The sequence below is a fragment of the Phlebotomus papatasi genome, chromosome 2 (assembly GCF_024763615.1).
Source record: "Phlebotomus papatasi isolate M1 chromosome 2, Ppap_2.1, whole genome shotgun sequence".
NCBI lineage: Eukaryota > Metazoa > Arthropoda > Insecta > Diptera > Psychodidae > Phlebotomus > Phlebotomus papatasi.
Genome location: NC_077223.1, coordinates 25,084,836 through 25,156,924, shown reverse-complemented (window position 1 = coordinate 25,156,924; position 72,089 = coordinate 25,084,836). Strand labels below are relative to the sequence as shown.

The 72,089-nt window shown below is 33.2% G+C and overlaps 2 protein-coding genes and 1 long non-coding RNA gene across 3 annotated transcripts; 1 reads left to right on the top strand and 2 right to left on the bottom strand.

Moving 5' to 3' along the window:
* Positions 1–3,582: 3,582 nt before the first annotated feature.
* Positions 3,583–4,811, bottom strand: LOC129800289 (chymotrypsin-2-like). The gene is made up of 3 exons (XM_055844568.1): positions 4,804–4,811; positions 4,230–4,632; positions 3,583–3,960 (listed from the first exon to the last, which is right to left on the bottom strand). Exons 1-3 carry the CDS (start codon positions 4,809–4,811, stop codon positions 3,583–3,585), a joined length of 789 nt encoding a protein of 262 aa, XP_055700543.1.
* Positions 4,812–25,928: 21,117 nt separating this feature from the next.
* LOC129803216 (sodium-coupled monocarboxylate transporter 2-like) lies at positions 25,929–35,445 on the bottom strand. The gene is made up of 3 exons (XM_055849660.1): positions 34,540–35,445; positions 31,188–31,815; positions 25,929–26,719 (listed from the first exon to the last, which is right to left on the bottom strand). The coding sequence occupies exons 1-3, from the start codon at positions 35,244–35,246 to the stop codon at positions 26,300–26,302; spliced, it is 1,755 nt and encodes a 584-aa protein (XP_055705635.1). The 5' UTR covers positions 35,247–35,445; the 3' UTR covers positions 25,929–26,299.
* Positions 32,153–68,456, top strand: LOC129803291 (uncharacterized). Its single transcript, XR_008751848.1, has 3 exons — positions 32,153–32,405; positions 64,971–65,213; positions 67,989–68,456. It is a non-coding gene; the product is annotated as an uncharacterized LOC129803291 (long non-coding RNA).
* The last annotated feature ends 3,633 nt before the right edge of the window (positions 68,457–72,089 follow it).

Genomic DNA, 72,089 nt, shown 5'->3' with positions numbered 1-72,089 from the left:
TTCAGCAAAAAAGATCCATTTTCCGTTCAAATTGACAATAAAACAAATTGCAGAAAAGAACTAAATAAATTAACTTAATGTTCCCGAAATATTTAACAGGCAGTGGAAAAACTCACAAATTGCTATCAACTGATAGCATTACTATGGTCTTGACTCTTTTGTGTCACGACCATCCACCACGAGAAAGCAAATAAATTCTTACTCACACCTGCAATTGAGGTTGGTGTCTTTTGCATGCAAACGATGAGAATGGTGCGGAATCCAAAATTGTACACTTGAGCACCAAATTTGGTTTCAATGTTCACCCAACTATGAAATTGGATGGCATAGAAAATTGTATTTATATGAGATGATATTCTCGTACATAGCAAATTGACATAAATACACCAAACAGTCTGTTTGAGTAGGTAACATTGAGACATATTGGATTGAAATGCAAATTTATCTAAATATCAAAACACGTGATATTACTAAGAATATCACCAATTAAAATATTTGTTTTTGTTTTGAAGTATTTTTTTTTAAATTTTTTTATCATGTAAGTTATTATTTGTTTTCCCTATTTTTAAGGCTTTCTGGGAAGCATCATTCTCATTTTTCTAGTCAAATTTCTCTATTTTAGGCCAATTTCGGACACTCAATGGGCCAAGTGGTAGAGCACTCGCTCTATGATGCAAATGTCCCGGGTCGAACTCCCTTTAGGTCACCAGGAATTTTTCTGGCGTTAAAGGTGTTCGGATTGCATCCAGTGAGCTTCACTGCACTTGATTCCACGGGCATGGGACTGACAACCTCATCCCGTACAAGAAAAAATAATAATGCATGTCTAGAAGTCCCCTTGCGGGAAGGCCTTGTTCCTTCATGGAATTATTCCTTTATTATTATTATTATTATTATTATTATTAGGCCAATTTCCCATTCTTCAATTAAGATGCGAATTAATATTTTTGATCGGGTAATTAGCAGTTTGGCAACCAAATCGAAATGGTTCATTCTATAATCAGAAAAAGAAAGTGAAAGAGGTGGCAAGACGATCCATGTTTTTCGAATTGCTCCAAGTCGTAACTTAGACACTATAGGGAAAACTGGGGCAAAAAGTAACAAAACGGATATTTTATTTTTTTTACAAGCTACTCTACCGTTTCAAAACTTTCTAATTAGCGCAGTTTTATAGGAAATTTACCGCTCTACAACTTTGTGAAAGTAATTTTTCTCTATTTTGTAAAGAAATACGTTTATCGAGCCAGTTTCTAAAAGGTAATTTTGTGACTATTCTCAAAAATGCTGGGGCAAATAGTACCAGACATTGGGTATTATCATATTTTGATTCGCTTCATTACAGGCTTCCGTAAATTTAAAAAAATACCTAGAGGACATATTTTCATAGAAAATTTATTCATCTACACTTTTGTGAAACACCGTTTTCTCTGCGAGAAAAGTGAGAAAACGAGAAAAGCGCTTTTCAAGCTATTTTAGAAAAATACACACAAAAGACTGCAAATCGTTTGACCAATGCAAACAACAAGCGGCGAAACATGATAAAGACGTTTCTTTTCGCCGTGAAACATCAGAAATTGCTTAGCTTTTTTGTTACTTTTTGCTCTATACCTTTTGTTACTTTTTACCCCAAGTGGCCATTTTTAATAAAAGGATTTCTGGAGAAAAGAACTTTTGTGAAATTGTAAAATAGATAGCGGATTCGTATTCAAGAAATCCAAATGATTTAGAAAATATTCACCAGTGCATAAATTTTGGAAAATAAGTAGGTAATAATTGTAATCTTCTGCAAGGAAAATATTTCAAACATAGAGCTAAAAATTTCGATATTTTTTATTTTCTAAATTCCTTGTTGGAATTCTAAGAAACTTACGACATTGAAGAAGGTCTATGGAGGTTATCTATGAAAAAAATTTGAGCCGCTATCTGCTTTACTTTGGAAGATATTGAATTTTGAATTTTTCGATTTGTGACTTTTTGCCCCAGTCTCCCCTACCTTAGAAAGATTTTCGCATCTTTTACACTCTTAGAAATATGTAGTCCCAATTACCTCATATACAGTTATGGAAACTATAAAATATAGTAAGCATAGACTCATTCATATATTTAGCTAGGGTAACTAAATGAAATAGTTGACCAATATTAGTTACATTATCTTTTTCATTTAGTTATCATAAGTAAATTAAATTAGTAACGGGTACTATAACATATTAGTTCCAATAACTAAATAAATGTGGTTGATATCCATCTTATTGGCTGTAATAACTATATCGTATTAGTTGTGGTTACTATATAGCTCGAAAAAGCTTCAACACATAAGTATAAAACTACTTTTTACAATTGAAAAAGTTGTGAGAACTTTATGAAAATATAGGCCCATTTATTTGCATTAGTTGTGAGAACTAATAGGGATTAGTGACCAATATTAGTTGGGATATCGATTTCATTTAATTAACACAAAACAATTATATGAAACCATTATAAAACAATTGCCGCAACTTATCCACGTAAATATTGCCTTATATTCTCACTACTAATAAATTTACTATGAGTAAAATGTTTTAAGATTATAAGAACTATTTTAATTTTTAAATTGGTTTGATAATAATCACCCGATCAACAAATTTTCATTAGTAATGATGTCTAAACTTTTCTAAGAGTGTACCACTTACCTATTCACAACTAATTTTTAATTGATTTAGAAATAAACATCGCTTAAAATAAATTAGGATATCGGTTCATGAAGGTTTATTACTGGCTCGTAACAGATTTCAAGTGGTTCAGACTTTTCGAAAATTCAGTGACATTTCCAATGATCCGAAACACGACTTGGTTCATTTGAGAAATACACTCTTTTGAAACTTTTTAACCCTTGTCCTTAAAAACCGTTGTTCGGATTGAATGGACTGTATTTTCATATTTGGGTGAAATATACGCGTAGGAAAATAAATAAATCGCACTTAGATATGTGGAGAAGAGGGGCGTGCTAGTCGACTCAGGGTCGACTTATGAAGGTTCCCCGGAGGTCACAAGTTCTTAACTCTAATCGGTTGGTCTCAAAGCGTAACCCGAATGGATTGACTAACGGATAGACGGGCAAAAACGTGACATATATGTTTTTTATATCGTCTGAAGCGCGAGGATATGTTGAGAAAAGTGGTCCCCGAAGGATGTAAAGTGCAAATTGTGATGGATGAAAAAATCGAGGGATTATACTGCTCTCTCTCTGTCAACTTCGAACACTATATTATTCTTGTTGTGCAGTACCTTCAATGCACCTTTCAGAATTGATAATTCCCATTTTTGATATGGTAGATATATAACCTGACCTTTTTGAGTACTGAGTGAGTGCTAAATCTTAAGTCTTATGTCTTCAGGTTTCATCCACAGGCTGATATCTTCACAGAGATTGATGTTACCTGAATGACTTGAGACACCTTAGTGAGTTATGCAGAGACATTTCACTCTGGAATTGAAAGATGAGTGAAACTATCATATATATTTTCGTTGATTTAAATGAACCCTAGGGCTGATATTAAATTTACTGAAGTTCAACAAAAAGGTTTATTTAAAAATTTACATTTCTTACTGAGATGGATTTTCTTCCTCTATTTTAACTTCTTGAATCTCTGGCTCCTTCTTTAAATAATTTTGAGAATCCTCATCGTCCTCAATAATAGAATCAATCCAGGTCCTGAAGTAGGCAACCCTAGTATGGACATCAGGATATCCTTGACCACAAGGGACTCCCCAAGATACAATTCCCATTAGGATATCCTGAGACACCAAGGGTCCTCCAGAGTCTCCTTTACATGATCCCTCATTGACATCATTGTAGGTGCAGAGTTGGTAGATTTCTATTTCCGGTACTCCAGTTTCTGCGTATCGAGCTGTGCACTCTGTATTGGTGATTGAGCGCAATCGGATGTAGTGAAAGTTAATAGGGACTGTACCATTCGGATACTGAAAATAGCCATATGATTAATATCAATTGCCACTTTTGTGGAGCTCTTTTAGAACATGCCCTCATATGGGAAAGACGTGAAAACCACAAATGGTGGAATTTAGCAATCATTGTAGCTGAAATGACATTTTCCTAATTAAAAGCAGTATGATGAACTACGTTAATGAGAAAATACTTTATTTCTCTTTTACTGCACATTTCTTTGATGTAATGCTTGATTTGGTTGGTTTTTAATTTGAAATGTTAAATAAACATGTTGTATACTTACTGATGTTAATCCCCAGCCAAAAACTGTCAGATCAATGCCAGGACCTATGTAGAACTCAGTAGCAGCCATTTTAATTGGATAAACTTTTTCATTAAAATCAACTGGACTCGTTGTTTTTACAAGAGCTAAATCATTCTGAAGTATAGTAATGTTGAACTTTGGATGAATTACAATCTTCGACACATTGTATCTCTGTCCTCCTTCTAAAATACTTTGCGTGCCGACCACAATTTCCAAAGGTCCAACTTGCATTGCTGATGAACAATGAGCAGCAGTTACGGCCCAATAAGGAGCTACAATAGCTGCACCGCAAAAGTGATAGTTGTATTGTTGTATTCTCAGGGATGCAAAATATCCAAAGTCAGTGGCATTATACGGTTTACCACCAACAATCCGGAAATCACTTTGTGTGACGTGTTCTTCGGAAAATCAAAAATAAAAGCCAAGATGTAACATAAATTAACTATTTTTAAAATACCATAAATTCTGTGCCATGCACAAACGAATCCATTCATCCGATTTATTTAATTTCAGAAAAAAAATTTCAAAATGATACCTAACATTTTAGACAAACCTTGACATACTTTACTGGTCTACGACAATATTTTAAGCAAATTTAAAGTAAGTTATCTCAGACAAATAAATTAAATGTCTTAAATGTGACCTTTAAAACGTGTGCCTTATATAAAGCAAGATAACTTTTGGATTTTGTCATATTGCCTATCAAAATAGAACTGTGAAATTTATAGCTTTATATACTATCTTGACAAACGGCACAGGTTCTGAAAAAGAAAGGTCGAAAGTTTTGTTTGGTATCGCAAACATATTAATCGAACTTGAAAAGCAAGTGTATTGAATTACATTAGTCATGTTATAAGAAGGAACGCAAAGTTTTGGCAGCAAATACTTACAGATTATTTATTCAAGATTCCTTTTTACTTTTTAAAGATATTAATTTTAAAAGTCAATGGGTTAGAAATAACGATATAAGACCTTAGATTCAATCTCAAAAGTTTTATTTTTTTTATTGTTTAGAAGAGGAGAGAGCATTACATATCGCTCATTCGACTTTCGGTGGAACAATTTTGAATTACCATAACACTGTGCAACAATTTTGAACTTCTTTTTTACCCTGGGTTCTCATGCTATTTTTTTTTATTGCTAGGGTCAAATGATTTACGAAAATACTTATCATTTTGATTTCATTTGGATTTTGCGCCTGGTATTTAGGAAAAACCGTTTTTTACGTTTTTTGATACTTGGATGCCTACATCTCCGATTCTGCTGAACCGATTTATTTCTCACTATAGAATGAATTGTTCTCTTTTACATGTCCGATAAATCCTCTGAACAGATGAAGTTCGTACAACTGACACCAGGGGCGCTGTAGTCTCAAATATGTCAGAAAACATGGGAAAATCGAACTTTTTAGTAAATTTGATCAAAAATATCTCGAAAACTAGGACTGTGCCTCACAATCTGTTTTATGAGATTGATAGAGAATTTAATCAGCTACATTTTCGCCCATGTACAACTTTTCTCTCAGTTTGTTTTTTAACATCGATATTGAGGTTCAAACGAAAAACGAGCACTCAAAATTAGAGCTGATGCTATTGAGAAAATAAGAAAGGAGAGTCTTGAAATTGAATTATTGTAAATGTCACCAAGTTGCAATATTCACTGGTAAAAATAAAAGGGTCAAATTGACCCTTTTCCAAAGGATGGATCATATTTGACTCTTTGAAAGAGTCACCAGGTACCCTTCGAAAGGGTCACGGTTTTGATCTTCTATTTAATTATCTTATATTATCTTATATTTAATTATTACATCTATTTAATTCCGGAATAAACGAATAAAAAAACAATGAAAAAGTGATCTTTGATGTTCGCTCAGATGAGAGAAATATGATATCAGTAATAAGTTTACAATAAAACATGATTATTCGTGATAAATGTGCATACAAAATTTCAAGAGATACAAAAGTGAACCTTTCAAAGGTTCAAATACGATCCATCCTTTTGAAAAGGGTCAATCTGACCCTTTTATTTTTTCCAGTGTTCACCCGATAAACTTTGCAAAAAACCGCAAATCGATACCTCGATTATTTTGAGAATTATTTAGTTCACTCTGAGTTACTTGTGTAGAACTTAAAGTATCTAGAGTTATTTGTGATCAAGGATTGGTGAAATACATTTTGGCAACCTCTTAGCATAATCAGAGGAAATGAGAATTTGTTAGGATTATAAGAATGAGGGATAGTCCAAGAGTTTCACCTAACATTTCCAGAAATATTTTGGTAATTTAATTCTTTCTTCATTTCTTAGTTAGAGCTTGAACATTGCAAAATCTTGCACTATAACTGATAAACATTAATGACAAAAACTTAATTTTAAACTCAAATTGGGTGATCTGTGTATTTCTGCCTCGAATGAAAGCACTTAAGGAGAGATCTAAGAATAGAATTTATGTATATTGTCAATGTATATTTTATGAAAATGCCATGGACAAAAAAGAAATGCATTACGACACAATTTCAACCACCAGACTTTCACATAATTTCAAATGATTCGCGAATAAATATTATTTTAAGCACTATAAATGGAATAAAATTTTATTGAGACAAATTACAAAAAGAAACTGAAGATGCCAATAAAAAGCGTATAAAACTTTTTTTTCAAAATGTTAAATGTTTTATGTTGACATGGTTTATGTTTGAAAACGTTTTGTAATTTTATAGTAATATTTATTAATCGAAGATGTATACAAATAAATTAAATTTCACTTATTTCAAATTATATGAAAGTTTAACTACTAATAAAATGCTTTTATGGTAGTATAGACCTGTTATTGCAGTACTTCACAGAGAAAAATTACCCTCTAAATTCAAGAAAAAAATACTCTAACTAAGGGTTCGATTTTGCTCCAAGCAATTTTTTTCTTAAATTTCGCTTAAATTAAGAAAAAATTTCTATAAGAGCATTTTCTTAAATTTTAGAGTACGATGGTTTTGAAATTCAGTAGCTTTGAATTTAGACTTTTTTACTCTTAAATTTAGAGAAAAATAGTTTTGAATTTGTAGCAAAAATGGTTTTGATTTTAGAGTATCATGGTTTTGATTTTAGAGTATTGTGGTTTTGATTTTAGAGCATTGTGGTTTTGATTTTAGAGCATTGTGGTTTTGATTTCAGAAACTTATGGGTTTGATTTTAGAAACTTATGGGTTTGATTTTAGAAACTTATGGTTTTGTTTTTAGAAACTTATGGGTTTGATTTTAGAAACTTATGGTTTTGATTTTAGAGTACCATGGTTTTGATTTTAGAGTATCATGGTTTTGATTTTAGAGTATTGTGGTTTTGATTTTAGAGTATCATGGTTTTGATTTTAGAAACTTATGGTTTTGATTTTAGAAACTTATGGGTTTGATTTTAGAAACTTATGGGTTTGATTTTAGAAACTTATGGGTTTGATTTTAGAAACTTATGGGTTTGATTTTAGAAACTTATGGGTTTGATTTTAGAAACTTATGGGTTTGATTTTAGAGTATCGTGGTTTTGATTTTAGAGTACCATGGTTTTGATTTTAGAGTATCATGGTTTTGATTTTAGAGTATTGTGGTTTTGATTTTATAGTATCATGGTTTTGATTTTAGAGTATTGTGGTTTTGATTTTAGGGTACCATGGTTTTGATTTTAGAGTACCATGGTTTTGATTTTAGGGTACTATGGTTTTGATTTTAGAGTACTATGGTTTTGATTTTAGAGTACCATGGTTTTGATTTTAGAGTACCATGGTTTTGATTTTAGAGTACCATGGTTTTGATTTTAGAGTACCATGGTTTTGATTTTGGAGTGTTTGCTGTGTTGATTGTCGAGTATTGCTGGTTCTGAAAGTAGAGTATTCTGAGGTTTTGAATCAAGGCAATTTGAGGGTTTTTTTGTGAATGTTATATATTTCATTCTTTACCTTTTTCCACGTGATGCATATGATGCGCGCGTATTCACTTCCATGAAACTCTCATATGCATCTTTCATTTCAATTTTCTATATGAACTTTGCCAATCGGAATTTACCTCCACTGAAGTATGTTGCTTAATCTGAAATATTTAAGAGTATAATGGTTTTGATTTTAGAGTATCAAGGCTTAGAACCTCTCATAGTCTGTCTTATTTCGATATTTTTATATAAACTTTTCCAATCGGAATTCATCTCCACTGAAGTATGTTGCTTAATCTGAAATATTTAAGACTAATATGGTTTTGATTTTAGAATATTATTGTCTTGCTTTTAGAGTACTTTGGTTTTGATGTTGGTCTATTGTGGTTTTGAATTCTTTTAGAGTATTGGGGATTTGATTTTAGACTATTGTGGTGATGATTCTACAGCATTGTGGTTTTGATTTTAGAGTATTATAGATTTGATTTTAGAGCATTGTGGTTTTGATTTTAGAGTATTGTGGTTTTGATTTTAGAAACTCATGGTTTTGATTTTAGAGTATTATGGTTTTGATTTTAGAGTATCATGGTTTTGATTTTAGAGTATTATGGTTTTGATTTTAGTGTATTGTGGTTTTGATTTTAGAGTATTGTAGTTTTGATTTTAGAAACTTATGGTTTTGATTTTAGAGAATTGTGGTTTTGATTTTATAAACTTATGGTTTTGATTTTAGAAACTTATGGGTTTGATTTTAGAAACTTATGGTTTTGATTTTAGAAACTTATGGGTTTGATTTTAGAAACTTATGGGTTTGATTTTAGAAACTTATGGTTTTGATTTTAGAGTATCGTGGTTTTGATTTTAGAGTATCATGGTTTTGATTTTAGAGTATTGTGGTTTTGATTTTAGAGTATTGTGGTTTTGATTTTAGAGTATTGTGGTTTTGATTTTAGAGTATTGTGGTTTTGATTTTAGAGTATTGTGGTTTTGATTTTAGAAACTTATGGTTTTGATTTTAGAGTATCATGGTTTTGATTTTAGAGTATCATGGTTTTGATTTTAGAGTACCATGGTTTTGATTTTAGAGTATCGTAGTTTTGATATTAGAAACTTATGGTTTTGATTTTAGAGTATCGTGGTTTTGATTTTAGAGTATCATGGTTTTGATTTTAGAGTATTGTGGTTTTGATTTTAGAGTATTGTGGTTTTGATTTTAGAGTATTGTGGTTTTGATTTTAGAGTATTGTGGTTTTGATTTTAGAGTATCATGGTTTTGATTTTAGAGTATTGTGGTTTTGATTTTAGAGTACCATGGTTTTGATTTAAGAGTATCGTAGTTTTGATATTAGAAACTTATGGTTTTGATTTTAGAGTATTGTGCTTTTGATTTTAGAAACTTATGGTTTTGATTTTAGAAACTTGTGGTTTTGATTTTAGAGTATCATGGTTTTGATTTAAGAGTATCGTAGTTTTGATTTTAGAAACTTATGGTTTTGATTTTAGAGTATTGTGCTTTTGATTTTAGAAACTTATGGTTCTGATTTTAGAAACTTGTGGTTTTGATTTTAGAGTATCATGGTTTTGATTTTAGAGTATCGTGGTTTTGATTTTAGAGTATCATGGTTTTGATTTTAGAGTATAGTGGTTTTGATTTTAGAGTATTATGGTTTTGATTTTAGAGTATCATGGTTTTGATTTTAGAGTATTGTGGTTTTGATTTTAGAGTATCATGGTTTTGATTTTAGAGTATCGTGGTTTTGATTTTAGAGCATTGTGGTTTTGATTTTAGAAACTTATGGTTTTGTTTTTAGAAACTTATGGGTTTGATTTTAGAAACTTATGGTTTTGATTTTAGAGTATCATGGTTTTGATTTTAGAAACTTATGGGTTTGATTTTAGAAACTTATGGTTTTGATTTTAGAGTCTCATGGTTTTGATTTTAGAGCATTGTGGTTTTGATTTTAGAGTATCGTGGTTTTGATTTTAGAGCATTGTGGTTTTGATTTTAGGGTATCATGGTTTTGATTTTAGATACTTATGGTTTTGATTTTAGAAACTTATGGGTTTGATTTTAGAAACTTATGGGTTTCATTTTAGAAACTTATGGGTTTGATTCTAGAAACTTATGGTTTTGATTTTAGAGTATAATGGTTTTGATTTTAAAAACTTATGGTTTTGATTTTAGAAACTTATGGGCTTGATTTTAGAGTCTCATGGTTTTGATTTTATAGTATCGTGGTTTTGATTTTAGAGCATTGTGGTTTTGATTTTAGAGTATCGTGGTTTTGATTTTAGAGTATTGTGGTTTTGATTTTAGAGTATCATGGTTTTGATTTTAGAGTATTGTGGTTTTGATTTTAGAAACTTATGGTTTTGATTTTAGAGTATCATGGTTTTGATTTTAGAGTATCATGGTTTTGATTTTAGAGTATAGTGGTTTTGATTTTAGAGTATCATGGTTTTGATTTTAGAGTATCATGGTTTTGATTTTAGAATATCATGGTTTTGATTTAAGAGTATCGTAGTTTTGATTTTAGAGTATCATGGTTTTGATTTTAGAGTATAGTGGTTTTGATTTTAGAGTATCATGGTTTTGATTTTAGAGTATCATGGTTTTGATTTTAGAGTATTGTGGTTTTGATTTTAGAAACTTATGGTTTTGATTTTAGAGTATCATGGTTTTGATTTTAGAGTATCATGGTTTTGATTTTAGAATATCGTGGTTTTGATTTAAGAGTATCAGGGTTTTGATTTTAGAAACTTATGGTTTTGATTTTAGAGTATCATGGTTTTGATTTTAGAGTAACGTGGTTTTGATTTTAGAGTATTATGGTTTTGATTTTAGAGTATTATGGTTTTGATTTTAGAGTATCATGGTTTTGATTTTAGAGTATTGTGGTTTTGATTTTAGTTTATCATGGTTTTGATTTTAGAGTATCATGGTTTTGATTTTAGAATATCATGGTTTTGATTTAAGAGTATCGTAGTTTTGATTTTAGAGTATTATGGTTTTGATTTTAGAGTATCATGGTTTTGATTTTAGAGTATCATGGTTTTGATTTTAGAGTAACGTGGTTTTGATTTTAGAGTATTATGGTTTTGATTTTAGAGTATCATGGTTTTGATTTTAGAGTATTGTGGTTTTGATTTTAGAGTATCATGGTTTTGATTTTAGAGTATTGTGGTTTTGATTTTAGAGTATTGTGGTTTTGATTTTAGAAACTTATGGTTTTGATTTTAGAGTATCATGGTTTTGATTTTAGAGTATCATGGTTTTGATTTTAGAGTAACGTGGTTTTGATTTTAGAGTATTATGGTTTTGATTTTAGAGTATCATGGTTTTGATTTTAGAGTATTATGGTTTTGATTTTAGAGTATCATGGTTTTGATTTTAGAGTATCATGGTTTTGATTTTAGAGTATTGTGGTTTTGATTTTAGAGTATCATGGTTTTGATTTTAGAGTATCATGGTTTTGATTTTAGAGTAACGTGGTTTTGATTTTAGAGTATTATGGTTTTGATTTTAGAGTATCATGGTTTTGATTTTAGAGTATTGTGGTTTTGATTTTAGAGTATCATGGTTTTGATTTTAGAGTATTGTGGTTTTGATTTTAGAGTATTGTGGTTTTGATTTTAGAAACTTATGGTTTTGATTTTAGAGTATCATGGTTTTGATTTTAGAGTATCATGGTTTTGATTTTAGAGTAACGTGGTTTTGATTTTAGAGTATCATGGTTTTGATTTTAGAGTATTGTGGTTTTGATTTTAGAGTATTGTGGTTTTGATTTTAGAGTATCATGGTTTTGATTTTAGAGTATTGTGGTTTTGATTTTATTAACTTATGGTTTTGATTTTAGAGTATCAAGGTTTTGATTTTAGAAACTTATGGTTTTGATTTTAGAGTATTATGGTTTTTCTAAAATCAAAACCCTGATACTCTAAAATCAAAACCATGATACTCTAAAATCAAAACCCTGATACTCTAAAATCAAACCCATAAGTTTCTAAAATCAAAACCACGATACTCTAAAATCAAAACCATAATACTCTAAAATCAAAACCTTGAGACTCTAAAATCAAAACCCTGATACTCTAAAATCAAAACCATGAGACTCTAAAATCAAAACCCTGATACTCTAAAATTAAAACCATAATACTCTAAAATCAAAATCATGAGTTTCTAAAATCATACCCATAAGCTTCTATAATCAAACCCATAAGTTTCTAAAGTCAAAACAATAAGTTTTTTTTAAAAAAAAAACACGATACTCTAAAATCAAAACCATAATACTCTAAAATCAAAACCATGGGACTCTAAAATCAAAACCCTGATACTCTAAAATCAAAACCATAATACTCTAAAATCAAAACCATAATACTCTAAAATCAAAACCATGAGACTCTAAAATCAAAACCATGATACTCTAAAATCAAAACACTGATACTCTAAAATCAAAACCCTGATACTCTAAAATCAAAACCATAAGTTTCTAAAATCAAACCCATAAGTTTCTAAAATCAAAACCCATAAGTTTCTAAAATCAAAACCATTAGTTTCTAAAATCAAAACCATTAGTTTCTAAAATCAAAACAACAATGCTCCAAAATCAAAACCATAATACTCTAAAATCAAAACCATGAGATTCTAAAATCAAACCCCGTAAGTTTCTAAAATCAAAACCGTTAGTTTCTAAAATCAAACCCATAGGTCTCTAAAGTCAAAACCATAAGTTTCTAAAATCAAAACCACAATGCTCTAAAATCAAAACCACGATACTCTAAAATCAAAACCATGAGACTCTAAAATCAAAACCCTGATACTCTAAAATCAAAACCATGAGACTCTAAAATCAAAACCATGAGACTCTAAAATCAAAACCATAAGTTTCTAAAATCAAACCCATAAGTTTCTAAAATCAAACCCATGAGTTTCTAAAATCAAAACCATAAGTTTCTAAAATCAGAACCATGGTACTCTAAAATCAAAACCACGATACTCTAAAATCAAAACCATAATACTCTAAAATCAAAACCATAATTTTCTAAAATCAAACCCATAAGTTTCTAAAATCAAAACCATTAGTTTCTAAAATCAAAACCATAAGTTTCTAAAATCAAAACAACAATGCTCCAAAATCAAAACCATAATACTCTAAAATCAAAACCATAAGATTCTAAAATCAAACCCATAAGTTTCTAAAATCAAAACCGTTAGTTTCTAAAATCAAACCCATAGGTCTCTAAAGTCAAAACCATAAGTTTCTAAAATCAAAATCACAATGCTCTAAAATCAAAACCACGATACTCTAAAATCAAAACCACAATGCTCTAGAATCAAAACCACGATACTCTAAAATCAAAACCATGAGACTCTAAAATCAAACCCATAAGTTTCTAAAATCAAAACCATAAGTTTCTAAAATCAAAACCATAATACTCTAAAATCAAAACCACGAGACTCTAAAATCAAAACCCTGATACTCTAAAATCAAAACCATGAGACTCTAAAATCAAACCCATAAGTTTCTAAAATCAAACCCATAAGTTTCTAAAATCAAACCCATAAGTTTCTAAAATCAAACCCATAAGTTTCTAGAATCAAAACCATAAGTTTCTAAAATCAAAACCATGGTACTCTAAAATCAAAACCATAAGTTTCTAAAATCAAAACCATGATACTCTAAAATCAAAACCGTAATACTCTAAAATCAAAACCATGAGACTCTAAAATCAAACCCATAAGTTTCTAAAATCAAAACCATAAGTTTCTAAAATCAAAACCACGATACTCTAAAATCAAAACCATGAGACTCTAAAATCAAAACCCTGATACTCTAAAATCAAAACCGTAATACTCTAAAATCAAACCCATAAGTTTCTAAAATCAAACCCATAAGTCTCTAAAATCAAACCCATAAGTTTCTAAAAGCAAACCCATAAGTTTCTAAAATCAAAACCATAAGTTTCTAAAATCAAAACCATGGTACTCTAAAATCAAAACCATAAGTTTCTAAAATCAAACCCATAAGTTTCTAAAATCAGAACCATAAGTTTCTAAAATCAAAACCATGATACTCTAAAATCAAAACCATGATACTCTAAAATCAAAACCATAAGTTTCTAAAATCAAACCCATAAGTTTCTAAAAACAAAACCATAAGTTTCTAAAATCAAAACCACAATGCTCTAAAATCAAAACCACGATACTCTAAAATCAAAACCATGGTACTCTAAAATCAAAACCCTGATACTCTAAAATCAAAACCATGAGACTCTAAAATCAAAACCATCATACTCTAAAATCAAAACCATCATACTCTAAAATCAAAACCAAAAGTTTCTAAAATCAAAACCATAAGTTTCTAAAATCAAAACCACAATGCTCTAAAATCAAAACCACGATACTCTAAAATCAAAACCACGATACTCTAAAATCAAACCCATAAGTTTCTAAAATCAAAACCACAATACTCTAAAATCAAGACCATAATAGTATAATAGAATTCAAAACCACTATACTCTTATTTCGAAACGATGATTTCGCTAAGATCAAAACCAAAATAGTCTTAACTCGAGACCTCTATACTCTAAAATCAAAACCATGACCTTCTAACTTTAAAACTTCTGTATGCTTTATCAGTGTTCAAAACTACGATTCTCTAAAATCAAACCCACTGTTCTCCTATTATTAAGCACAATTTATTCTATTTTTTAAACTATCATACTCTTTTAGAGAAAATCAAGCGCAAAATATCTCAATTATAGGGGAAAATAGTTTGAAATTCTTGTACTCTTGATTCAAAACCACGTTTCTTAATTTTTTCTAACTCAAAATTTTTCTCTGTGTTGGAATTTCTTTTAAGGTTAAATTGAGGTTTTTAATTGTCTGTAAAACTTTAATTCTTATGTTGACCCTTTAACGACGAGACACATTTTACGGACTGAAAATCAGCAATAAAAATTAAACTGAGAAACATAATCAATGATAAGTCTGACATCTAACCTTGGAAAGTCCAAAAGTTTTGTGCTTCTATGAACGATAGGGACAAAAATAGCCCAAAAATTTAAGTAATTTCTCTGACAATACCAATGAATAATATTTTTCGCTTTAATGAAAAATATTACGTACGAGTATTGTAGTTTTTTATTGCCAAAAGCGTTTTGCTTAAAAAAATAGAAGTATAAAAAATAAATAAAATCAATTATGAATTTGAAAATTTAAAAATTCGCCATTTTTGAGCTTAAATATTTACTACATAGCAAATAGCTAAAGACTTGCAAAAAATATTCTAGATTCCTTTAACCTTCTACTTTACAATTATGTACAGATATAAGAAAAACATAACTTTAGGTAGTCAGGAAAAATTATTTTTTTTATGGGACACTGGTGTTCCAATCGTCCTTAACTCTTTCGTCTCTTTTGGGACTGTAGTACCCAAAGAAGCATATGCATCTTCTGTCAAAAACAATGTTTTTTAATTATTCAGGACTGATAAAAATCCGATTCTTGTGGATGATTACAAACAATAAGGATGTCCAAATGTAAGATATTTTTTGTAGGACTTCAATTAATTCCTGAGCTTAGATATTTTTGATTAAAAATTGTGAAATTGGCTTGCAGCATATGCTGCGGTCCGGAAAGAGTTAAGGGGTTAAACGAAAGAACTGAAGTATTAAGATTTTTCTTCATAACTATAAAATATGAAACAAAAATTTTAAATATGTAACAAACCTCATAAAGATTGAAAGCACAGGGATTTTTACTACACTTTTTAAATGTTCCCTTGTATTTAATATTTTATAGAAACATTTTCCCTTATGAAACACAAGTTTGATTCAATTTATGTTTATTAATTAATCTTCTATATGATGGCATCTTCGGCCTCGGTACTAGGATAAAGCTTCATTGCTTGGCAGTCGGAAATATGAAATTCACTTCGAATGTTATAGAAATTAATATCAGAAAAGTTAACAGGAAGGATCTATTAGGTGAGATTCTTAACAATCTCACCTACTATAATCCTAACAAAATTTCATGTCCTCCGATCGCGCTCAAACTTGGCCAAAATGTGTTTCGCCACTTCCTGATCACGAATATATGGGGGGCTAAGTTACGTTCCCGGCCGGCCGGCCGGCCGGCCGTCCGGCCGCTCTTTGGAGCTTAATAGCTCCTAAACTAAAAAAGATATCGACTTGCGGTTTTCGGCAAAGGTTAAATATCGTATGAAAATTGCAACATGGTGCATTGACCCCCCACCCCCCACCCCTCCTTCCGCCATTTTGAAGACCCCCCTTTTTTTGTTTTCTCAATAGCTCCGGCCCTATGGCATCGAGCGGGCTCAAATTTTAGTATGTTATAGCTGGGCCTTAGAGCTTTCCATCAATACCAAACTTAAGGTCCCCCTACCCCCCTGACCCGAGCTATAAGGGTCCAAAAAAAATTTCTTAAAATGGCCATAACTCCGGTTCTAATTGTCAGAATTTAAAAAATGAGGGCTTTTTGGAAAGCTCTCGTGAAATGCCACTTCCTCTTCTAACATCGCAAGTTCATAAAACCACCGCTAGGGGCGCTATTATTAAAAAGAAAATTTTTAAATCTTAAAAGTTAAATAACTCAAAAATTCCTCATGCAATCGGGCTGAAATTTTAGTATGTTGTAGCCGTTGATTATACCTATCAAACAAAAAAAACCTTAAGTCGATCCATAACCCCTGACCCGAGCTATAAGGGGTCAAAGTTCGAACATTGACCGGCCTCTATCTCCGGTTCTAATTAACATATCGACCTAAATTTTACCTTTTTGGTTTCGTCTCGATGAGCACTTTCAGATGGAAGTTCAAAAAGTCACCACAGATGGCGCTGTGATAGCGTCAAAATTCATCGAAATTCAAAGTCACTTTTCTCAAAAACGGCATTGTGCAAGTTAATGAAATTTTAGTATGTTGTAGTCCAGTCTAGGACGTTTCCAAAATGGTGCGTATGCGCGCTGTGGTTTCAATAGAACCGGAGATATGAGGGGTCAAAGTTCACAAAATTTAAAAAATCATATCTCCGGTTCTATGTGACCGATTTTGATGAATGAGGGCTTAAACGAAAGATCTCACCAAATACTACAACTTTCTAGAACATTTGAACTTCGTGGGACCAACACCAGGGGCGCCACAGTCAAAAAACGAATTTCAATATCACATAACCTCAATTATCTCGACTGTCGCTGAACCGATTTTGATGATTGCTTCGACATAATTGTAGAGGACATTTGTCTCTACATTTCGTCCATACATCATTTTCCGGTCAGACTACGCTATCACTCCGATTTTGCCGTTTAAGTGTGAAAAAATTGATTTTTCCCATAATAACGCTTTGAAATCACTCAGATGCCAATTTGACTGCCTCTACTCCACCAAGACACTTAAAATAGGGTTTTAAATGGAAAATCCCACAGAATACAACAATTATTTGATATAGTTGAAGTTCAACAAATGACTACTTGGGGCACTCTGATGGATAAAAAACGAGTTAAGAAACAAAAAACCTCGATTATCTTGGCTTCTGAGTAATCGATGAGATCATGTTCTATGGAAAAATTATAGAGAACATTCTGGTCTACATTTCACCCATATAACACTTTTCTGTCAGTTCATCCAAATCCTTGATATTTTGGTTTAAATACAAAATTTGTATAATTTCACGAATTTTATTCAAGATAACTGAATGGCGTCTCCCTACTTCAGCATCAAATCGAATTTGCATGCACTCCGAGTTAGCTTACGTTAAGAATCTCACCTACATAAGCCGGTTAGGATTATCTGTCCCTTTTTAATATAATTTCGCTAAGTTCTTTAATACTTTGAACCTGATACCCCGTCACTCCTCAATTAGGAATTCTTTATATTTCAGATTTTACGAAAAAAAATTAAGGTTATCCATGATTACGATTTTGCCGTTAGGTTTATCATATGCATATTTCATACATAAAATGCGGAAATATCCATACACACTTTGAAAAATCACAGCTAAATGTGCAACAAATTGCCAAAATTATAAAACGATTAAAAAAGATATTTTAATTGTACACGTGACCTCATTTCTAAATGCTATTAATGTTTTCAACCCCAAAACCATCAATCATCATTTCAAATTGTAAATATCGAAACGGGACACAGCAATAAATATGAATTTCTCGAAATATAACTACTTTTCCAATAATCCATTAAAATGTTATGATTATTATCATTGTTATTTCTCTTGGGTAATTTTACTCAATTTATGGACGTGTGCTTTATGTTTTCAATAAAATAATTTCGCTAAAGCCAGAAAATCACACCCCTTTCAGTTAACCATTCAGCAGTCTCTTGAGATAAATGATTCTCGTGCGAAATTAAGCGCTATGCGGTCCTTTTTTTCCGTGGTGCACAAAGAGAAGAAAATTAATCTCCACCGGAAGAGTATGCAAATAATTAAAATTGTGGGAGGATGATTGGGGCGAAAGAAGGATGTGGTAGAGCATCCTCGTGGGAAATTTGGATGGGATAAAAAAGCCAAGTAGATAAGGAGGTGCTATTGCGAGAGGAAATCTCAAGTGGTACTCACCATGAGTGGCTGAAGCCTCGGCTGAAGCAAGAAATGCCAGAATAACGAGAAATGGCCACATTGCGGCTCACCAAAAGCGATATATATGAGAGGGAAGTTTTACTATGAAAGTTCTGTGCATCGGAAGCTCCGTCGCTTTTATTTATGCAATTCTAACCATGCCCACAAGTTTTATCATGGTGCCGCCCATAAATCGTCACACTCAACCAAATTCTTATATGAATTGGACTGGCATTATTGCGTGAATAATTATAACGTGATAAAAAGAAGTTTATATATACAGTCTTTTGGAAGGCAGCTTAAGAAAACTCCTTGGCAATGTAATTGCCATTAATGCTTCATAACCACACTCACTCTAACAAAGCATTCAGAAAGAAGAGGTTTTCCTCAAGGTTTTCCTTCAAGAAAGTGAGAGGGATAAAGAAAAATTAGCCTTTGCAATTCGGTAACCCAAATACACTAAAGTATAAGGTAAAGTACCCTGTAGTCGGCCGGTTTCTCAACTCGGCCAGTGCGACTATTTATTCAATTTACTTAGATTTGTTATAATATGGTCTTACCGATTTAACATTATAAGGTGTATTATATTATATATAACGTAAATCAGTGAAAATTTCATAGAGAAAGACTAATAAAACGTTAAAAAATTGGTTAAATAATTCAACTGGCCGAGTTGAGGAACCGGCCGACTAGAGGGTACTTTACCTTATATAGTAAATTTATTCACCTTCCCTCCTTTCTTGCAAAATAATACAAATGGCAGAGACAATTTCAGTTTTTTAAATTGCAATATCCCGGAATCTAATGGCCTCTACACACTGGAGAGGTTTTTGCCCATATTGAAGCAAATTCCCTACGCATGTGTAGGAAAAACTCTTCAATATGGACATGGGTTTCTTTAATGCGTAATGGGCTCTACACACTAGATAAATTTATGTCCATATTGCAGAATTTTTTCTATACCAGCGTAGAGGAATTTGCTTCAATATGGACATAAATTTCTCTAGTGTGTAGAGGCCATAAAGGCCATAAAATACTGTTGCAGTAAATGTTTTTTTTTAATTGGTCAATTCAAATAGCCTTCCAACATGTGTTTCCCTGAGCCCCCCGATAATTAATTATCTGCTCCCGAGGCCCAGAGTACGGAGCTCGATGCTTACCTTTCCATGGTTCTTCCAAGACTGTCTTTACTTCCACTCTTACTGCCTAACAATTCTTCCCCTCGCGGACTGGAAATGACACAGAAATTTTAAATAATATCAGTTAAGATTATTGTGGAAGAACGGCCGCCAACACATGAACCTAAAATAGTCGAAATCGCACGGTATGATTTAGAGAAAACCTAGTGTAAAAAAAAGTTTTGTCAAATTAACCAGACAGATTTGTCAGAAAGACGTTCTTCCATACAGAATATGGAAAATTTTTGTCAAATCGGCAGCCAATTGTATCTTGTTAAAAGTTTATCGAAAGGGTGTTTTTCCATGTGAGAAAAAGTTTTGTTAAATTGGTAAATACCAGCCTTTTGACAAAATTTGAACAAAACTGAATAAGAGTATAAATAAAAACTTCTTTTTTCGTATTTTTCATAATATTTATTTTATTTATTTTGATGTACCGCCTTTTATTGCCATTTTGTACATTGTTCAATTTACAAGTTTATTATTCAGATTACAATTTTTCGTGAAAAATGTCCTTTCAGACGCTTCAATCATTTGCACCGGGCGGGACTCGAACTCACAACTGTGACAGTCTAGCGGGGGGTCACACCGCCCAAGAGCCGAACGCTCTTACCAATTGCACCACGGACCCCTTTTTTCATAATATACAAAAATTCGAAAATTTCCGTCTAAAAATAATTCATATGTTCATTTTCGGTATCATGGAAACTCCAAATATACACCTTGTGAATATCAATTCAAATGGAGAAAGTTGACCACAGGACCTGATTAAGATTCGATTATATAAGAATCGTTTCTAAAACTTTTTTAGCACTTTGCTACTAATACTAAATATACCATAATCTATTATCTATCTATCAAAATCTACTTGCGTTTACTCCCATTGAGCCCATACAGAAGTAGATTTCGATTCTCCAATAGAGTCTTGGATAAAAGGTAAATGGAATTCTGTTTGCACAAAATGTCGTTGAAGTTCGAAGAATTCAAATTCATTTTCGAATTTTTATACTAAATTTTCGAACAAGGTGGGGAAAATTTATCAAATATCGCACTAAAAAGCTGGCAAAAGAGTTACTCAGTGATTATGGAGTGATTAAATACTGGGGCAAGAACAGGAAACGTCGTTGTTCTGTTTTTTTTTCTCACAACAATGTGAAGACCGTCACATTTTGACACTTGACCACTTCAAAATTCGAACAGGATGCAACTTCCGCCACCTTGCGAAGGTATTAAGAAATAAGAAAGTCTCTTTTTTGGATCTTCAAATAGATTTTCGAAATTTTCAAGATCTACTTCTGTACGGAAAGACTGCCTCGCATGTTATAGTTGTGAATCCGAGTTCCGCATAGTGCAAGAGTTTAAAGAGTGTCAACGGACATTTTTCACGATAAATCGTAAATAAAATAAAATTTGGATATATAAATAATGTACAAAATGGTCCTATACATCAAAATTTAAAAAAAAGATTAAATATTTTAAGATATTGAATAGTGTAATTTAGGTAATTTAACATAATGACCTTTGTTTTTAACCTTTTACTCTTAAATGATTAAAAAAGCTTGAGAATCACAACCTCACAACTGTTTTGAACCAATTATGAATAGAAACTCAAAAACTCAAAAACGAAAAAAAAATTTATGATTTTAATTTCAATATTTAGTATTTAGTGTATCCGCCCTTAGCTTTAAGTACAGCAGCAATTCCTTCCGGCATACTTTCAACTAAATTCTTGCATACTATGGGTAGAATCCTATAGAATTCATCACAAACACGTTTCCAAAGCTCATGTATGCTTTCTGGTGTAGTTTCATAACTACATATGAAAGCCTAACAGACAGGAGTTGGAGGGAAACTGGAGCAACTGGTGAAAGAAAAACGGGCAATTGCTCTCTTTAACCATGGATAGTCGAATAGTCAGTACGACTGCCTAGCTCCAGCCACTCGCCCGTTGTCCCCAATGCCTCCAGCTACCAAGCCACTGCTATCGGCAACCCGGTGAGTCTCCATCATCCACGGTCCAGGTCTCAAGAGTCTCCAGATTACCTTCTTCACCCTCTCTCCAATCTCCGAAGCACAACTACCGAGGGAGCGCTCCATCCGGAAGTACTGTACTCAAATTCTCTGTACTCAAATACAATTAACTTGAAGTAAAGTTCGTAAAATTCACACAGAGAACCATGGCTTCTCAAACTACCCCTAGTTCAAATATCCCCGTTCTCCCCTATTTGCCACTAAAAATTTATTATTGTTCCTGCCTTTCGCACATTGTGGAAACTTGTTTCAATGATATAATCCCCTGAAATGAGGATTTAATGGTAATTTTGGCGTTTGGTATCCTATGTAAATTGTGGAATATGTAAAATTGCAAAAACAGTGGAAAATTTTCAGAGCTAAATGCAAATAATTGCAAAATAAATAACACGGCAATGTATTATTACTTTAAGCATAAGTGGAAAAGCATTAAAACGTTTTTTTATGCCTATAGGAGCCAGATCCATTATCAGTTAAGTCAACAAAACATGTTTATTAAAAGCAGCTGAAGGAAAAAATGTGACAAAAAGAACGTGCTGCAATAAAACAGAAGAAAAGACCTCAATAGAATGTTAATTAGTACTCAATGAGCGAGTTTCACACTATCATTTAAAGTGCTTTTCTTATCATGTAAAACAGTATTTATAGATCATGAAACTAGAAAATATGACGAATTTACTGAATGGTATGCTTTTATTGTCTTTTTCCCATTTAATAAAAAAACAGGCATTTAATCTAAAAGTTTACCTGATGGTATCAGTAGTGAAGTCGGTCGGCAGTCGCAACCAAGCATAATTGAGATGAAATACACTGAATTGAATTGATAAGTTTGCTTGTAAAACCTTCACAAAGAATTTATTTAAATACAACGGTTTTTCTTTAAAATATATAATGTAAGTAAATAAATATATATACTTTATTTCAAATAAAAATTCTATTATAAAAATTGCCTTTATTTATAAACATTGTATGAGGGTATTCTGATAAAAACAAAATAAAAAGCTTTTAAAAAATTGATAGGTAAATTAATTCATATCCTCTTATGTCCTCTACACAATAGAAAAATTTATGTCCATATTCAAGAATTTTTCCTAGCCAAGCGTAGGGAATTTGCTTCAATATGTACATAAATTTCTCTAGTGTGTAGGGGCCATTAGGGAATGCAAAAAATTACTGTTCACAGGTAATTTTACTTTGCGGAATATTTACTGTTTTCAGAAAAATTTTACGCTTAAGAAATTTTACTTTTTAAACACAGTAAAAAATATTTCGTAAATGTTTGTATTTTTTCAAAATCATTGTTCATAACATGATCACTTGACGAGCATTTCTTTCCGTACAGAAGTAGATCTTGAAAAATTCGAAAATCTATTTGAAGATCCAGAAAGAACACAAACAGAAGTAGATTTTTGTTCTCCAATAGTGTCTTGGATAAAAGATAAATGGAACTCTATTTACACAAAAAGTCGTTGATGTTCGAAGAATTCAAATTCAATTTCGATTTTTCATACTAAATTTTCGAACAAGATGGGGAAAATTTATCAAATATCCCACTAAAAAGCTGGCAGGAGTTATTCAGTGATTATGGAGTGATTAAATACTGGGGCAAGAACAGTAAACGTCGTTATTCTGATTTTTTTCATCACAACAATGTGAAAACCGTCACATTTTGACACTGAGCTTTTCGAAATTCGAAAAGTATGTAACTTCCGCCACCTTGCAAAAGTATTAAGCAGTAAGAAAGTCTCTTTCTTGGATCCTCAAATAGATTTTCGAATTTTTCAAGATCTACTTCTATCCGAAAGAAAAGAGACTTTCTTACTTCTTAATACCTTCGCAAGATGGCGGAAGTTACATACTTTTCGAATTTCGAAGTGCTCAAGTGTCAAAATGTGACGGTTTTCACATTGTTGTGATAAAGAAAAAGAGAACAACGACGTTTGCTGTTCTTGCCCCATTATTTAATCACTCCATAATCACTGAGTAACCCTTTTGCCAGCTTTCTAGTGTGATATTTGATAAATATTCCCCACCTTGTTCGAAAATTCGAAATTGAATTTGAATTTTTCGAACATCAACGACTTTTTGTGGAAATAAAGTTCCATTTACCTTTTATCCAAGAAACTACTGGATAATCAAAATCTACTTGTGTTTACACCCTTTTTTGTATTTTTACAAACATTTGTCCGTAAATGTTCGTAAACACTCAAAAAATGTTCGTAAAATTTTGTCATTTGTTCATAAGTTTTTGGAGACTCATTGACACAGGTGGAGAATAGTGGAGACTCATTGACACAGGTGGAGAAGTTCAAGTATCTCGGGGTGTTATTCACGAGTGATGGTAGGATGGAGGCAGAACTCTCGTCGCGAATCTGCAGTAATGAGGCTTCTGCAGTAATGAGGGAGCTTGGCAGAAGCGTGTTGAGGAAGGTCGAGCTTAGTCGATCGGCTAAATTATCGGTTTTCAAAGCTGTGTTCATTCCTATTCTCACCTATGGTCATGAGATTTGGGTAATGACCGAAAGGGTAAGATCGCGAGTACAAGCTGCCGAGATGAGGTACCTTCGGGCGGTTAAGGGAATCACTCGTCGAGATCGAGTGAGGAATGTAGCCGTTCGTGAGGAACTAAGAGTCGAGGAGCTGCTTCTTCGGGTTGAGAGATCACAACTTCGATGGTATGGACATGTTCAGCGCATGGATAGAAAAAGATTCCCCAGAAAAGCTATGCAAGCCATTGTGAGAAGGCGTCGACCTCGAGGCAGACCTAGGACGAGGTGGCTGAATCAAATTCAGAATCTTGCCTTGGAACGCCTTGGGATCGAACCCGAACATCTCCCTGAAGTGGCGGAGGATCGACAATCGTGGGCTGCTAGATTGGATGTCATGGGCCCGCGACCCCAATAGGGATAAGCGGTTGAAAATGAATGAATGAATGTTCATAAGTTTTCGTGAAATGTTCGTCAGGCTAACAAAAATTTACGAACATTTTTTGTGTGGAGGAATTTTCGGTCTAATAGGTTGTAGCAGATTGTGATTTTTTTTCTATTAAGGTCTATTTTTCCGTTCACAATCTGCTATTTTTTGTGTGTTTACGTACATTTGTGAACAAATGTTTGTAAAAGTACAAAAGTGATCATGTTACGAACAATGTTTGTGAAAATATACATAATTTTACAAACTTGTTTGTGGGTTATAAGATTTACGGGCATTTCTTAAATCCCCGATAGGAATTCAGAAACATTTTCGAACAATTTTATGAATTTTTTTTCTGTGTCGGAAATTTTGCACTTCTTAAAATATTATTATTGAATTTGTATTTAATCCGAGTTGCAAGTACTTAAAGGTCGCTTGTAAAGAATTTTAGAAACATAAGCTTATCTAGGCTTATTACATTTGTTCCTTTCATTGCGTATCTTCACGAAAAATAAATGAATGAAGAATAAATGTTGCAATAGTTGAAGTCATGTCCGAATAAATTTTATCCTCAAACAGTCATTATATTTTTGGTGGTGTATTCTGAGGAGAATGGTGCACATTGTGAGTATACCATAGCTAAATTGTTCTCTATTCAAGTTTAACATAAAATCTCAACACAATTGCTTCCGTTATGGTGCTCTGCCGAAGATGCTTTCACCATTTTGTACTTTATATCTTAAGAACCTCACAGGAAGGATCTTTTCAGGAGCTAAGAAGATAGGAGAAAATGTGAATGACTGTGTAGTTAATTATAAATAAACTGGGACTTATTCTTGAGTAAAAAATTTTCTCTAAAAAATTTTACATATTTCAAAACACTTTCAATGCATAAGCATTTCACTGAATTATTACTTATTAAACAACTGTTCAAAAATTTTTACCCATATCTCAAATGGGAATTTGTTTGAATAATATTTTCTTCTTTTCGGTTTTAGGCAGAAAACATTTGGTATTGAACTGGTGTGGAATTAAAAATAAACATTCGGGTGTTTGTAAGAATTCAAACTTTATTATATCAAATAATAACTAATTTATCATACATCATACTTAATTTATTTTAATTTTTTTTATTTATTCACTTGAAAGACATAAATACAATTTCTTAACATCTGAACATGTGCGAAAAATAATTGCTGTCGCATGTCAATTGACATTGAATGATGTTGCACTTTCAATAGTTAAGCCAGAAGCATTGCCAAATATAGTCTGGCATGAGTTCCCTAACTGATAACAACCAAACATAGAACATCCATTTCACTACGCCAAGGAACAACAGTTCCTTATTTGTTTTCGGTAAATTTGAGTGGCAAACAGACGCAAACATTTGCCAGTCAATATTTGTGGCTTTTCGATAGTGTTTACGCAGGTTTTTCTGTAAGCAGAGGCTCAGACTTCTCCGTGATCACTGACAATTCCTTCATCATCTTCTGGTTGCGTCTGGCCAGCCGGTACTCTTCGCTACGCATCCATGGTACCAGTAGACGCTGGTTTTCAAGTTCACAGCCTCCCGTGAAGATGCTTACCGGAATGCCCACAAGGAAGACCAGAAGAATGCCAATTGGTGTGTTGTACCAAGTACTGATCCGGAAGAACCAGGGCACAGAATTTGCTGTAGAGTCCATGTGATTAACTATTGGTTCTGTTACATTGAGCAGAAGTGAAGCATCACATCCATCTGTTTTAAAAGGAAGAGGAGCAGCTGGTGTTCCGAAAATTTGGCTCCCAATCAACATTGCTCCTAAAATACTGAATGCACAAATAGCTCCGGCAACGGCTCCCTGAAAACAGAAATATTCCCAATGAGATCAAATACAGCTTGCCAAAACGACTGCACGTGACTTCTTGCGAATGTCATAAACATATTAGAATGCCTCCGGTTAAAGAATTTGAGATCTTGTCCAAGAACGCGAAATTGCTTTCATGACGTCTTATAATTTAGTTTAATTCTAATCCTCACAGTAAAAACCAAACCTCCTAGGCCGTGGTTCTGGTTTATAAGGTAAGCTAATATGCTGGACACGGGTACCGGTCAAAATCCCGAAAGCCAAAATCCAAAAAGCCAAAATTCCGAACGCCAAAATCCCGAATGGGCCAAAGCCCGAAAGCCAAAATCCAAAAAGCCAAAATCCCGAACGCCAAAATCCCGAATGGGGCAAAGCCCGAAAGCCAAATCCCGAATTCTTAAAATTGTCAAAGACAAATTTCATCCATTTGAGGATTTTGAACATTCGGGATATTGGCTTTCGGGATTTTAGCGTTCGGGATTTTCGTTTTCGGAATTTTGGCTTTCGGGGTTTTGGCTGCCACCGGCTGGACACACCTACGGCTTAAGCCGAGAGACGGCATAACGTAATTACAATCAAAATTAAAATTAGGCTACATTTCCATCGATTTCCCACCAAGCCATCTCTCGGCTTACTCCGTAAGGCCGGCTTCAAGCTAGAGGTTTAGCCCATTTACCGAATGTTTCAATATCTTAAATTGCGAGCAATTTTATTGCTTTTTGACAGCCTAATTGGTCATGTGTCCTTAATAATCCAGTAAGCAATTTGGCTAAGCCTTAGGTCTGAAGCCCGTATAAGTCTATCTAGGGCATAAGGTAGTTCAGCTATCGATAGTGAAATGTATCTTTTAATTAACTTTATTAAACCAGAAACAAGGTCAAACTGTGATATCTTTACTAACAACTCAGAAAATCATATACTGGGTGAAAAACTGTAACATCAAAATTACAATTTTAGACCCATTTTATAGAAATGCTTCTAAATTGTCGGATAACAGTATCACAATTATAAATATTTCAGGGAATATTGGGATGTGTTACCCTTTCATTAAAAAATACTTTGCTCAATGTATATTTTAAGGAAAAAGAGAAAAATCCACTGTTTAATTCTATCCCTGGCTAATTGTACCCCGGTTTCCCCTATACCAAAATATTATCTTCAAAATCAATTTTAACTATTCCTTAACCCCAAAATTTGTGCATTTTGATTCTTTATCATTAAACTTTTAGTCAAAATAACCTCAGAATCCGTAATAATAGCCATCAATGGTTACATTACAATGAATAGGGTTCAAGGCTATATAATATGGTTCAGAGGTCTAGTGGTCATAGTTGATTGTCAAACTTTTAGTTATTTTAAATTAAATGACCAAATTTAAGACATAAATTTACACAAATACTTTGAAATTTTGCTCAACTCGGTCCTTTCAAAGAAGTCTACACTTAAGTATTTACGTAGTTCGGAAGAGAAAATATCATAGAATTAATTAAAAAAGCACTGTGTAAGGAGTAAGATCAGATGCGTTTCAGAAGTCAAATTGGCAAGAATTCAACGGCAAAATCATTTTGGTCAGTAAAAAATTCAAATTGGCCAGTAAAAAATTAAATATGGTCAGTAAAAACTTTAAAAAAAAATCGGAAAAAAATTAAATTTGATCAGTAAAAAATAAAATTTGGTCTGTGAAAATTTAAATTTGATCAGTAAAAAATCAAATTTGGTCAGTAAAAAATAAAATTTGGTCAGTGAAAAATAAAATTTGGTAAGTAATAAATAAAATTTGGTCAGTAATAAATAAAATTTGGTCAGTATAAAGTAAAAATTTAGTCAGTAAAAAATCAAATTCGGTCAGAGAAAAGTCAAATTTGGTCGGTAAAAAGTCAAATTTGGTCAGTAGATTTTTTTTAAAATCAGTAAATTGTGAAATATAATCAGTGGAAAATTAAATATGATCAGTGAATAATAATTTAGTCAATAAAAAACTAAAAGGAAATCAATAAAAGTTAAAACTTTGCATATTCGGATAAAAAGTATTGCAGATTTCGTGTTGCGGTAACTTCGTATTTTAGTTCATTTCGTATTTTACCATTTCGTATTTCATATTTCGTATTTCCTAAATTTTGTACAAAAATTAAACAGGTGCTACTGATATCGTCCCAAAACACAGAAAATTTCCCTTTGCCTCACAGGTGGTACAAATTACTTCCTAAAGCACGGAAAACTTCCCTTTGCCTTCAACAGGCGATACAGATAACTTCCCGAAGCACAGAAAATTTGATTTCTTACTGATCAGTTTTTTTTTTATTTTTTACTGACCATTTTTTATATTTTACTGATCAAATTTAATTTTTTACTGATCAATTTTGATTTTTCACTGACCAAATTTTATTTTTTACTGACCAAATTTAACTTTTTACCGACCTTACCAAGTTGGACTTTTCTCCGACCGAAATTGATTTTTTACTGACCAAATTTTATTTTATACTGACCAAATTTTATTTTTTTACTGACCAAATTTAAATTTTTACTGACCAAAATATCCGCTGACAAAATTTTATTTTTTACTGACAGTATTTTATTTTTTACTGACCGTGTTAGATTTTTTACTGACCAAATTTGACTTTTTACTGACCAAATTTAATTTTTTACCGATTTTTTTAAAGTGTTTTACTGACCATAATTTAATATTTTACTGACCATATTTTATTTTTAATTGACCACATTTGATTTTTTACTGACCAAAATTTATTTTTTAGAAACCAACACTGAGAAAAAAAAGAGGGTGCGATTAACATTTTTTCCTCATAACATTAACACTTTTTAGGTGTAAAAATATATCAACATTTTTTAATGTTAATTTTACACCTTTTTGAGGGTAAAAAGGGTAAAATTAACATGGAAAAAGGATAACTTTAACCCCTAATACACCTAAAAAGGGTATTATTTACACCGATTTCGGATCAATACTGCAGGATAATATTAACATTTCCGGAATGTTATTTTAACTTTTTCGGATTTCTCTCAGTGAAGTTTTATTTTTTACTGACCAAAAAGTCGCAGCCGAATGCAACTAATAGATATGTAATAGAAACTTCAAGATTAACACAAAGAATAAATATTTAACATTTGGAAGGACTCTAGTGGCAGCCGCTGCCAATTTAGTTTTCAATTTTATTTTTTTATTAATGAAGAATTATAGCATTTCGCCTGGAAGCCCGATTGAATTCGTGCAGAATTTATCTGGCTATATTTTCGTTAGATAAATAAAAATTAAATGTTAATGTAAATATATTACAAAAACAAAAAACTGCACTCGGAAGGACCAAGTGGCAGTTGCTATTATATATATTTTAAATGGGAGTTTGACGTTTTGCAGATGTAATTTTCTTGATTGATAATGTGTAAAAGCCTTAAAAGAACAGTTTGAAAGTGTTTTTGCAAATTATTGAGAAGAAATATAATGAAAATTCAGTGAATTACTTTGACCGTGAAATGTTCGATGAATAAGCATTACTCTATGATTCTGATAAAGATGAAAACATCGAACGGTTAGAAATCTTTAGATACAGTGACCAAGAACACTGGTAAAAATAAAAGGGTCAAATTGACCCTTTTCAAAAGGATGGATCGTATTTGACCCTTTGAAAGGTTCACTTTTGTATCACTTGAAATTTAGTATGCACATTTATCACGAATAATCATGTTTTATTGTAAACTTATTACTGATATCATATTTCTCTCATCTGAGCGAACACCAAAGATCACTTTTTTATTGTTTTTTTATTCGTTTATTCCGGAATTAAATAGATGTCAAAACCGTGACCCTTTCGAAGGGTTCCTGGTGACCCTTTCAAAGAGTCAAATATGATCCATCGTTTGGAAAAGGGTCAATTTGACCCTTTTATTTTTACCAGTGAAGATGAAATTTCTGATTCAGACACCAGAAAAGAATTGACTAAAGCTCCGAATGTTGAAATAAATATAAGTAAAAATATTAAAATATTTTGTAAAATCCGATAAATGGCAGCGGTTGCCACTTGATCCCGCTAGTTTAGTTAGAGTTCTACGTTCTACGAAGTGTTAAAGATTTAGATTTTGTCGAGGAGAACATGAAGATAAACCTTTGAAAAATACCCTTTACCATGTGGTTAAGAAAACAACTCCATGAATTATGTTTCCTGAAGTAGTCTGGTACGTTTTTTGAGAAGGAAAATTTTGCAGTTATCCCATGGAAAGATTCATTTCACCCATTTGACCAATATCTGTCGCTGATGAATTTGAAAGGACCTCAAAATTACCTTTTCAAAGTATCAAAATTTAAAGTTTGAAAATCATTTTTCAGTAAAGGGTTCAATTAAATCTTTTAAAATGTGAATCGTATTTGGTATCTCAAAAGGATCGCCGAAGATTTCAAGTGAATCTTATGTTTAACAAAGTAGGAAAAATATCTCATATAATATCTTACCTTATTATTAGCCTTTGGAATAAACATTCCCAGCAAGAACAGTCCAAGCAATGGTCCAGTAGTAATTCCGGATACCGTGTGATAGATGTAGAGGATTGCGTTGACTTTCTCAACAATAAATACAAGACCCACTTCAATAATTCCTACAATTAGGACGATGATCTTCATGATATTGCTAGATTTCTTCTCACTCGCATTGGGGAAGCATTTTTTGGCTAGATCTTCGTAAACCGTTGCTGCCAAAGAATTGAGACAGCCTGCCATTGTGGACATTGCAGAAGAAAAGATTGCTGCAATGAAAAGTCCTGGAAGTCCTGGAATCACAGATCCTACATCCATTACAAAGTAGGGAATGATCTGGTCGACTTTCTTAACTATTCCAATACTCGATGGATCGCAGTTCTCATATAGAGCATAAGCAATAAGTCCAATGAAAGCACAAATGCAGAACTGAATAATGATTCCGACGGTTGAGAGAATAGCACAGCGACGAGCTGCTCTGATGTCCGGAACAGCCAAGCATCTTTGAATCGTTGTCTGATTGAGTCCGATGGTATACGAAAAGAGGAAGGTGATACCGATGACAACACTCCAGAAAGATTGCCTTATGAGAGGATCTGGATCCATTCTGAAAGACAGAATTCATTATAAGATTTCTATCTATATTGCGTCTCAAAAGCAATCGGAACGAAATTATAAGTTTCTTCAATATCAACGAAAATCATTTCCTAGAAATTTCATCCACTTTGCGATATACCGTATTACGCCGCTTGATATATCAATTATCTTGAATGAAGCGTCAATATTTGCAATGCACATTTTATTCAACTTGAGCTTTCTATTCAACTGAGTGCTCTGCAAATATCATAAAACAGTTATCTGCTTATGAATATTGAGATTATTTTAATAAAAGAAACGGTAATGAATGAAGCTTCTTATCTTAGGTCTCGCAGTTTAGTGATAGTGATACTTTTTAAAAATAAACTTTGGTTGTAAAAGATTCATTTAGCTCTGAGACAGAAGAGAAGGTGAGACAACTTCGTTAGGAAAATCTAAATTCAAATCCAAAAAAGATTGTTAACTTGAGGAGAGAAGTAATTCACTACCAAATTAAATACTTCTTTATTATACAGAAATAGAAGTTTTTAAGCTAGCTCGAGGGGTGCTTTGAATCGAATTACAATAGCACCCATTAATATTTCTTGGATTTTTCTGCAGGTAGGTTAAATGTCCTAATATTCAAAACCATTTCCAGACGCTTTAATTTTGACAGAAGATTCAACACATTAAGTTCATATTTTTTCCGAAGAGAATTACATAAATTTGCTCCTTGACTCTTCTAGAATGTTACTGTCTAGTGAAAATTCTTTAGATATAATTTGAAAACTTCTTAACTACAAGAAAAATACGCGAGTGTAAAGTACTTCTATTGGAAACAAATTAATCCAAATGGAGACAAGGGAAGGTTTCTAATTGGAGACAAACAGTGTAAGTGAAACCGCGACGAAAGGCTTCCAAAACCTTGTTAAGTTGCTCCTGAGTGCAGTATTTGTTCTTTTTCCTGGGCTTTTTTCCTTTCCCATTTAAAACAATAGGAAAATCTCTCCAAAAAAATTATATATTTCCGGGGTTTCCTACTGAAGCATTTGCAGACACTTCAGAAAATGCCCTTTTTTGTTCACGTACCGTTAACAATAAAGATTAGCACTGAATTTAACTAAAATTATGCAGAAATATGACATAAATTTTAAACAAAACGAATAAACAACAGTCACCTCATTGTGTTTGTCATTGGAAAACATGGTCGATCGATGAAAAATTCAATGGTGAAATGTACACTTTTAATTTTTCTGAGAAATTAACAAATTAAAATTAGTGAATATAAATGGATTTTCACTTTATTTGGAGCAAAATTAACTAAAGAATGAAACTGTGGTATAGAAAATATATAAATATAATAATTTAGTACTGTATTTATCGTAAAAATAATGACGTTTCCATTTGGAGTAACGAAAAATTTCCATTTGGAGCAGGTTTTGAATCAGCTTAATTTACCCTAAGTAATTTAAGACATTAGATATTCTTGCAGTTTTTTTTCGTATTTTACTCCAAAGGAATTTAAGAAATTCTTGTGCGTGCCACTTATCCACTTGCGACTATAAAACATAATAAATCGCAAGAATAAATTTATTGCAAATTGTTCCATGATGTGCTATATGCAAGAAGATAAGTTCACTCGGTTTAGTAGGGGAAAATACTCTCCCTTCTCACGTTCATTTCTTCAAATAATATGAATTTCTTTTGCTTTTCCTAATATACTTCAACATAATTATCACGTAATTATCAATAATTGATGATAAGCTAACTAATATTTAAAAGAAATGTGTAAAAGTCTCTTAGGAAAAATAAGAGAAAATTCACATTTTTCGAAGGCATGAACGTGCGAAGGGAGAGTACTTTCCCCTAGCAATTTGATTCAGTAAAAATTCTTCTCTAGTTTTAGAATTCCTACAAGTCCGATTAGATTAGCCGGAACTGATTTGCAGAAGACCTACACGACCTACACAGATTTTTCGGTTGTCATTATTCGATCTTTAATGCCTTCAGGAAATTAATGTAGGGAGAGGTGGGGCTATATTGAGCTGGGGCTACATTAAAAACGCTATATTTAAAGAAAGCTGGGCTTTAACGTAATGAATTTAGATAGACAAAACAATTTAAGATCTAGGGCTAGGTCCAACTTCAAAAACTTAAAAAAGCGTTTTCAATGTAGTCCCAGCTGAATGTAGCTTCATTTCATCCTAATAATATTTTTAGAGATAATTAAATATCTACAAGAGCAGTTAGAGGAAGTCTTTGAGGTTTTGCACACACTCTAGTTTCGATCACTTTACACCGTTCCCAACTTCCTTTAAAAAATCTGATCTAATGTTTTCAGGAAATATATATGACTTAAGCTATTAAAATATGCCATAGAGGTCATATTCATTAAAGGCCTGTATACATTGGGAGCAATTTTCGTCAAAAATCGTATTTATTGACAGAATTTTGTCGTTTCTACCTACAGCAATGCGAATGATTTCCTACAAAAGAAAAATTTTTGACGAAAGCTGCTTACAATGTGTAGACATTCTAAAGGAATATGGGAAAATTATCAAGTGTTCAAAGCCAGAGTATGTGCGAAGCCTGAAAACATTCCCCTACTATGTTATACTGTGCGGGGTTTCACTGATTTTCCTTTCGGTCGCAAATGTATTATGGATTATTTCGAACTTGGAAGGTGAGACCTTCAAACTTAAATCGTGATACTATTAGTTAATTAAAATCTTCAGGGCTCATTCAGAGAACTTACGTGAAGAATTGCAAGCGATCTCCCCTAGAAGCAGCTTCAAAGACTCCGGAGAAGCCTCCAGTGAGCCTCAATCCTAAGATCGATATTGTAACAGTAGCAACAATGATCGTGGTAAACTGGATGGTATCTACCCAACAGATAGCCCTCATTCCTCCAAAGAGTGTATAGAAAATGCATACTCCACAAATGACAGGAGCGATCACATGGATGCTGATCCCGGAGACTTGATTGAAAGCTAGAGCTGGGACGTAGATATGAATAGGTGTTGTAATAATCACGAAGACCGTATATACGATACTGGCCATCACTCTTGAACTACTTCCGAAGCGCCTTTCAAGGTATGTAAATGTAGAAGGCATCTGAAGTTCACAGAAGAGAGGAAGAAGTACCTTGTACAGGAAAACGCCCGTGAGGCCCACACAGATAAAGGCCATGAAGAATTGTGTCCCGAAAGCGTACATTTCAGCCGGAACGCCCAACATTGTAATCCCCGAAACGAAGGTCACAATAAGGGACATAGACACGGGCAGGACTTTCATCTGTGAACTACCCAGTAGATATTCCTCAGCATTGTTCTGCTTTCGCTTCGAAAGGAAACCATAGAAAACCCCAATTAAGGTTGAAGAGGATAGGGCTATCGTTAGAATTATGTAGTCCAAGACTCCAAAACTCTTCTTCTCGAGTAATTCACTATGTAGTGGAGTCATTGTTCCTAATAACTTCACCTGTTCACTGACTGATTGATACTGAATATCTCATGCCGATCTTCAACTATCTTAGAGGCTCATCTTAAAATACGCAATAACGTCGCACGTGATATAAACCTTCTAGGAATTAAACACAGAATCGCGAGACATTTCCTCAACCAGATGATCAGATGTTCTGTATTTGGAAAAATACTGAAACACTCTGAGCATACTTCTATACAATCACTTTCACATTAATTGTTTTACCTATTTACTCACTTTTTGCAGTCTTTGAGATAAAACTAATAGTGACAAAGTTTCTATTGAGATCCAAAAAAAAGCTATTTATATATTTGTATAGCTTGAGCATTGGCTGGCGTCACGCATTCAAACCTTCATTGATGGCATTAAAAAAATGTATCATTATAAAAGTCTATCAATAATAAATAAGGGCATTTTGCAAAATTCACAGGAATAATTCACAAATATAAATATAAATATTGCTATATTCACAAATAGAATTTTTAAAATAAATGGCAGTATAGGATTAGGTTATCTATCGAACTAACATGATTATAATAATTTACTAGTTATTTCATATTTATAATAAGGTATTTAGCATCGGATGAAGTCTAAAATGGTTCTGACAAATTGATTTTAAGTACCACAAGTACGAAAGGGATACTTTCATGCCGCTCATAAGGACGTTTTCTGTAGCCCAGTAATTAACTATTTTAATAATTAACAACTTTAAATGTTCATTGAATAAGTTTTCCAACCTTTTTGGTCGATAAAGTTCGAAATTTTAAAAATATATATTTCCTAAAACCTCATTTAAAATAAAATTTATAAAAGACAAAAATAGTCTTTTATTATTTTATGAATGCCTTCAAATTGTCAATTTCAATGTTACAATGATTTTTCAGGATCTTTTCTGCAAAGAATATGTAAAATATTCCCATAAAGACTGTTATACTAAAAAGTCGTTATAAAAGTATGATAACGACATTTAAAAAATGTACAGAAATAGTCTAGTATACTGCAGTAGACGTTGTAATTACAGATTAAATTATTAAAATTGAACAGTAATGGATAAAAAGGGTGGCAAAGCGTCCGAGGCTTTGCGAGCTTCTCGAACACTCGAGAAAGAGCTCTGTCTTATATACCCTTTCGCAAGTTTTTCTAGTGTATATAAAATTATGGTAGAATAAAATTTGTCTATAAATCACCACAAAACCATCTTGAAGTTGAAAATTTTTCAAAAAAAAAAATCATTAATCTTTTAATTAATATTATTGACCAAATCGGATGAAAATTAGGCTTTTGACCTCCAATAATTCAAGATGGCGATTTTTCCGGTGATAGGTGTCTAAGGACGAAATGTTCAGCTGGACTACCTCCAAAACATTTCCAAAAATGAATGAAATCGCCAGGGCCAATTTTTTTTTTGCAAAGTTAGAAAAACCTCATTTTTGACCTATTTTTGGGAGATATGGAACACATGAAAGGGGAGGGAGAAAAACTAAAGAGGTCGGGTTTGAGATAATGTCATTTAAGGAGGGGTCATCGAGATTTGCAAGTTGATATCTCTTACCGTTTGAATTTTATATGGGTCAAAAGACTGAAAAACTGCGAAAACGAGTATTTTTAAAATAGAGCTATTACTGTTACTTTCTCGATCCATCACCGATTGTGACCAATGCAGTCGGGTTCAGAATTACAAGAGCTTTCAAAAAAGTCCAAATTTAACCAAATTCGTTGAAAATTAGGCCCACCAGGTTGGTTGACCTTCGACCTTGAATAATTCAAGATGGCGATTTTTCCGGTGACAAAATTTTTCGGTGCTGCCGATCCTCCACCATTTCCGGAAGATGTTCACGGTCAATCCCAAGACGCTCCGAGACAAGATCCTGGATTTGATTTTGCCACCTTGTCCTAGGCCTGCCCGGAGGCCGGAAGTTGTGATCTCTCAATCTAACTTTCCAACTCTTAGCTCCTCACGAACCGCCACGTTCCTCACTTGATCTCGTCGAGTGATGTCATTTACCCCCCGGTGGTACCTAATCTCGTTAGCTTGCCCTCGCGATCTCATGACCATAGGTAGGAATAGGAATGAACACAGCTTTGAAAACCGATAATTTAGCCGACCGACTAAGCTAGGCCTTCCTTAGCATGCTTCAGCCAATAACCCTCAATACTTCAAAAGCCTGGCCAATCCACGACGAGAGTTCTGCGTCCATCCTACCATCACTCATGACTAAAGCCCCGAGATACTTGAACTTCAAAACCCCAATTCGCAATTTACGGGTGAAACTACCCCACCCACCTCTACCATGTATTACAGAATTTTATTAAAAAAAAGTAAAATGCTAACCATGTACTCTAGTAGGGTCGGAGGAACGCCTGTTCGACAGGGAACCCCTTTTGACACTTTTGTCAAAATGTTGAAAATTATTTAATGTATATAGTAAAATATAAGTAATATAACGTTTTTTCTATAATATACCTTTTACTATAAACAAAGATGTTCAAATTTCGTATCCCAAATGGTACAGAGTAGGGTGTCAATAGGTGCTGACACGAGTTCTTAAAGTGTCAATAGACGTTCCTTTCACCCTAACTCTAGTCTCTAGTCCTCGGAACACCTCGCAATGACGTATATATATTGCTAGAAACTCGAAGTGAAAATTGATTTAATAAATGAAATACGAAGTAAAACAAAGCCTATCGCAAAATATAATTGGTAAAAAAGTAGAGAACTATTTTCAAAAATCTATTTAATTTTGTGGAAAACTCACCGATCCGAGAAACTACACCAACCCGAAGCCCCCTCACCTTATTCAAAAGCATGTTGGTAATCATTTTCATGGAATCAAGCAATGGATGTGTATGTTTTTGGAATATGGTACATAATTTGTTGGGTTTTGGTCTATACAGAGCAATTAGGCTGAGAGAATCAATCTCGCTTGATTTGGATTTCTATAGTTATTGAAATGCAGTGTAATTTATATGACCAACACATACCTTCTGGTAGAAATTGTATATCAATAAAGGATATAACTGCTGGCCTTATTGTATGAATTATCTGTTTATCGGCGACTGTAAGACTCAATGAGCTATAAGTTTTTATTTTGGAAAAGTGAACCACATCACTGTTTGATAGAATTAGTAGTAAAATGATACTTTCAATCAATTTCAAGAATCAGTTCTATAATACGATAGATTTAGTCATAAAGTGGTGTGCAATCAATCGTAAAATTCAATAGATTCAATTCTAAAATACAATAAATGAATAATAAAATAGAATAGAATTAATCCCGAAATGGAGGAGAATCCATTCCAAAATAGGATGGATTCGCTCACAAAATCGTTTCGAATAAATCGTAAAATTGTACAGAATCTATGGAAAAATTCAATAAAGTAAAATAATGTGATTAAATGTGATCAAATGATTATGGATTTGTGCAAAAAGGAGTCACTGAGGACATAAGTCTAATATTTCTAATCGTTAAGTCCGTTAAACCTTAAGTCTGGCTAATTGCGTATATATATAATAATTAAGTATAAAAACTAACATTACATATAATAGAATATTAATTAAAATTTGAGCAATGTTATGATTTGTTGTGTGAAATGATAAGGTCCAAATACCTTGATGATATACTCTATTTTATTATTGATTTTTTTAGCAATACAAAGCTATCGCGTAATATCATAGATGAACTTTTCAATAAAAGAAAAATGAAATAAAAATAACTTGCATCACTATCGATTATTGCAATACCATAAGCTTTAGTGTAATCAGTGTAATATTTTGCAATATCTGATAATTTTCCCTAATTTTACTTTATCGAAAATCTTTTAATGTGTATCCTTTTGACATGCAAAAAGTATTAATCAAAGTGCCATAGCAACATCAATGACATTTAGGATGCATCCCAATGAAAGTTTGCAGTGCAATATATAGCATAATTTGGACGAATGAATAATCCCACTGAATTCCATCCATACCAATTCCTCAAACGCAGACTCCATTGTAATCACGTCGAATTCCGGAATGCATTTATTATGCAAAATTGCCCCTTGTACCCAGTTAGCTCAGAATATTAACAATCTCAGCTTTTGTGGTCTGAAGTGAAATCCGAACTTGTTAGATCGGGCCCAAACATTGCAGACACGTTTTGATACTCATATATCATAAACATAGAAATATTATGTATATCATCGGTTTTCTACTAAAAAAAAAATGGTCTAAGAGGACCTATGAAATTATTCCCTATTGAAAAATCGGCATTTTATGGTGAATAAAAAAAGAAATTTGGCAAAATGTTCCTACACTGAGAAAAAAAGAGGGTGCGATTCACTTTTTTCCTCGTAACTTAACACTTTTTAGGTGTAAAAATATATCAACATTTTTTAATGTTGATTTTACACTCTTTTAAGGGTAAAATCAACATGAAAAAGGGTAACTTTAAGCCCTAATACTTCTAAAAAGCATAATATTTACACCAATTTCGGATCGATAATGCAGGGCAAAATTAACATTTCCGGAATGTTATTTTAACTATTTCGGATTTATCAGTGTAGGAACTTGTATTGGATTTTAGTGGATCCGATTTTATTAAGATATTTTGAAGAAAATCATAACATTTTACTAATAACTACGACGACAGTAGTAGTCATATTTACAAGGCAACAAGATTTTACAAGATTTTGCAAATATATTCTTATGAGAGACAGCTGGATATTAGGCCTTTTCGTCTTTCTGACTCTGATTCTCATTGTCAAACATCCCAACTTTACATGATTAATTATATGAGCTGTTTAATATGGTAATTCATTTTCAGAAATTCGATGTAAAATATTTCTAAAAGTGCTCTATCTTTTTCGATTAAGTTTAGTATGTTGGAGAGAAGGCTATGACTTTTCATGCGATATGTCGCACTCCTCCTTCAAAATACCCTTATCTGGGATGAAATCGAAAAATCGATTTTCGAAATCTTGAGCTCTACTTTTAATTTCGACAATATCTTAATTAGCTGTATGTACGATCGAGACTTTTCCAACGATAAGCCTTAAATGAACCCTGATCCCAAATATACCATTTTATCGGGATCTATTTCCAGTGTTTATAAACCGATTTTTTATGGCCCCGGTACACCTTTTGGACCAGGAAAATTTTATGAAGTCTAAATACAAATCCCTTTCTTTCTGACACGTTTTGCATAAATATCTATCTCATTTAGTCTCACTCTACTTTTTCTTTTAAATGTTATAATAAATTCAATTTAGCTCAATCAAATTTAGAGTGTGAAAGAGTTAGATAGATATAATGCAAAACGTGTGATGAAGAAAGGGATGTGAATTTTGATTTCATGAGACTTTCCTGATCTAAAAGGTGTGCTGGGCCATTAGATATGATTTTTGTTTTTCTTTTGTAAGCTTTCTATTTTCTTTCTATTTTTGGTAGTTGAGATTCTTTACAGGCAACGTCGATAAAAAAAATACGCTAGCAAACTGATCTGGGCAATTCAGAACTGTCCTAACGCGATTTTTATTACTTCCAAAATTTAAATCACAATCAAATTTGGACTCACTTGAATTGCAAGCATTCTAAAGTCATCTACAGAGAATCACTGCTATAATAAGCTTATCTGAACTTGTCACTTGTTTCTAGAATTATATTACGAAATTCCAAATTAGTCCGGCACATTGATACGTGATGTGTTCAATAGTAAAAAGGTTTAGGCAGATAGGACGAGTGAATCGGAACCAAAAGGAAGCAGGAAACAAAGTGAAGGTAATAACTCACTCGATGGATAATTTCGAACCACTGACTCACAACTGGGGAAAATCAATCTGCATAAACTTGAAAAGGGTCTGCTCTGCACTGATTCATCAGCTCTATTACCATCCAGCAGGGATTTTGAAAAGACCTTTTCAGCACTTGCTGGGAAGCATTCTGTGACACGGTAGATTGTTCGAATGTTTATTTTTGTCCAATGGCACAGAATATCAAAACGTTACCTTTCCAAAAAGCTTTTGAGACAATAAATTCATTCAAGAAATTGTGTTCAAATTTATTTTCTTAAACCTTCTTAAATCAAAAAATACCTTTGCAAGGTGAGATTCAATTCAATTGGACGTGTACACTACATAAAAATTTAACTTTTCACGCAAAATATTTTTCTTATATTATTTTATTTAGTATAGGGTAAAGTGGTACAAGTTGGATAATGGTACAATTTGGACAGGGCTTTTTTTCTTGATAAATTTAGTACTTTATTTTTAATGCTTTAGTTTTATAATTTGGTTCCTTGTGCTTAAAAACAAATTTTGAACAGTATTTATCAAGAAAAAAGCCATGTCCAACTTCTACCGGCGAATTGTCCAACTTGTATCACTTTACTCTAGTTAACACGAAAAGTATAAATTTTTGCATGAATATAGGTTAAGTTTTGACATTTATTTTCTAATTTACAAGAAGATTGAAGTTGGTGTGTCGGTGCATTATACAAAATGGAAAATCTTAAATGTTTAAGCTTAAAATGGTAAAAAGATGGTATGACTATCAATGGCCACTGGTTCATCAATATCAAGTGGTTCCGAATAGATGCTTAAGTTTCGAAAAAGTTTTTTATTTAGATATAGCTTAGTAAACTTAAGTGTAGTAAGAATTTCTTCATCATGAACCATACTTACTTATTTTAGCTCCAAAACCTAGCTGCAAAACCTGAAACAATTCGGCCGTGAAAAGTATTAAAAACCGCATAATTAGAATTATATATGCTCCTGCAATGGAATAAAATTGGTAAGTCATTGGAAAAAATTCGATGTCCGATTAATTACGATTTAAAAAATTGTAAATTTTTGTAAATAATTGATTTTTTTTTAATATTCTGTAGTATTAGGTGAGATTCTTAACAATCTCACCTACTATAATCCTAACAAAATTTCATGTCGTCCGATCGACCTCAAATTTGGCCAAAATGTGTTTCACCACTTCCTGATTCCGAATATATATGTGGCTAAGTTACGTTCCCGGCCGGCCGGCCGTCCGGCCGCTCTTTGGAGCTTAATAGCTCCTAAACTAAAAAAGATATCGACTTGCGGTTTTCGGCAAAGGTTATATATCGGGTGAAAATTACAACTTGGTGCATAGACCCCCCACCCCCCACCCCTCCTTCCACCATTTTGAAGACCCCCCTTTTTTTGTTTTCTCAATAGCTCCGTCCCTATGGCATCGATCGGGCTCAAATTTTAGTATGTTATAGCTGGGCCTTAGAGCTTTCCATCAATACCAAACTTAAGGTCCCCCGACCCCCCTGACCCGAGCTATAAGGGTCCAAAAAAAATTTCTTAAAATGGCCATAACTCCGGTTCTAATTGTCAGAATTTAAAAAGTGAGGGCTTTTTGGAAAGCTCTCGTGAAATGCCACTTCCCCTTCTAACATCGTAAGTTCATAAAACCACCGCTAGGGGCGCTTTTTTTAAAAAGAAAATTTTTAAATCTTAAAAGTTAAATAACTCAAAAATTCCATTGTGCATCGGGCTGAAAATTTAGTATGTTGTAGCCGTTGATTATACCTATCAAACAAAAAGGGGAATCAGTGGCGCAATAGGCAAGACCGTTGGCTCTTGGGCGGATCGATTCCCTGGCTCGACTTACTGTTGTGAGTTCGAGTCCCGCCCGGTGCAAAGATCTGAATGTCTAATTTAGACAATTTTCATATGTTAATAACGTAATATAATGCACCGCCTACGCCCAACAATTCCGGGAGCATAGAAGAAGCATCCACAATACGGGGAAGGCGCTCCTGGGCGAGTCTACAAACGGACTAGCAGGTTCTTCTAACACGGGATATGGACATTGTAAAAAAAAAAAAAAAAAAATGATTACCTTTGTAATGAATATATCTCGATACGATTAATAATAATAATCAAACAAAAAAAACCTTAAGTCGATCTAAAACCCCTGACCCGAGCTATAAGGGGTCAAAGTTCGAACATTGACCGGCCTCTATCTCCGGTTCTAATTAACATAGCGTCCTAAATTTTACCTTTTTGGTTTCGTCTCGATGAGCACTTTCAGATGGAAGTTCAAAAAGTCACCACAGATGGCGCTGTGATAGCGTCAAAATTCATCGAAATTCAAAGTCACTTTTCTCAAAAACGGCATTGTGCAAGTTAATGAAATTTTAGTATGTTGTAGTCCAGTCTAGGACGTTTCCAAAATGGTGCGTATGCGCGCTGTGGTTTCAATAGAACCGGAGATATGAGGGGTCAAAGTTCACAAAATTCAAAAACTCATATCTCCGGTTCTATGTGACCGATTTTGATGAATGAGGGCTTAAACGAAAGATCTCACCAAATGCTACAACTTTCTAGAATATTTGAACTTTGTGGGACCAACACCAGGGGCGCCACAGTCGAAAAACCAATTTCAATATCACATAACCTCAATTATCTCGACTGTCGCTGAACCGATTTTGATGATTACTTCGACATAATTGTAGAGCACATTTGTCTCTACATTTCGTCCATACATCATTTTCCGATCAGACTACGCTATCACTCCGATTTTGCCGTTTAAGTGTGAAAAAATTGATTTTTCCGATAATAACGCTTTGAAATCACTCAGATGCCAATTTGACTGCCTCTACTCCACCAAGACACTTAAAATAGGGGTTTAAATGGAAAGTCCCGCAAAATACAACAATTCTTTGATTTAGTTGAAGCTCAACAAATGACTACTTGGGGCACTCTGGATGAAAAAACGAGTTAAGAAACAAAAAACCTCGCTTATCTTGGCTTCTGAGTAATCGATGAGATCATGTTCTATAGGAAAATTATAGAGAACATTCTGGTCTACATTTCACCCATATATTACTTTTGTGCCAGTTCATCCAAATCCTTGATATTTTGGTTTAAATACAAAATTTGTATAATTTCACGAATTTGATTCAAGATAACTGAATGGCGTCTCCCAACTTCAGCTCCAAATCGAATTTGCATGCACTCCGAGCTAGCTCACGTTAAGAATCTCACCTACATAAGCCGGTTAGGATTATCTGTCCCTTTAATTCTTTATTTTATCTACTCTCGGAAATATTGAATTTTTTAATCCGGCTTTTTGCACTCCTTTCAACAAGACTTCATTGACGATGTTGACTGTTTCTAAACAACCGAAAATTGCGCTTCTTCAGGAATTACTACGTCAGATTCATTAATATTTTCATGTGTTATTAGTTTCCTTTTTTGGAACACGCTGCAAAAAAATATGCATTCACGTAAAGTATTTAAAATATGATTTAAATTCTAACGATCGTCTTAAACCTTGATACGACTAATAAATTAAGTTAAATTATTTTAGAGGAAGAGATTATTTAGATTGTTTTAGAGGACTTTTTTAAATATTTTTTTCTATAACAAATATATTCGTAAACTAATATCCAGGAAATGTGCCGTATATTTTCAAATATCCAGTCAGGGGCTTCTCGACATTTCATTTTTTCATATGTACGTTTTTCCATAGAGTCACTGAAGACTATTGGCAAGTTTCTTCCTAAAGAAAATTGACTTATCAGTCTGATATATTTCGAAATCGTGCATTAAAGGCTATCTAAAAATACATATTTTAGAATGTTCGCCAAAATTACAAAAGAACTACGAGCAAATTTGTTTAAGTTGCGGTGCAATAGCTTCAAAATTTTTACAAGGAAAAGTGAAAAATAGCTTCACTTTTTATTAGGTTTGATGGGCCCCTGTATCCAGTACTCAATAGAAACAAGCTAAACTTATCTGAACTTAACTCAGCTGAAATTTAGATATTGAAAGTATTTATCAAATAAAGTCTTGAAAAAAAATCTTCAGCTGCTTGAATCTTTCCCACCTTGCCTTATGTTTATATACAAAATTGCAGTGTTGTGAAAATATTTTCATGTACATCATGCGTTGTAAATGTCTCTCCCTTGTTCGCCAGCGCCTGATTTTAAATTCGCTTTGGTAAGGCGAAGGAAAGTGCCTTAAATTAAAACGTTGTATCCCAATATACCCCTCTAAACTCTGCTTTCATATTAAGTTGTCTCGTTAATTTCTGTTATCTCAATTTTTGCTTTTCTCTTTTGCTAACAATTTATTTATTGATAAGGCAAAATTAACCTTTCATTTTAATTTATGATAAAGCAATTCAGGAATTGTTTTTTTTAAATATATTTTAAGATAATTCACTGAATTTGTACAATTTTTTGCTAGCTTGGTAGATTTGAACTTTTTTAAGGATTAATTAAAGTAAAGAAATATATAAAGAAAAACGAATAAAAAATAGGGAAAAAATATATTGTTGATCTAACATTTTAATGACAGTATTGAAGCATTCGATATAGCACTTTATTATTTTTATAGTTCGACTTAAACTTTACACATTGGAAAAAACGTTTTTGTATAAATTTTGGTTTATTTTTAAATGAAAAACTCATTCCACAACAATTTTCAAAATTGTAACACTTTTTAACTGATTATGAAATGTTTGGATTCATTTGAAAAGTAGGGAAAGGTAGGGCTATTTTGAATTGTGGGGCTACACTGATATATGTACATAAAGGTGTTAGATCCTAGTTTCCTTTAGAAATACGCGAAAAAGAATGGTAGCAGGAAGTGGGGCATCTTTGAAAGTGGTACATCTTTGAAATTGGGATTTTTCTCCTATGTTTAAGTGAACCTGAGCCATATCATAATGTAATTTAGCTTCTCAGTCAGTTTGTGTATCTAAGTTGTATCACGATAAGTCTCAATTTTGTTTAAAAATAGGTGAAAAATCCGATTTTCAAAGGTGCCCCACTTTCAAAAGTGCCTCACTTCCCCCTATATCAGAGTAGCCCCACACCTCAAAGTAGCCCTACCTCTTTATTTACATCCCCTACTCCTGATACTCACATACGATTATAAGAAAAAATAATCACAGGACAATATGAATTTTGAGAAATATCGTGAAATAAGGTAGTACTCCAAATAAATACTAATAAATTATTATATATTATAATGAGCACAAAATAAAATTCGATAAATACTCAATTATGAGTTCAAAGGCAGTGCAATTATTGCGTAAATTTTGGCTAAGTGAAAATAAATAAATAAATTAATTAAGTTCATTTTATTTGTAAACATTGAGATGTTTTTAATATTTTAATTTGACAAAATTTAATTTTTTATTACCTAAATTTGGTGGTGGGAGGTGTAAATTTTGTGGGGTCAAATTATCTATATATACTCGTATACTGCTCTTTCATTGGTGATCCAACTATGTAGAATGTAGAATATCAATGCCTAAAAAACTAAAAGACATTTTTTTTAGAACTGTGCAAAATGTGAGAAAAATTGTTAAAGAGATGTCATATAGGGTTTAGAAAAAAAACAAAGGATACAATTCGTTTTCATGCAGCAATGTTTTAATGAAATTTGAGTTATTCATGTGAAATAACTTTTTCATAATACTGGAATTTTGGACATATTTGTAATACTTTCCCCAATCTTGTTGTGGATTGTTGAAAGTGGAAGGAATTTTTGATTGTTTGCATGGAAAATTCTCATTACACATACATTTTGTTTTATCCTGAGCATTCACTTACTATTCTACTATACTAATCCCATCACGGAGATACACTGCAAATGTTCTTATTATTGAGATTCTTTTAAGAGTATTTTTGCAGAAAATTGTGTAGTATTTTGGTGAAATTAGTGGAATTAAAACGAATTAAAACAGGAACCATTATACTTCATGCCGAAAGTAATAAAATGTTTTTTTTTGGCAAAAGAAGTGTTAAAAATTTTTAATCCACCTTGACAAATTAGGGGAAACTAGGGCAGAAGGGGCAGAAGTAAACATGGGGTAGCAGTAAACACTGCATTTTTTTTAACTAGATATTAGGCTTTAGAAAGCGAGACTTATATAAATTGATTGCTACAATAGATATCTTTGTCCACTGAAGAAATTGTCAATATAAGTCCAAGTAGTTTAGACATAAATATCAGTGTTTCGTGTTATCCTGTTTACTACTGCCTCAGTCTCCCCTAGGTTTAGGTTTAGAAGATCTATCAGTTATCTCTTGCTTTATTTTCACTACATTTGTTTATTTTTTGAATTTACATTGAGAAGGTTATAAAACTATTTTGAATTGCTTTATGCCCAACGCACAATAACTTTTGTTTGTAAACATGTTTTCAAAATCTCCTATCAGAATGAGCGAGATGACTAGATCTAGATCTCACTCACTCTCATTGAAATGTCAAAAACATGTTTACTCAACAAAAGTTATTGTGCGTTGGGCATTATTGTCAAATATACTTCAATAAGTTAACTTCCGTTTTGGAAAATTTTTTTCAATACAAAGAACAAAAATTGCACTTGGGATACCGGAGACCGGGGCAGAATTAGACACAGATAATACTAGACAGTGGGATATTGTAGTTTTATTTAGAAAGTATATTAAGTATATTGAGCAAATTGCTATTTATTCAAAGTAATTTTCTGTCTCCCTATTTATTGAGTTATTTATTGTTCGGATTCAAAAATATTTTTCATAAAATATGAACAGGGAAAAAATCATTTGCTGGCTAATTCTGTCCCGATTTCTCTTATGTAATGTTATGCTGAACATAGACTCAGGATAACCCTCGAGAATACACAACCCGAAGATATTAACGGTAAAGGATCAGCCCAAACTATCATGCACACATTAAAAGTAGAATAAACAAATTTAAAAATATATTATTACATTTTAATTCCTAATTAATTTCGAAAGTATGTTGCTTTGCACCCTCCACACGGAAAAGAAAGTGCTGACCTCCCCATTACTCGAACCTTTCAGTTATTTCGTGTTTGTTTTAATTCTAAAGGAAAGTACTATTCTTTAGGATTCTAAAGAAAAGAACTTCGAAAGTTCATGAATTAGAATAATGTCCTTTATTTTCCCTAAGAGACTTACACATTTCTATTAAATATTAGTTAGCCAACAATCAATTATTTATAATTATGTGTAAGTCTCTTATGAAAAATTAAAAAAAAATCGCATTATCTGAAGGCAAGAACGTTCGAATGGAGAATACTTTTTCCTATTAACATTACAAAAAGTACCCAAAAACACTCACAAAAATGTTTATTATTTTCCTACATTGAGAGAAATCCGAAAAAGTTAAAATAACATTCCGCAAATGTTAATTTTACCCTGCAATATTGATCTAAAATCGGTGTAAATATTACCCTTTTTAGGTGTATTAGGGGTTAAAGTTACCCTTTCTCATGTTAATTTTACCCTTAAAAAGGTGTAAAATTAACACTAAAAAATGTTGATATATTTCTACACCTAAAAAGTGTTAAAGTTCTGACGAAAAAAAGTTAATCAAGTTTTTACTTTGTTGAAAGACGTTTCAGATTACATTGCACTTATTTACATAAGTTGATGTATTTGAGGAACAAAACCACAGACTTTGATTCAATTATTTTAACCCATTCGCGATTGAAACATTACATTTCATACGCAAGATTGGTGAGCTTGTATGATTTATTTCTGAGAAATTCGAATCACTCTCCGGAAAGCATTTTAAGTTACTTAAATTCTTCAATGACAAAAACCCGATGAATCATAAACATATTAGGTGAGATTCTTAACAATCTCACCTACTATAATCCTAACAAAATCTCATGTCCTCCGATTGGCCCCAAACTTTGTCAGAATGTGTTTTGACACTTCCTGATCACGAATATATGGATGGCTAAAAACCGTTCCCGTCCGTCCGTCCGTCCGTCCGTCCGTCCGTCCGTCCGTCCGTCCGTCCGTCCGTCCGTCCGTCCGGCCGCTCTTTGGAGCTTAATAGCTCCTAAACTAAAAGAGATATCGACTTGCGGTTTTCGGCAAAGGTTATATATCGGGTGAAAATTGCAACTTGGTGCATTGACTCCCCACCCCCCACCCCTCCTTCCGCCATTTTGAAGACCCCCCTTTTTTTGTTTTCTTAATGGCTCCGCCCCTATGGCATCGATCGGGCTCAAATTTTAGAATGTTATAGCTGGGCCTTAGAGCTTTCCATCAATACTAAACTTAAGGTCTCCCGACCCCCCTGACCCGAGCTATAAGGGTCCAAAAAAAATTCTTAAAATGGCCATAACTCCTGTTTTAATTGTCAGAATTTAAAAAATGGGGGCTTTTTGGAAAGCTCTCGTGAAATGCCACTTCCCTTTCTAACATCGCAAGTTCGTAAAACTACCGCTAGGGGCGCTATTATTAAAAAGAAAATTTTTAAATCTTAAAAATTAAATAACTCAAAAATTCCTTATGCAATCATGCTGAAATTTTAGTATGTTGTAGCCGTTGATTATACCTATCAAACAAAAAAAACCTTAAGTCGATCCATAACCCCTGACCCGAGCTATAAGGGGTCAAAGTTCGAATATTGACCGGCGTCTATCTCCGGTTCTAATTAACATAGCGGCCTAAATTTTACCTTTTTGGTTTCGTATCGATGAGCACTTTCAGATGGAAGTTCAAAAAGTCCCCATAGGTGGCGCTGCGATAGCGTCAAAATTCATCGAAATTCAAAATCATTTTTCTCAAAAACGGCATTGTGCAAGTTAATGAAATTTTAGTATGTTGTAGCCCAGTCTAGGACGTTTCCAAAATGGTGCGTAAGTACGCTGTGGTTTCAATAGAACCGGAGATATGAGGGGTCAAAGTTCACGAAATTCAAAAAATCATATCTCCGGTTCTATGTGACCGATTTTGATGAATGAGGGCTTAAACGAAAGATCTTACCAAATGCTACAACTTTCTAGAATATTTGAACTTCGTAGGACCAACACCAGGGGCGCCACAGTCGAAAAACCAATTTCAATATCACATAACCTCAATTATCTCAACTGTCGCTGAACCGATTTTGATGATTACTTCGGCGTAATTGTAGAGGGCATTTGTCTCTACATTTCGTCCATACATCATTTTCCGCTCAGATTACGCTATCACTCCGATTTTGCCGTTTAAGTGTGAAAAAATTGATTTTTCCTATAATAACGCTTTGAAATCACTCAGATGCCAATTTGACTGCCTCTACTCCACAAAGACACTTAAAATATGGTTTTAAATGGAAAGTCCCACAAAATACAACAATTCTTTGATATAGTTGAAGTTCAACAAATGACTACTTGGGGCACTCTGGATGAAAAAACAAGTTAAGAAACAAAAAACCTCGCTTACCTTGGCTTCTGAGTAATCGATGAGATCATGTTCTACAGGAAAATTATAGAGAACATTCTGGTCTACATTTCACCCATATATCACTTTTGTGTCAGTTCATCCAAATCCTTGATATTTTTATTTAAATACAAAATTTGTATAATTTCACGAATTTGATTCAAGATAACTGAATGGCGACTCACAATTTCAGCTCTAAATCGAATTTGCATGCACTCCGAGTTAGCTCACGTTAAGAATCTCACCTACATAAGCCGGTTAGGATTATCTGTCCCTTTTATTTTTCTTTCTTCGGTTCGCGAATGGGGCCTATACAGTTCCACATCACGCCAATTTTGATAATATTTTCATTTATTCTCAATCCTAATTTCAAATCTGGGTGACAAATTCTTCACTTTTAGATTGTTACACTACACAAATAAATTATGATTGAAAAAAATTAATGTAAAGAATTAAAATTCAGAAACCATTAAGAAGAACATTTGATAGGCTATTTCATCCCTTAAAATTTTTTTTATCGCAAATTTAGTCTGTAATGGTTCCGGCACATCTGTTTTAGATCAGGATAATTTTATAAAGTCAAGATTCACATACTTTTTTCTTAAAAGCTTTTCCTATGTCAATTCCACTCTTTAGCACGCTACTTCTTTTTTTGAATGTCCCACCAAATTAAATTTAGTTCAGTCCAAATTTGAGACCGAAAAAATGGGATAGACTTATGCAAATCTTTGGAAAAGAAAGACACGCGAATTTTGATTTCATGATACTGAACTAAAAGGTATGGCGGAAGCATAAGGAGATAATTCCAAAATAAAATGTTATCTCTGGTATTTCTAGAAAATTATTTGAATGGATTAATAAAGCATAATGCTTTCACATGAACTGTCAGGAAAATTTTATAAAATCAAAATTTACATCTTTTTCTTTCTTAAAAGTTTTACTTAGGGGGAAGTGGGGCACCTTTGAAAGTGAGGTACCTTTGAAATTGGGATTTTTCACCTATTTTTAAATAATATTTAACCTTATCGTGATATAATTTAGCTGCTCATACTGATTGAGAAGCTAAATTACATTATGATATAGCTCAGTTCTACTTAAACCTAGGAGAAAAATCCCAATTTCAAAGGTGCCCCACTTTCAAAGCTGTCCCACTTCTCTCTATGTCTATTCTACCCTTTCACTTTCCTCTTCTTCTTTTGAACATCACACCAAATTAAATTTAGTTCAATCCAATTTTGAGTACGAAAGAGTGGGATAGACTTATGCGAACTTTTTGAGAAAGACAGGAACGCGAATTTTGATGTCATTAAATTTTACCGATCCAAAAGGTGTGCCTGAGGCATAACCAAATTTTTTTCATACGATTGAAAAACACTAGTCTAGTCTTTGAAAATAATTTCAAATTGCAGTTGTTTTCTCCTCAATTAAATGCACATTTACATATAATAAAAGCACTATAATGATGGTTGAAGAGAGCGCAGAAAATTTTTATATTACAGTAATTGCTTGTTGTGTTTTCGCTGAAGTACTTTTATGTATCCTGTGGAAATGGTCAACATGAAATTGAACAAATAGGTCAATATTTTTATAAAAAATTAATTGGGTTCATGATGAGTATTAAAACTTATGCGAAATCAACAGAGAAAAAGTTTTTAAGTACTCCTTCATTTTCTATTTTACTACTCCAACTCAAAGCGAGAGCAAAATTTATAATCTTTTTTTTTAAACTTGTTACCAGTCATGTCAACAGCACGGGTAATAGGATAAAGGGTGAGGTGGAAAGATAAGGGTGACTCCTACAATTCAACATTATCAAAACACTTTCGTATTTTCTTCTTACACTCTAACTTTTATCCGACAAGGAGGAAGCGAAGCATCTTTGAAATGGGACAGCTTTGAAATCGGGTTTTTTGGACTTAATATTTAATGAAACTGAACCTTATCGTAATATAATATAACTCCATAAACCAATTGAGAAGTTAAATTACATTATGATAAGGCTCATTTCGTTTTAAAAGTAAGAGAAAAAAGACCAATTTTAAAGTTGACCCAATTCAAATGTGCCCCACTTCCCCCTATTTAGCAAACGACCAAGAGTTTATTTCAGATGTGTTTTGGTTTTCATTCAAGGCAGTAAGGGCAGAATCACATTGACAGTAAAATGCTCACCGTATTTTGTTAATTTACGCATTTTCATTGCAATTCTTACGCAAATTCTCGATTATCGTATTACCTTATCTCATACTTGGTGGCACTAGGTGAAAATAATATACGAAAATTGAAGAAATAAAACGAAAATACGATAAACGGTGAGCAAAAAAATTGTACGATTAATTTCTTGTACAGTTTTTTTACTCACCGTTTATCTCATTTTCTTTTTATTTCTTCAATTTTCTTATATTATTTTCACCTAGTGCCACCGAGTATGAGATAAGGTAATACGGTAATGGAAAATTTGCGTAAGAATTGCAATGAAAATACGTAAAATGACGAAATACGGTGAGGCTACGGCGAACATTTTATTTTCGATGTGATTCTGCCCTAAAGTTGAATATTTCGTTCATACATGAGAAACATCTTGATATCGATTTTCCGAAGATCAAAATTAAAGCATTCTTAAGGTTTTATTTTTCATTTAAATAACTTAAATTTTAAATTTGAACTTTTTGGAAAATACTTGATATTTTCAATCCGGCTGTATCGAAATGAATCTGTAATGAATCCGAACTGTACTGTAATGTAGTCCCTTAATATCTAAAGAACATATCTAGTATTGTAATTGTGACAGTCGTTTCATTGGATGTGATTGACTATTCAGAAGTACAATATACGCTAAAGGCGTGGTAATGTTCCATCCGAACAATTGGATGGTATTTTTGCCAATGCAAGTCGAACTTTTTGACAAACAAAAGTTAAATTTTCCAATTACATTAAATGGAATTTGATAAAGCTTTTGTTCTTGTTTGAAAATTTTTGTGATTTGTTAATGAAATTTTTGCACAGTTTGTATTTCAAGTAGACAGATTTCAGCAATTGGTATAATTAAACTTTTCATACATTATAAGTGACAAGTGGTTTTAATGCAATGTATACATGCAAAAACCTTCATTCACACGGCGAAAGGCTAAAACTTTTGAAATAAGTAAATTCTATAAAATATGTATTCTGAATTGAATTAATGTCAAACACTGAGAGAGCAAGGAATATTCATGAGATTCACCAAAGTTTCTCATTCGATATATTCCACAACTTGTTCTTATCTCAGACGTTAGAATTTATTGGTTATTAAATTTTAAGGTAGTGCACCGTGTGTTTTGTCGATGTCAACCTCATTGTAGTGTTGAAAGGATATGGAAACGGAGAAAATTCATTAATCCTCCCTACGATTGGGCTCTTGAGGTGAATGAAGCATAACTTTCTAATTTATTGCTAAATGGAAAATTTTTGGCATAACAAATAGCGTTGGATGTTCAGAGGTCTTTTAATTATCCAGAGTTTTGTTGTAAAATTTTCACATTTTCCCGAATTTTCTATTGAGGTTCACCAAAACATCCAATAAATCACTCCGTAAATTTTCAGGCTTCTGGCAGAATCGACCAACTATCATTTACCGTAGTGAGGTCTATGCAGAAAAGCTCTCGGTATGGTGTTTTTTTCTCGCGTACACAAACTAAAGTCGAAAGTTGGAAGCAATGATTCTCTCGCCATTTGAGGAAAATTGAATGGAATACATAGTTGATAGTCGTTAGACTTTTTTTTACTGCATAGAAAAATTTTTATGGGCTTCCCCGGCAAACTTTCATCTACAATTCATATAAATTGCTGGACAAACCAGTAGAACACAATGCATTTTTATAGTTGAAAATGCATGTAAAACACAAATTACTCAGCAATATTGTTAGCTTTTTTTCCCACCAAAGACATTGAGAGCTTTCAATGTTTTGGTCGAAGGAATTATATAGGGATTTTCACACCTTGTAGCGCTAAAAGTACTTCGACAAAGAGACTCCGGCAATTGAGAGCAATTAGCTTTGAATTCAGCAAAGAAAATGAACATGGAAAGTAATGAATAATGAATTGTGTATTCATAAACTGTTAAGAAGCGATTGCGGTTCGGACTTATTAGAAATTTGAAAACCTTACTAAAGACTCCAAATATGGTACCATTATATTGAGGAATGCACTGTTTAGAGCCTTTCAAACGTTGGACCTTGAGAAACCGTCATTTCATTAGGAATAACTCAACGGTATAGGGGAAAGTGGTCTGCCTTTGAATGCGGCAGCCTTTGAATATTGTAATTTTTTCATTTTTCTTTAAAGCATACATTCTTTTCTATTAACTATTAGAGAGCTATTCATAATCCTCACAAGTCATCAAAAAATGCAGACCCTAGCTCTTATTTTCTAGGTGCTAGGGCAAAAAAACGAATCTGAGCTCTAAACTGTAATTTTGATGTTCCACAATTCATGTGTTTTTTCATAATTAAAATAATTTTTCGAACAAATCTTCTATTGTGAGTCATAGAAGGTTATTCTTGGATGGTATTTCTCCAAATACATTTTGATTCAGATGAGACAATTTTTGTGGGTGATAAAAGTTTGCAAATATTGCTCTGCGGCAGCCTTTGAATCTTAATGTTGTGTGCCTTTGAATCCTCTCTTTCCAAGCATTGAAACATCTGACAGCTTCCTGTCCGGGAGCAGAATAGAACTCCTACTTTGGTCTGACGAATGTCATACAAATGCTTATAAAATGCTATCTTGGTCCGGCCGGGATGTTTCAAACTAATTGTCGACTTCAATGGCGTTTTATTACAAATTTTCAAGTGAAAAACAGTGCTTCAGAAAAATGTAAAAAATGTTGTTGTATAATGACTTTTGACTACAGTGGTGGTTTATTGAGTGCATTAGGGTTCATGCTAATCAATTATGGGCCGTTTAATGTTACAGCCCTAATATTCTCAGTGAAAAATTAAGATTCAAAGGCTGCCCAAACACATTCAAAGGCAGACCATGCAGGCTGCCTTTGAATATATCGACATAACATTTTTAAGTTCCTCACCAGGAAAAACTGAGGACTTGCGAGTCCTGAATGGGGTAAGCATAGAAGCTTAATGAACAAGAGAATATTTTGGTGTAGTGAAAAGTAAAACTCATGTTGTAGTTTACTCTGAAAAAAATCTCAAATTTTGAACATCATTTTTCGTTCAAAGGCAGACCACTTTCCCCTATAGACCAACATTCTCCCTAATATATCCAAAAATGAAAAATTCGAATGAGGGACGTACAGATGAGACACTGTGCCACCCCTTTTCTTGTAAATTGTGAAAGTTCTATGGAAAATTCAGAAGGAAGTCTCGGCTGTGCTGTATACATGTTTTTCTTATAATATCTCCCCCTTGATAAGCATCGAAATATTATTTTTAAATCTTAATAATTATACAATAATATGATACTTCAAGCTGTGAGTATCGAGAGATATGAAGATATAAAAAAAAGTCGATGTATTATGTAGATGTTACAATCTCCTTCAGTTTGAGCAATAATAAGAAAAAATTGATATTGTAATTCATGTTAAATTTATAAACTTTCCATTTAAATTGCTGATTGTGAGAATTTTCGCAGGGATGAATAAGGGAAAAACAGGAAAATTTCTTCTGAGATGGAGGATTTAAATTAAATTTCTCCACATTGGACCAGATTGTGTAACAAATGGAAGAATTGGCAGGATGGGAAGATTAGGTGATACCCATGAGGAAACTTCACGTGCTCCAACGTGATGGTTTGCAGCCACAAAGGGATGTGTGTCATAAATCATGTGCCTAAATCAAATTTCAAAAGTAAGCGAAATTCACCCCCGGAATCCTCGGCAACGATGCTAAATCAATGGACGGGAGGATTTTACCTCAGCATGTGTGTGCAAATAATCGATGGGATGAGGGTGATGGGGTGGATAATTCCCATTCTATTGTGGAGTATAAAATGTGTTGGTGGAAAAACCGCACACATACATCACACAGTGATTTATGATCAATTGAACAAGACTCAACATCAATTTGTCATCGTATCCATGTTTATGCCTATTATTTATCCTGGATGCTGTACATCACAATTCTACCGAGAACCTATAGAGACCACACGCACTCCCTGATTCCTTTGAGAAGACTTTGATTCCCTTAGGCCCATTAATCTATCAGCAATTATCTTCTATTTACTTTCCACCACTGCGCTCACCACCTATAACTTCAGCACCGCTACTATTGAAAATTTAAGCTTCAAAAGGAAGTGTTTGACAATAATACCAATTTAAATTAAGGAAAATTATATTTTTATTTAGCTTTATATTTGCAAAATATAGTACAGATCCTTATGGCTCCGGCACACCTTTTAGTTCAGGAAAATTTTATAAAATCGAAATTCGCATTCCTTTCTTTCTCACTTGTTTTGCATATGTCTATCTCATTCTCTCGCACTCTTCTTCTTCTCTTAAACATCACTTCAAATTCAATTTATCTCAATCGAATTTGGTAGGAGAAAGAATGAGATAGTCATATGCAAAGCATGTGAGAAAGAAAGGAATTCGAATTTCGACTACATGAAATTTTCCTGATATAAAAGGTGTGCCGGAGCCATTACAGCTGCCTTTCAATTTAGACAGGTCCGTTTGTGTGGTTTCTAAAGTCACTAGAAGAGAGTAAATGGTGAATATGACAAAAATTGGATAAGAGAAATTTGTGTCCGTATTGATGCAAATGCCCTACGTTTGTGTAGGTAAAACTCTTCAATATGGACATAAATTAATTTAAACTGTAGAGGCCATTACGGATTAAGCCGAGTGATGACTTATGGTGTTTACACACTAAAAGCAATTTTCGTCAAAAATTGCCTTTTTTAAAAATTCTGACGTTTCTGCCTACAAGGATAGGGGAAATTTTCTTTAAAAAAAGATTTTTGAAAGAAATTTCTCATAGTGTGTAGAGGCCATTAGTGAGAAACTAATGCGAATGTAATCTAATCATTATTTTAATTATAACTACATTAACCCTTTAAGGACAATTGGGTCACCCGTGACCCATAGAGAAAATAATTTTTCCTGACTGCCTGAAGTTATTTCTTTCTAATGTTTGTGCATAATCACGAAGTAGAAAGATGTAGGACTCTAGGATGTTTTTCGCAATCTCCAACTATTTGCTATATACAAAATATTTGAGCTCAAAAATAACGAATTTTCAAATTTTCACGTTGGTACTTGAATTTTAATATTTTTAATATTTCTATTTTTTTTAAGCAAAACCTCTTGGGACTAGAAACTATAATAACTATACATAATATCTCTCAACAAAGTTAAAATTATAGTTTATTGGTATTTTCAGGAAAGCTTCATAATTTTCATGGGTCATATATGACCCAATCGTCTCTAAAGGTAAAAAACACCGAATTTGTCTCTAGTGGATTTTCGAAGATTTGAGGTTAGACTGTTTCATGTTTTTGTTTATGTGTGCGCAAAATAGTTAATTATTCGTATGATATTGTGTGATATATCAATTAGCTGAGATTCCCAGTGCAATACTGACTGAAGAAGGTAATATTTTGATAATTTATAAAATACTTCTACGTATATGTTGTAAATTCATAACTTTTTACTCTTGTACATGACTTCAAAAATTGAAAAAAAAATCATGATCAATGAACCCGAAATGATCCACATATTATGCCCGGAAGATAGCGATGATGCCAACAATCTTGTCCTGAACGAAAGTGATATAATACAATATATTTGGAACAAGACGTATATGAAATGGACTTTGAAGTCTTCATCGAGAACGCATCAACTCCGGAAGAACTCCCGGATCCACAGCAATGTATAACCGTACGTCTGAAATTCCCAGAGACAAACAACATTGCACCTACCCATTACCATCAAACATGTTTCGAAGAAAACTGAGGTGCATATGGTGCTATCAGAAAAAAAGGTTATAAGACCAATTGTATTTGTGAGGCATGCGACATTTACCTCTGTGTTATCTTACCAGTATGCGAAATTTGTTTCGATGAATATCATAAAAATTAAAAATGAAGTAAACAATAATACATTTTTTCATAAAAATTATTAATTTTGTGTACCAGTCTTCAAGATTCTTTAAGATCAAAAATTGAATTAGATTTTTTAAAATTAATTTTTGATCGTTTTAATTTTTACTCGAACTCTAAATATTTTTTTTATTATTACGAATATATTCAAGATATTTATCTTTCAAAAATAATAGAGCAAACGAGTAAACTAGTCGTCTGCAAAATTTTGTGCTTTTTTACCTTTAAGGACGATTGGGTCATATATGACCCATAGTTTTCCACGGACTCCTAGGGATGGGAAATTTTTTTTTAACCATAAACCTCTTATTTAGGCTAAAATGTCGAGGGAAAGTTGATTTCATTGAATTTCGCTCAGCGGAAAGCTTCTCGTCCTTAAAGGGTTAAGTTAACGTAAGAACTTCAATATGGACATAATTTTTTCCAGTACGTAGGGGCCATAAGAAAACTCTCAAATATGGACATATTTTTCTCTAGTGTGTAGAAGCCGTAATATAGAATAATCGAGAGATTAAAAATTTTGGTTCTCTATGAAACTCTAACAATATAATTTTAATTATTTGAATTAACTTAAAAACTATTTTCAAAATAGCGTCGTAATTTTATTTCCATATATAGATCAGTTTCAATATTTCCAATTAAACGAATTTAAGTTTCTTTAATTGTGTCAATAATAAATTATGATATAATTCAGAATAACCATCTATTTGGTAATTAATCTATTTGAATAACATTGTTAATCTATAAATAACAAAAAACCACAATAATAAACTCGCATATTATTTGATTTGCAAGAGAAACCGCCAAATCTAAATTTGGTAGTGAGTAATGTCATCAAAACTTTAATTTATTGTAATACTGTTAATTGTGTGTGTGTGTTACAAAGTGGATAGTATGTTATTCTCAAAGATGACTATTATTTGTAATTTTGTATATACTTTGTTGCACCGTCTGCAAAATTATGTTTCTGGATGGATTATTTCCGGGGAAAATTACTCTGCGCAAATATTTTTGAACCAAAGGCACTTGTGGGGCGCGGTCGTCTGCAAAAGCACACTGCCCAATTCATCCTCATTGAATAATTCACTCTATAGATTGCCAAGGGTGAGTTGTAGTAAATTTGGATGCATGTTTTGACATAGAGTTTATTACCCACTACCATGCACAAAAGTTACTTGTTGTATGCCATAAGCACAACTTGATGGAGGGCAGCCTGCAAAGCTTCACATTTTCTCAATTGTTTTCGTCCAAGCCCCAAAAGTACATACAATTGCTCCAATGTCGAAACTTCTTTGACCATTTCAAGGGTGAAATAGGACTTTTACCAACAAGAAACTTTAAATTTCCCACTTCCCCATACACTTGAAGAATCTGTTTGTGGTTTCTTCTTGTACAGCTGAATAAACATAATAATTTAGAGTGGTAATTGTTATCTAAGAATGTTTTTATTAGAGATTTTCTTTTTTAGAACTTCGACTTTTGGGGGCAGAGTTGAAATTTGACTTTATCAAGTCGGTATGATCTTTGCTTGCAGTCTATTTTAGTAACCATTTTTGACCATTTCAATGTGTGTAATCTCTTGGAGAAGAAATACCAAGGGATATGGACCTGCGGTTCTCACCAAAGTTTGAGTATCGATAAGTGAATACTGATTACAGATGCCAGTAGGGGAATTCTGTAATTTTCATGGCATTGTCACACATGAGTTCGAAACCTGACAATGCCATTCGAGCTCTTTTTTGTCATATCATATGAGTTCGAAAATGCAATTCATTGAATTTTTAAAGAAATCCCTTTACTTGATGATTTTATGAAAATACAGTACATCTTGTTTAATTTGTTTAACAAAATTCATTGTCATTAGAATTGCCAGAAATCTCAAATATATGACTTCTGACAATGCCACGGGAGCTGAAATGGCAATGTCACGGCTACAGAATCGCATTTTCGAAAAAGATCTCCTGAGATTCAAACGCAATTTGTTATATGGCATTGCCAGAGCCTTACAGATTTCTCCTCCAGATCAAGTTTTCTATCAGCAGTGAAAAGAGATCAGTAGGGGAATTCTGTAATTTTCGTGGCAATGTCACGCGTGAGTTCGAAACCTGACAATGCCATTCGAGCTTTTTTGTCATATCATATGAGTCCGAAAATTCAATTCATTGAATTTCTAATGAAATCCCTTTACTTGATCATTTTTGGTTGATTTGATAAACAAAATTCATCGTCATTTGAATTTCTAGAAATCTCAAATATGTGACTTTTGACAATGCCACGTGAGCTGAAATGGCAATGTCACGGCTACAGAATCGCATTTTCGAAAAAGCTCTCCCAAGATTCGAACCCAATTTGTCATATGGTATTGCCAGAGCGTATATTTGAATCTCAGTAGAGCTTTTTTGAAAATGCGATTCTGTAGCCGTGACATTGCCTTTTCAGCTCACGTGACATTGTCAGAAGTCAGATATTTGAGATTTGTGGCAATATGAATGTTGTTAAACAAATCAATTAAGACAGACTGTATTTGCATAACATCACGAAGTAAAGGCATTTCATTAACAAATCTGTGAATTGTATTTTCAAACTCATATGATATGACAAAAAAGCTCAATTGGCATTGTCAGGTTTCGAATTCACGTGTGACAATGCCACAAAAATTACAGAATTCCCCTACAGGTAGACTATTAAATGCAGGAAGACGTATGTAGAAGGCAGGAACGCTGGTGGCCTTATGCCGAAAATAGACACAGGCTGATCCTAGAGAATACTCAGCTCGAAAAATTTGATGGTAAAGGATCAGCCTAAACTATCGTACACTGAGGATTTAGGATCAAGGATTAGCGTTTTCAGTGTAAATTTCTGTTAAATGTGCACACTTTGATTGCTGAAAGACTTCTTAAGTTCAATATCAATGGATTTTTCGTACAGAAAGGACCACTCTGACCTTCCCATTACTTCAATCTTAATGCATTTTAAGATTTTGTAACATTGCGTGCCATTACTCTCCATGTTTTTTCACCCAATTGACATTTCGAAAATCACCCAAAAATGCCCAAAGTGAAATTTTATATTTTTGGCACTGGCGCTAAACTTCAGTAGACCTCACAAATTTAGAAGATCAGCCTGATCCTCCAAATTATGGGCTGATCTGTGAGTATATCGACACCAATCTTCATTTTTCGGACTAATCCCTAAGCCAATCCCTGTGTCTATTTTGGGCTCTACACGGGCATCAGTCTTAACGCTCAATTTTTTTTTATTTTTGTTTTTTATATTTTTTTTCGGCTATGGCTATTAAAGGTAGCCGGATTTCCCGGTTTCTTTAGGCCCGGTTGCCAAATATTCATTTTCATAGGGAGCGGCTGGGAATTCTGAGCGTGGAATCACAGATTTTTGTATCACAAATGGTTTTTGATTAAAACTGGGACGACATACCAATAAATTAAATAAAACAGTTCATAAAAAGTCAGGGTTGGGCTGACATTCAACACTCATGGGGCGTTATAACCCCAGCATCCAACCTCAACCTTCCTGCATAGTCCATGAACTTGTTATAGATAACGATGGATGAGCGGAGAGAGGTCATCGAAACCGTGGTTGTGAACTTCTTAGTATTTATTTTGAGGCGTTTTAAGACCTCCACCGTGTCTAGACGTATTGAGCCCCTTCTGCCTACGACAATGGGTAACACATAGTCCCCGGTGAGTTGCCTTCAAAGTTGAAGCAAATTTCTTACTTTCGGCACCACCCATGCAGAGCTTGTGTTGTACAGCCTCTGTACTACGAGAAGAAGGGAATCATATTTCTGAACCTTGTCCCTAAATCCTTGGGCTACACCGCTTCCATCCTCGTGGCGGACTGTGACATTCACCACGAAGACCCCATCCTGGTTCTTTGCTACCAGATCGGATCCACTGAGAAAAAAAAGAGGCTGCGATTAACTTTTTTTCGTCATAATATTAACACTTTTTGGGTGTTAAAATATATAAAAAATTTTTAATGTTAATTTTACACGTTTTAAGGGTAAAATCAACATGAAAGAATGGTAACTTTAACCCATAATACACCTAAAAAGGGTAATATTTACACCGTTTTCGGATCAATACTGCAGGGTAAAACTAACATTTCCGGAATGTTATTTTAACTTTTTCGGATTTCTCTCAGTGTCGGAGACGGTTTCCATCATTACGTGCGATTCGTCAATATAGTCATTACGTCATTTTAGTCATTACGAACGCTTGAGATGGTACGAAGCAGGGGGACTTTCCCCTATCTTAAAAATTTCGACGTCAAGTAAATATCTCGAAAGCTCCGTTTGTGAATACGACAGAATTTTAGTTCGAGGATGAAAAAAGCTCAGTTATCTTTTATAAGTTTTTTAAGTATTCCGAGAATATTTTGGAAATAATCTCTATACTATACTATTTGGCCTGTATAGTAGAGTAGTTACTGCATCAACTTTGAGTTTATTACTTCCCAACTTTTTCCCTAAAAAGATTTTGTGTATCAATGAGGGTGAAGAGAGTAAGGGAAGCTGGGGCACCACCAAACACGGGGTACCACCAAACACTAATTTTTATTTCTAAACTACTTGAACTATCTCGACCATTCCTTCAGTGGACAAGCATCCCTATAGTGCCTATAAATTCCTATAGGTCTTATCCTCTGAAGTCGAATATTCAATTAAAAAACCGCAGTGTTTGGTGGTACCCCGTGTTTGGTGGTGCCCCAGTTTCCCCTAGTTAATAAAAATGTGAACCTTTCCTTACCTCTTTTAATTTTATTGAAATCTCTTTTTGATGTCATCAAATGGGATATAACAGCAAGATCAAAAATTTCCTGACTTTTTCATAGAAAATGTCCCGAAATCATTTTAAAATTAATGTATTAAAATGTGTTTTAACTTTATAAAAAAGAAGGTTGGAAATATTCCAAGCAGAAGCAACTAAACTCCGTAATAAAAATCGCGCAACATACTCATAAATTATGAACAAACTTACTTTTTCAGTTAAAATAAACTTTCAAAAGAACTTTGCATGGTTTATTTTAGAAATATTTGGTTTTATGGTATATGTTTTACTTTTAAAAGATCCCTTTAGCATACACTACACGTGTTGTTATCTTTGCACGTGGGAGAGTTTAACATAGTAATTGCCGTAATTGCTCATTTGTCGATAAGAAGGTGGAGAAAAGTAAATAAATCAAATTTTATTTAGAGGTTCTTTTAGCAATTCATTTGGCGGAACCAGCTTTGATAAGTTAAGACATTAAGATTAATTATATTACTGGAGTATCAATCCGCCGTACTTCTGCATAATTTACGTGTTATATCTTATATAATTCACATTATTCATTAACGTTCTAGTTTTTTTTTGCAATACTGTACAAAAATTGGTGATATCTATTACATTTCATGTATAAAAGGAGTCAGGAACTTTGAAATTAAGCAGTACGTTAGATTTTTTCAATGGAAATGATGTCAATCGTCTCAGTCCTATGTGTTGGACTGCTGTTGTCTTTTACAACATCAGAAGAGATTTGTGAGTGAACTAAGTGTTGAATCTATTAATCTTTTGATGTTCTCCCAAATCTTACTTAATTCAATTATATTGTAGCTGATACTACTGCTACGTTAAAGCACTTTGACTGCGTACCTTTCTTAATAGGATGCAACCACTACAATCGCTACTGCAGATATGGACATTGTCTTCCAAAGCAAACAGTTGGTAAATACCATGTATATTTCCTATATATTATCGTGATTCTGGAGGGAGGGTGAAACCTTCTAAACCCCATCAAGCTCTATTAACTCATGACTTGAGGGAAGGTTAAGATGATGAACATCTAGGTCTAAGAATATCACCAGAATTTTTCTTTTGAACTTCTATTTAACAGTTGTTGTATTTCTTGGAAGTCAGATAGGCCACTCAATAAACAGGATTCTTAATTCCCAGGACTCAATGGGCCACATAAGAGATCGGTGATGGTCTCCCTCATAAGATCACCCTCAAACGAACCGCGGGAACAAATTGAGGCAGATCTTTAGATTTTTGACTTCACAAACTGAAACCTCTTTAAAACTCTTGATTGTAATATTGTACACTGTTATACTTGCAATTGTATAGGGGAGACTGTGGTCGTAGTAAACTTGGGGTAGTTGTAAACACTGATTTTTGTCGCTACACTACTTAGACTTATTTCGACTAATTCTTCAGTGGGCAAAGATCCCTGTAATATCTTTAAATCTATATATGTATATCTCGCCTTCTAAAGCCTAGCTTACAAATCCCCCATGTTTACTACTGCCCCAGTTTTGCACATATTTGCTCACAAAAATCATAGCCCTAAGCGAGAAATTAATTTATTGTGTAAAAAGTAATTTATCTATATTTTTTTTTAAAATTTTTTATAGGCGGTAAATGTGATTATAAAACTCCTTGTCGGGTTGGCTTAGCTTGCATTGACTGGCGATGTAAGAGAATTCACAAAAAGAAAACAACTCCTGAACCAGATACTACAACTCCAGAAGCAACTACAACTGCTGGACCAACGACTACAACAACGGAACCTACAACTACTACAACGCCAACTACAACGACAACTACAACGACAACAACAACAACAACTACTACCACTACAACAACTACTACTACCGGTAATATTATTTTAAAAAATAAGTTAGGCAATGTATGTAATTAGATCTGTCACGACGAGTGATTCAGTCCTCGAATTTTCCTTCACCCCTTGTTTCAGATGTGTACCCAAACAGTGCACAAATTAAACCACTCCAATGAATTCGATACACGTCATGTAAGGTAAAGTGCTCTCGCTCGACCAGTTCCTCGTCTCGACCGGTAGATTTATTTATACATATTTGCTGTAATAATTTACGTATGATCTAACATTAATAGGTCAATTATTCCATGAATAATGCGAACCAGTGACAAATTCATAGAAATTTACGAAATTGACCATCAAGCATTTAAAAATTGACCCACTGATCGAATCGAGGAATCCGGTCGAGCGAGGGTACTTTACCTTTATATGAATTTTAGATAAAAACATATTTCCAGTTAAATTTCAAGGACTTCTATTTATTTATTATTTATTAAGAAGATTTCATTAAATCAAAATTTACATCCGTTTCTTTCTCAAACGGTTTACGTACTTTTGTTCCATTCTTGCAAGATGATTTTGTGAGCATGAGAATTATCTTTGTCTGTGGATGGGCATACCACTTTTTCTTCGAAACCGCCATGCCCAGGCGACTTATTAGGAACCGTTATGATCCAGTCACACTTATACGGGCTTCAGACCTAAAGCTTAGCCATAAGGCTTAACTACTCTAATTTCTTATCAATCACAGTTTTTTGAAAAATTTTATTCTGGGTTAAATTATTGGCAAGGGCACTCAATTGATCAAGTGGTAGAGCACTCGCTCTATGATGCAAGTGTCCCGGGTTCGAATCTCCTTTAGGTCACTAGGAATTTTTCTGGCGTTCAAGGTGTTCGAATTGCTTCCAGTGAGCTTCACTGCACTTGATTCCACGGGCGTGGGGCTGACAACCTCATCCCGTACAAGAAAAAATAATAATGCATGTCTAGAAATCCCCTTGCAGGAAGGCCTTGTTCCTTCATGGATTGTTGTGCCAGCATTACTATTATTAAATTATTACAGTAGACTCTCTCAAATTCGGGCATATAGGATCGAAATGTCAGCCGAATTAGACAAAAATTCGGGCGACATGTGCATATAGATATTGAGTTTACACACTGATATATATCGTAAATTGCATGAAAATCCCTCAATAATGCAAAATCACATCAAAACTAAGACAAACCATGCCAAATTTGAGCATATTTGATTCATTTGATAATCATAATCAAACTTGAAAAATGACAACAAACTTTTTTCAAATGTAACCGCTGCCTGAATTAAAAAGTAGCCCGATCTTAAAAGAGCCGAATTTGCGAGAGTCTACTGTATACATATTCTCAAAAAGCAATAAAATCGCTCGCTATGTAAGATTTTGAGACCTTCGGGAACTGGGTTAAACCTCTAGTCTGAAGACCGATTTGCGACTTAAGCCGAGACACGATTTTATGTAATCATAATTAAAATATTTCTTTGAATTAATTTCCATCAGTTTCCCACTAACTAAGCTGTTTCTCTCCTTAAACCGAGAGACGTAAGTCGTAAGTGTGGCTAGGGCATTACAGCCCCAATATTCGTCCGTTCTATCTTAATCTTCAAGACATTGAACCTACTTTATATTGCGGAAAGTCTACCTCGGATTTGTAGCAGTGGAAGTGAATATGTAAATATTTTTTCGACTGGATTCTTTCACGTCAAAACTCGTACCAACTTGCCTTGTTTTTAGATAGTTTAATCCTTGCGAATGTATGTTTTACTGGTCGGATTCAAAACCTTATAGAATTGCAAAAAAATCTGCTCCTGCCCAGATTCGAACTCGGGACCGTACCGTCATAAAGGTACTACTCTATCAGTGATCCACTGGGGCTCTCCCTCATGAGCATCACAAAAAAATCACAGGGCAATTATCTTATAAATTTAAACAAAAAATTTAAAAAAGAAACTGAGATTGTAAAGAATCTCAGCTAAAATCAACAAATTCAATTTTGATTTGAGTACGAAAGAATGATATGTTTTGAGATAAAAGGATATGAATTTTGATTTCATCAAATTTCCTAATCTAAAATGTATTTAAAGGACATTTTTATTTATATTTTCAAATAGATTTTGCAAAACTCATTTATACTATTATTCCATGATCTATAAATTTAAAGTATCAAATTTGCTTGTGCATTTAAGCTAAAATGAACTCATTTCACTCTAACTAAGCTCAAGTAAAATTGTAATAGTACTTTAATTTGTTTTCATATTAAAATTTATTTTGAAATGCAGACCTTTAATTACTGATAATTTTGAAGTAAGCTTATAATATGCATATAATGCGTTTCTAAACTGCAATGTGCTGAAGACCTGCGACTTAAGCTGAGAGACGGTTTATTGTAATTGTAATCGAAATACTGATTAGACTACATTCCCCACAGTTTCCTACTAAGTCGGTCTCAATTTGAGCTGTAACTCTGTTTAGGTCATAACTCAGAATAGGACAGCTTTAAGCTTTTAAAAGCTTTTTTTGTTTTACAATTAAGATGTTTTCTCCACATGGAATTAAAGTGTTTCAAAATAGTAAGGGAACACGTGTTATAATTTTTAACCCCGAAAAATTGCATGAACAAATATCTCTTCTCGAATATAAAAAAAATATGTGCGTAAACGCTTGTATATTGTCCCTGCTTTAAATTCAAGAAATAATGGTTTTCTATATATATAAATGATATCTTTATTTTTTTACTGCCAAGAAATATTAACATTTTTTAAAACTTTATTGTTTTTTTTTAGAATGTCCTCATCATCATCATCATCACTGTAATTAAAGAAACGAAATCTGCAACATAAGGACCTAAATAGACTCATGCTTATCTTCGAGAATATTAGCTTCTAAAATTTGGCGGTAAAGATTTATATCAAACTGTCATATACTGAAGGTTTAGGCTAACCGATTAAATGTTCCCCAGCGGGTACAATTATGTTAGCTGAAAAAGGCAGAGTTTTCAGCAAAAATATGCTGAAAACGCTGCCTTTTTTTTTAGCTAAATTCGCTCGCTGGGCTTTTTACTAAATTTCAAATTTTAAATTTCTACAAGTTCATATTGGTTATCGATTTTGAATTTATTTTTAAATTTATGAATTTTTTAATTAGCTGAACTCATATAAACGGAACCCTTCTTAGACAAAAAAGGAAGTTTTAGAAAAATTAACAAGAACGTTTTTAATGTAAACTGATCTTAATAAAGGAGTAAAAATGATTTAAAAAATCTTTACATTGTTCTTTTGTCTTCTTTTTGTTATTTTTTTTTAGGAAGGTTTGTTTGTTTTACTATTTTATGACCTTTATGCCCAGCGCACAATAACTTTTATTTGTAAACATGTTTTCAAAATTTCCTATTAGAGTGAGCGAGATAACTAGATATAGATCTCACTCACTCTCATTGAAATGTCAAAAACATGTTTACTAAACAAAAGTTATTGTGCGTTGGGCATTACTTTGTCTTAGAATTTGTATTTATTTTGAAATTTTGATGCAAATTGTTTACGACTGTATTGCTGAAACTGTTAAAATCGGTTAAACATGTCATTTTTTTATTTTACTGTATTGTAGTGGGAAGTGGGCTATATTTGAATTGGACCAACTTTGAAATTGGGATTTTTCTACTATTTTTAAATGGAATTGAGCCTTATAATGATGTATTTTAGCTTTCAATTTAAAACTTGAGAAAAAAGCTCTATTTTAATGCTGCTCCAGTTCAAAGATACCCCACTTTCCCCTACAGGACAGAACTCTAAAAAATGGTTCACAATTCACAATAAGTTTGTATACATTTTCATAATAATATTTAAAGTTCTTGCGTTTCTATAGTATTTTTTTCAGTTTATAAATAAATTTCTCGGTTACTCTCCTCAATGCTCAAGTTAATTTTTCATTCCATCTTCTTTGAACTTTTTTCCTCAGGGATATGTATGTGTGTGTTGTGTGCTAATTTAAGAAACGTCACTTGCATTGCACTTATGCAAATGAGAATTTAAATTATAGTTTTCTGGGAACCTCAGGTTCTTTACGCCCACACCATTTTGCCCATCTTCCTCAAATGTACACAACTGCTTGTGTCCCATGGGGTAGTTTGAGGTTGAGGGCATATTTAGCATCCCTTCTGCATTCACATTCTGCCTCAGACCATACAGCTCTTAAGCAACGTATCAGGCTCGATGGGGCAGGAGATGTTTGAACTGGAAGCTCTGGCAGAATAGTAAGAGTGTGACTTGAATTTTCAATTACAGATTCCTCGTTTTGCATTCCCATTCTCACTGAGATTCACAGATGGGCTTGTAGTGGACCCAGAAAAATAAGGAAATTACATCACTCTTGGAGTTTCCTCACAAGATTCTCTTCATTGCACAATTTGTCTAATAATCTGACTTTTGAGGCGCTCAATATACAGGAGAAAGATTTAGGAAGAACTTCAAATGTAACACTACACCATTGCCACTTCTTCTCAAAAAGAAAATCATCCACAGTTCAGAATTTTCGTTTTTATGGAAGGAATAGGAGTATATTCAAATTTAATCTACTCTTAAAGAAAATCATTAAACATAAATCCTGTATCTCTGACTAAAAATGAATAGAAATGACACATCAAAGAGATTGATTAATTTGCAAACAAATTTTGTAAATTGCACTGCAAATGTTCGTAAGTTACTGAATCATCGAGCTGGTTCTTTTGATGTCTGCTCTCTAACTCATTCGTAAATTAAATGCTACTGGAAGGTGTTGAAAAGACTTAATACACTTTGTATGTTCCGTACAAACAACAGAACATAGTATAGAAATTGCTTTGTATTCCTCTTTTTTATCATAGCCAATTATTTATTTACTTTTTTTTTATTTATTTGTTCATTTGACTTTTGAGACACAAATCTCTTGAAGGCATAACGTGGAAGCATAGGAAAGTGAAGAGAAGTCAAAAGCGTCCATCGCCGTCTTAGCGTTATTGAACCTCCAGAGCGAAATGGTTTAAAAACTCTTTCGCAGGTTGTATATGCCGGGAGCAACACATTAAGTGTACAGGGTACCCGGTTACAATAAATACCATGTTTTCAAAATTTCTATGAGAATGAGCAAGATGACTGGATCTAGATTTCAATCACTCTCACTGAAAAGTCAATAACAAGTTTACAAAATAAAAGATATTGTGTGTTGGTCATAAAAAATAAAAAAAAGGTTAACGCAAATCCTTCATAAAAAATATCCGTCCATGATAATTACAAAGGGCCAACTCATTTCCAGTAGATAGCATGAAAGACTCAACTTTATGTAAATAATTATCTCAATTCAATGACTGAACAAAAATAATTTATTACTTTTCTATATTTTGTATGAGTAATAATATAAACATCGAAATATACATATTTTAACTTTTCAAAATATTTTTTTTATGAGTAAGCTCCTCATCATTCTAAATGATGCGCAAGTTTTCTTCAAATTAGACTGACAAGGCATTAATTTCCTTGACTTACTGTGGTATCACACTAGAGAATTTCACATTAAATTTTTAATGTGATTCACATTAACTGTTGCTGATATGTGTCCTAATGTGCAATTTTCGTCAAGATCTTTTAGAAATCGATTCATTTAGTGACAAAAAAGTGGACTTGAGTCACAAAAATTGGTTTGAATAGATTAAAATAGCATAAATACGATTGATAATTAATGAGCAAATTTATGAGCAAAATTTGCTCATTAAATTTTCATCAGGTACTACTTTATTGCAGTCATTAGGGTAGTTTCTGCGTCACAATTTTCTCACCAATTTATTCGTGATTAAATTGTGATAAAAAGTAGTGCTATTACCTACTGCTAATACCTAATGCATGAGATGGAGAAAGGTCAAAAGACCTTGAAAAAGGTCGGTGCAGAGGATAAGTAAGCAAAAAGCTAAACAAAAATGTGTTCGATCTACATTTTATATTCCATCATAAACTTCTGTTCTAGGATTTCGTGGTCAAATGATATGGTGGCCGGATTAATTGAGGATGTGCATCAGGAAACCGTCATTTGGGACTACAACTGCCGGGAATACAAAAATAGAGGCAGCCGATCTGATGGTTTTCAGGCCGTTTGCGACAAATTGAGTCACTAATCGCCGGAACTCACACCTTAGTAGGGATTTGGGTGATATTGGTTCCCTCATTTTCGTAGTCTTCTTTTGAAAATAAAGCCCTACGATTTGAAGCAGCTCTTTAAATTCCTCCAAAATCATCCGGAGAAAATTATTATGTCCAAAAAAATCGTCCCAAAGAATTTCAACGACACCATGTGAAGGTCGCGTTAGGAGCCAATCTCTCGCCCACAACCTCCTTCTTCTCGCTTAGCGGGTCCTTTTGCACGACATAAAAGTAGTGTACAGGAGGAAAACTTGCCTCTTCTTCACTAAAATCTCACATTTTCGCTCAAACGACTGAAATGCTTCAAACCCGTGTACCATCGTGACATTGAGCAATTCTAGCAATGTGTCCTGACTAAATCATCGATTTCGAGTGGTTGTAGAAGTTTTAATGAGCAACTTTTCACTTTAACTTTAATGTGAAATTTTCTAGTGTGATAACTCCGTTATAGTCTCATGTTTCACAAAAAATTGAACGATAAATCTATTTTGTGTCCCTTAACCTACAACTAAATTGCACAAGCAATCAAAACGAGTAAAATTTTGAAAAGTGTTCTAATAACAAAATTTAATGACTTACCTATATCATGTAAAATTTATTAAATTCTTTTTCTAAGTGCATTAAAATTTTAAAATTGCAAAAAAGTGAGTTTACCCCTTGTAATCTCTAAGGAGCGATATATTTCAAAATTCTTAAACTTTTGAAATATAAATACATTAA

What these genes read in the sequence shown, in the direction of transcription:
- LOC129803216 (XM_055849660.1), bottom strand. Translation starts at nt 35,246, where the DNA reads ATGACTCCACTACATAGTGAATTACTCGAGAAGAAGAGTTTTGGAGTC. An exon ending in GATCGCTTGCAATTCTTCAC is followed by an intron (nt 31,816 to 34,539) that starts GTAAGTTCTCTG and finishes TCTGTCTTTCAG; the next exon opens with AATGGATCCAGATCCTCTCA. An exon ending in TTCCAAAGGCTAATAATAAG is followed by an intron (nt 26,720 to 31,187) that starts GTAAGATATTAT and finishes TTCTGTTTTCAG; the next exon opens with GGAGCCGTTGCCGGAGCTAT.
- LOC129800289 (XM_055844568.1), bottom strand. An exon ending in TTGGCTGGGGATTAACATCA is followed by an intron (nt 3,961 to 4,229) that starts GTAAGTATACAA and finishes GGCTATTTTCAG; the next exon opens with TATCCGAATGGTACAGTCCC.